This window comes from Chenopodium album, chromosome 22 (assembly GCF_948465745.1).
Source record: "Chenopodium album chromosome 22, dcCheAlbu1.1, whole genome shotgun sequence".
NCBI classification, from domain to species: Eukaryota; Viridiplantae; Streptophyta; class Magnoliopsida; order Caryophyllales; family Amaranthaceae; genus Chenopodium; species Chenopodium album.
Genome location: NC_137855.1, coordinates 13377075 through 13449163, shown reverse-complemented (window position 1 = coordinate 13449163; position 72089 = coordinate 13377075). Strand labels below are relative to the sequence as shown.

Below are 72089 nucleotides of genomic sequence, written 5' to 3'. Positions count from 1 at the left end.
TCTCTGTTGTAAGAGAATTGATTGTGATGTAATAAATAAATGTGTCCCCAAAATAGGGTAAATCTCCCTATTTATAGGGTCATTGGTAAATGTGCCCTTACCTAGGTCATTCTGACCTAGATTTGGTGGGCTGCGCCGCTTTACGGCTTTCTTGGGAATTAGGCCCTGAAAGTCGTCATTCCCTGATGAGTATCTGTATGCCACGTGTCAAATCCAGGTGAGTCCATTTGGACTCCTTTTAGGATGACACATGTCACACTCTCATTGGGCCATGTGGCGGGGTAAAAATCCCCAAATCAAAACTCAAGATTAATTTCAATTGAACTTCTTTCACTTTTTTTTTAGATTTAATAAAAATATATCAGGTGAAACTTATTTCAAATTATTTAATCTCAAAAAAGTCAAAGTGTCTACATTTACAATTGTCAATAATAAGAAATATTTACAATTGTCAAAAATAAGAAACTTATTTTGTATGAACTTATCTAAACTTATGTGCCTCAAATAAGTCAAATGCTATCTATATTCTTATTTGACAAAACTTGTCACTTCTAGCCTTCATCTTATAAGTAGATGGCAATTGTGGAAGCAAAAACAACTTGTCAACTAGTAGCTTGTAATAAAGGTAGGCAGTCAAAGCACTAGATGTTTATGTTACTAGTATTTGGTGAAGAAAAGTTGTTGGACTTGTACTTTGTAAAATGCAATAAAACCTATGAATATATGATTAATTGATTAAACACTACTCTACAACTACACATACTAGCATAACGATTGCAAGAGGAGTGAACCAATTTCATACTTTGAAAGCTGCTCGAACATTCATTATTGCAAACATTTCCAAGTATGAGAAGAGACAGTTCCACAAAATTTCAGAATCCAGACATAATATGGATCCTTAGATGATACAAGGTACCAATGTACCAGTATTTACGGAAATGTCGATATTTACAGGTGGCTGTGAGGTATGTTACAAGTGTGGTACTATATACAGTTCAAGTTAATACATGATGTGGCATGGAGGGGCTAAAACTCGATGCCACTGTTCAGTTGTACAGAGAACGCAGGTCTGCCAACATTTGAGAGAGGAGTCTCAGCTTTCAGGACAATCCCAGTGCTTCCAACATTCCCGTTCCACTTAGACCTACCAAGCTGAAATTTTGCAGCAGAAAAAAGTGTAAATATATGAGCAAAAATAGACGATTTTACAAGACTGCATTAGAGAGAGAGTAATGTGTCCAGCCACAAGTCATCTTAATCTGAATTTACATTTGTAAATAAATTTAAAATGTAAACTTCCACATTCCATGCAAAACTTCACCTATAGCTAGATCTTGGGAAAACCCATAACTTACAATATGAAATAATGAATGTATAATTGGTAGTATAATTGTAATAAAAACAATTTCATACAAATATAATCAGAGAAGGTTTAATGTTCAAATATTCACATACTAACAGTGTATTATTTTCACCTTTTAAAAAAGTTTCAAATAAATTAGTTCATATAAGTTCCGAAAATTTAAAATCAATTCAGAAAACAGCAAAACAAGTTAAATTCATCATGGCTATCGCTGATAGCGAGTTAGTTCATCATAGTTATTCATAGGGACTACCTCTCCTAAAGCTTGTGATGAAGGTCTAACATTTCACATGTTGACGTAGATTCAGAATTTCAGATCTAGGGTTTTCAATGTAAACACCCCAGGACTGAAATAACTGAACCATATACATGTAAAAGGCAATCTCTCCCTATCTTGCCATTTATGCCCATGAAAGGTCAGAAAGGGATTTATGCCATTTATGCGCAGAATGAAAGGTCAGAAAGGGATTTATGCCCATGCCCATACTCATGCCATGTCATGTCATGTCATGTCATCAAGGGTACATGACGATAGATGCCTTGTTCAGTAGCATATGAGCCTAATAGCTGAAGATGAAATTAGGGAAAAACTAAATGAAGCAATGATAGCCACATACTTCATGAAATATGAAAAGATCATCTTAGGACAGTTGCAGAACCTAGTACAAAATTACACTTATACCTATCAATCTCTTATAGTCATTTAACCAGTTTATGCATTCACAAAAATATACTAGAAAATCCATGTGCACTCAGTACCATCACCAAAACTACAAGGATACAGATATTTAAAGGGTCTCAAGCTGAATTTCAAAATGCGACCAAGGAAAAAGAGCATTAAAATGAAAGCTATGCAGCAAAAGGCAAGAATTAAATAGATAAAGCAACAAAGGTCATTGTGCAACTTACAGATACAGATGCAAACGCAGACGAATATGTTGAGTACGAACACCCATAAATGAGATTCAACTTATCCTTGACTGAATGAACAAGTTCTGCCCGTACACCAGGATCACTTCCACCAAATGTAGGACATAGACTAACAAATAAAAATAAGAGGTATTTTAGTAGATATAATGAGAAATCCCATGATTTGAACCCTAAAGCTGTAGAAGTGAAAAAATACAACAGTGCCAATCTTCATGTCTAAAATCTGATATGACGCTATCCAGTAGCCATTGTGATAAGGAAACTGCCACAGCAACAGGATACAACTAATAACCTCTTCAATTTTCAAATATCTAAAGTTTAAAAGAAACTCTTAATCAGGAAATCCTCATGTCTAAAATTAATACCAGTAAACTACTCTTACATCTTAAATTCTTAATAGAATTATAAATAATACAAACTTTCATAATTAGAAACTACTTCCCTTTGCATGTTTGAGCTATCCAAGGCACTTGTTTACCACTCCTATTAGGTTTAAGCCCATAAACAAAAAATTAATCCACTATCAGATTATCGGAAAAGTGAAGCATTCTATCTTGTTTTAAATCCACCCTAAGCAGCACTACATCGACAAACCAAGCCTCGGTACATGAAGCTATAATCCTAGGATAGAGGTAGTACAGCATGAAAACCATAATCAGATTTCACTGGAATCCAGACAGGATCTGAAAATAATGAAAACACGAGGGAAAGTGTAAGGATACAAGGAAGTTCATACTTACTTAAATTGAATGGTTGGCCTCACCAAGAGACCGGAACGCTTCCAAGCCAAGTCTTGTGCAAAACCAAGTGTAAATGATCTATCAGGCAACTGTATCATTGGAGTAATTTGTGTTCCCCATTTATTCTGCAAACACCAATAAAATAAATTAGAAACCAGCTGAAGAGAACAGGATATTTAAAAAATAAATGGGGAAAAAGCAAAATAATGTTGAACAAGCCTCTAACCAACCTTGCAAGAGAAACTGAACCTCATTTCACCAGGGTATTGACCTTGAGCTTGAAGCAAACCCCCACAAATAGGAAGAAATGCACTAGTGGTTAGTCCCTCCCCTGCTACATAAGTAAGCTGCCCGTTTGGAAACTGTAGATCCATGAATGACTGCAAGGCAAAGCACATAAAGGAAAATTTTAGAGACTATTTAAAACAAACAGCATTACATAACACATTAACCATCCTTCATGTACAGAATTCATCCAATAGCAGGGACTGTAACAAAAGGAATCCTAATAACAAAATTTTCCGAGAAGACAAGATAAGCTTCATTACAACAAATGAATTAAGTAATAAACCATAGAATAAGATATCTTGATGGCACTCCAGTAATAAACCATATATCTAAGTCATCTTACAAGTACAAAATTAAGCACGGATTGTTATCACCAAATACCTTTAACCATATAGAGTATACAGTATACTGTTGGTTCATACACAATGTTTTGTGCAAACTAAAAAAATTATAGAGAAAAACCATTTCGCTCAACTTTAGGCATTGGTTCATAGTTTCCAGGTCCAATCTCATGATATTAATAAAATGAGGAGAAATATATTAATTTTATAAAATAAATAACCAGCAATTTTAACTACTGTTAATCAGCAAAAGGTCATGAAGAGATGATGCAAACTTGTCGTTATATTCAGAGACAAGTGATTTGTTCAGTACAAAAAATCTACTACCACTTCAATTTTTTCACCTAAGTTCTTTGAATGTGATCATTGCTCAATTTAAAAAAGCATCTCTAACTAAAATGACAACTAGTGGTGTTATGTACGCATTCTGTTGCACCATATCACTAAACTAACTAGAATACATTACTGCTTATAATAATATCTTCAAGTATCATTGGTTTTACCTTTCATGCTAATTGAGCTGCAATTTTCAAAACACTTGAATACAAAAATGAATAACAAAGTAACACGGAGCCTGTGAATCCTGTTAAGCTAGCAAGGGCAATCACTAAAAACAATCGCAGTACAAAAACTACTGCATTCCATTATTTTTCATACAATACTCAGTCCTCTCTTCCTTACTCTTGACATAAAAAGAAACCTCTTCTTTAACCATGTGCTGCCTTACAGGAGAAATAACAGATGCTTCAAAGTAAAATAACAACTTAACAAGGTAGATTAACTACAGCTTGAAGGAATTAAAACCCTTCAAAATAAAACAAATGTAACATCTCAATATCTCATATGAAATGCCTTCGAATTTATGCCAGAAGAGTTGAACTTACACAAGCCAAAGGATTGAGACAGATCATTGACATCAAAAGCCACCTTCTGTGCTTAGTCCATACTGCTGGACATAGGGAGTGCAAACCATTCTAAAAACAAATGCAACAAATAGGCAATTAAAATCCATCTGGAAAACTAAAAGAAACTTGTTACAGAGAAAACCTATAATCATACATATCTAGGTAAATTGGTGGTTGAAGGGTCAATTAAACACCTTTTCTTTCTAATACAAGTTTTAGGCTGCATATGTATGAACACCCCCCCCCACCCCTCTTTTTTCAAGCAGAAGGCAACTTGCACCTGTAGTCTATTAATAGTGTAAGAAATCCATAGTTGATTAGAATTAATAAAGTTGAACCATGATTTCAAAAGCTCAAAAAGACCTCAAGTCAAGGCTTTAAAAGTGGGTTAGAGAGAGATGCATCAAAAGTTTTGCAAGAATGCTTATAAATCATTTAAGAATATATTTCATCCACTTTTAATTAATTAAACATTCTGAATCAAAGTAGGAAATAGAGATGAACTGAAGAAATGGATCAAAATCAGGTTAAATAGCTTGTTTTGGAGCACTGAGGCACATTGCCAAACCTCATGAAGCAGAGAGATTAGGATCACCATGCGACATACAAGATTGCTTTTTGAAGTGAGCAAAGAAAACCCAATTGTGATTTATAGATTATTATGATAGGGTAGTTTCATAGAAATAATGTATTCATATTCACCTTATCAACTATGTTTTATAAGTAAGACACAGACAAAGATCAGAACGCACCTTCCTATCATAACCATACCAAAGCAAGTGTTGCTTTGATAGATGAACTGGCAAAAGAAGTGTTGTATCACGAATAAAGAGAAGAGGTCCAAGCTGGACTAGAAACAAAGACGAATTCTGAGTTCCTGACGTAGAGCTACCACTTGATGCCTCAAGTCTCCATAGATCACCACGTGCAACAACAGAGCTTTGAACATCGCGGGTTCTACTGTCATAAGCAGATGTCACATTTACAGTCCCCTGTGTACACAAATAATAAGATGTTTCAGAGACAAGGTCAAGAACCAAGACAGAGCAACATATCTACCTTCTACGTATCATGTGTGCTTATACGAAATCATTGTAGCACAACTTATTTGTAAGTGTGTCAAAACTTATATAAATTGTGGCAAAACTTATATTTATTGCAGCAAAACTTATTTTGACTGAATTTATTTTCTTTAAACTTATTTGGTCTGAAATTATCAAACTTATCTTAACTAAATAAAAACATTCTTTCTAAATAAATAATAACATTTTCAACAGAATGGGGCCTAAAACAACAAACTGGATATCTTCCTAAAGATGGTCCAGGTCCAAAACATTCACAGAAACCCAAGCTATAGGCAATGGTAAATCGACAAATTTTTATGTTGAAAGGATTGGTAGGATAATACCTGTTGTTCTTTATTTTAAATGTCGGCAAACAATTGATAAGTGTAAGAATTTGACTAATAGAAAAAGGTAAAATTATCAAGGAAAAGCAAAAACAAACTCATCACTATACCAATATAAGATATGAAAAAGCAATATAACAGCCGCATAGCCTACTACATCAAAATGCCACATGAGAAAAAAAAATAGTGATTTATATCACTCTGAAGTCAGAAATCTGATTCTCTACCATCTAAACCTTAAACCAATCACTTTAGAACAAAGAATTATATCAGAATGCTTGGGCAAGCAAAGCAAACATTTCGCAAAGCTGCTACACTGAGCCTATACAGGTCACCTCAAGAGCTACCTTTAGTACTGTACCCTACCCCCGAACCAGCAGAGCAATATCATCATAAATTTGACATTAAAAACAATTTAACTACAAGTAGTACAAGTATTATATCAATGAAAAAATTAAGCTAAAATGAACTTCGTTCCACACCATCAAATTAAAACTATAGGTAAACAAAAACAATACTATATCATAGACAGTGTAGTATACCTGAGATTTACCGAAAAGACCGGCAATTTTAAGGTTAAACCCCGAAAGCTCTTCATCAGCAACTCCATCAACACCGGCTTCGGATTTCTCAGAAAACCTTAAATCCCCCCATTGTTCTGCCAATGAACCCAATTCCTCCCTAACCAATATACTCATATCACTCCTCTCCCCACCATTAACAGCATGATGAAGCTTCACCATACCCTTATCACTATCATTATGAATAAATGGCACGGGAATCGATAAAAAAAACTGCTGAACCAACCCATTAACACAAGCCCCAAAATCAGCCCCAGCTTGCCCTATCCTATTCCCAATATCAAAAATCCCAGTAATCCCAGAATTATCAATTGCAAGCCCAAAATCCCTGGGCACAAAATTCTGGGTAGGAAACTCGAATTCGACATCGAAGAGCTTAGTACTGGGAGGATTAGGCCACGCAAATGAAGGCGGCGCAATATGCGATTGAATCAACCCAGTAAAACCTTGTGCTAGCTTATCAGCCAAGTCTTGGCCGTGTCGCTGCACCTCTTCCCAAGCTTCAAACGACCTCTCCACCGACATTCGCCGCCGAATTCAATCCTCTTCTTCCTCTCTCCACCCCAGAAAAATTAATCACAACCAACAAAATATTACGAATTGAACATTCAAAACGATGAAGAATCGAAATGAAATTCGATAATCTGAGGTGAAATGGGGAAGTTAGGGTTTATATTGGGGGGAGTTTGGGGGAAATTGAAAAAAAGGGGGAAGAAGAAGGAGAAGATAAGAGTGAGAAAGGAGTGATGGGCGGAGGGCGAAAAAAGTCGGCGAGAGAGAAGGGGAGGAGAGCGCGGTTAAAGCGGTGTTGACACGTTTTTAGGAAGAAATTATTTTTTGTGGATTGAGAAACTAATTTTGGAAAATATAAATAAATAAAAATAAAAAAATAAAAAATAAAATTTATTTGTGTTTGTGTTTAAGGTTAGGGAACATGATTGGAGTTTTGCATTTTTTTTTTTTTGAGATGGAAATTAACGGATAATGATGGGATGTTAAAAAAAAAAATGTGGGATTGATTTAAATTTAGATAGGTTGTGAACTTGTGAGGTGTTTGTAGGCGAATTGATTTGTTTTTGAACAATTAAAGTATTTTTAAGATTAAGTTAAATTGGATAATGGATAAGCACGGGACTAATGTGTTGTACTAGTATTTAAATTTAGATATGTTATGAGGTGTTTTTAGGCGAATTGATGTGTTTTTGTACTGTTTTTTGTATTTTTAGGACCAAGTTAAATTGGATAATGGATAAGTACGGGATTCGTGTGTTGTAATTGGACTATTTGTTTTAAAAATGTGGTTTTTTTTTTGATAATTTTACAAGGAGTTTTTTAAACCTATAAATTCAAATTTAGTGGAAAATTTGAACTAAAAAAAAGTAATGTCATCAAATATATATACTTTTAAAAGAAACTAGTTGTTGGTGTGCGCGCCACGCGCGCGCACCCCCTTCCTCCCCCCCCCCCCCCCAATTTTGCAAAAGGTAATTAGTGAAAAACATTTTTAATGTATTGTTTATGAATTTTTTAATAAGCCGATTAGCATATATCCAATTATAAATTAAACAATCAACCAATGAGTAATGTTACTCAACCATCAGCCGCAAATATTTTCCGATTTGTAGGAATTCAAGCTTTTCTTAAAAATGAAGCTCCAAGGAGTTAATTGTGGCAAAAAAATTATCATTTTAATTTGAATTCCCAATTAACTATATTAGCATAATAATTTTATTTTTTTTTGACGAAAGAATGAAATTACTCATAGCTTCATACATGCAAATCACATTTGAAAAACATGGTCAGTACATTAGCTTGTATGCATTTGATTTACATTTTGCATAGACATTGAGAATGAAACTATTTTACAAAGAGAAGTTGCACAGGCTGCCCATATATACAACATATTCAATGTAAATGCAATGCCTAAGACAGTTGGACATCAAGACCAATTCATGTGATGGCAAATTGTAATGCAAAAAATAAATTAGGGCATCAATTAATGATATAGAAAATAGACTTATTTTCATAGTTTCCATGCTTGACTATGCCTAATTGAAGTATCCATTAACAGTTATATCTACCAAAATCTCCACTAATAGCCAAGAAACCTGTTGCCTACTCTTCTGATAAAACGGCTCGTGTCGTTATCAACTTATCATCAACCTTTGAAAAATTGAGAGAAGTTATTCTTCACCATCGAAGAGACATAATGCAAGATGAAGTACCATTCTAGAGAAAAATAACTCTACATTACATCCTCTTTCCTTGACGATGCAAGATAAAGTAGCCAAAGCAAATGCTATGTTTACAAAAGGGCATTTCTCCCCCAAAAAATCAAACATTCGTCGGCCAGAACTGATATTGCTACACTCAGCTTTATTACATGGGAACTTTGAATCACTTTACGCACTGTATACAAATTAAGACAAAATGGAAGGATGCATTAATATTTCTAATCTCAGTTACCATTAGCACCTTTGATTTTAAACCAACAAAGGACTTCTTGAAGTGAATATAGAAGCAAGAAGATTAAAGGCAAAATATTCATTACTGCAATGAAAACTTAGTAATCGTTATACAATCATAATTCATGTAATCAGGGTTGTCACAAAGGCCAAGTTTTGAAAGAACAAAGCAATAGGACTCCAAGTCAGTTCTCCTCAGATATTTCAACAGCTTCATCCTTTTGATGCACCTTTGCTTGCAATCCTCGACGAGAGTGCTTATCTTAGAGCAAAATAATAACGTAATTGTTAGCTACCAAACAATTCACATAAAGTGAAAAACATTATGTCATTTCTTTACAGTCACTGCCCTAGACATAAAATTTTCATACACGAAAGCCAAAGAATCAGACATAATGCTAAGGTATAGACCACACTCGCACACCAAACTGCTACCCTAGACATAAATTTTCATACAAGAATTGAAGTTTGTGTACACTAAACAAACAGCATAAGAACTTTGTGGAAAATTACTGGATGAATTAGTGGCACAAGTTTTGGCTTCCATCCAAAAGGCAATAATGCCGGGCAACATTCCTTCTTGTTGCCACATAAAACCCAAATCCTAACTTTTTTTTGCCACATAAGACCATACTATTCCTTCAGCAACTCGCCATTCACCCAAATTAAATACATAAGTAAAAGACACCGAATCTAAAACTGTATGTTTATTTGACTGATCGATAGATTAATTCATACAAAAGAGAGAAATTTAGATCTCTCCTCTGTGATATCAATAGCACAATCTTCTACTTTCAGATACGAAACAAAGTTAAATGAAATTCTAATTTCTATTACACTCCAGTTTGGCAATAATACCTTTTACCATCAACCCCAACAAAAGAAACAATAGAAATCCCAGAACTATCTTTATGCAAAGTACTCACATAGCAAACCGATTTCATGAAACAAAAGGGCCCAAAAACGTCCGTCACATAATGCTTTTACTTAAACATCCATCAAAGGTAATAAAGTAGGAGTGACTAAGCATGATCAAGCATCAACTATGTAACAACAACTATCCCACTAGTTTTAGAAACACATCTAAAATAAAGATCCTTTAAAAGAAATAATAAAGAGAAAATTACGAATATGACAATGGCTACAAGTTTAGCGTTCGAATATGTAGATGTTCCTATCTCCCTGCCTCCCCCTCTTTCTCTTATCTCCCATGTATCACAAGGTTGGGAAATTTTTTTCTACTTGCTTGCAATACTAAACTTTATAAAAAGTCTTTGTAATAATAAAGAGAAAATTACGAATATGACACTTCTTTTTTTTCTTTTTTTTTTTTTTTTTTTTTGAGTAACCTTCAATTAGAACACTTGCATATTGAAACAATTTTTTTCTTTTGCTCCTTTTTTTCTTTTTATCTCACATTGAAAATTTTTCAACTATGAACAACAATTTTCATTTTTTTCCAATTAACATACAAGAACAAATAACTTATCATATCCACCCAAATTGTGCAAATTATGTGCACACTATAACTCCCTCACCTCACTAACTAATAGCTCCCCCAAGCTAAGCTTGGGACTAGTAACCAATGGGGCAAAATTAAGCTTGTAATGTGGCTAAATAAACAATAAAAGATTAAGGAAACAACATGGGTAGCAAGAAGGGAACAAATGTATCTAATATCATCTGAAGGCTACCTAAAAGAACAAATGCCTTCGTCCTCCTCAATGTGCATAATAATGAGTCATACAAACATTACTCAAAGTTAAAAACCAATACTCAACTTCATTGACATACCAGGAACTAACACACATTCCTCAACAATCAACTAGTCAAGCACTATATTCACAAGTAGTTTGGCAAAATTGACGCATATTTAGGTTTCAAGGCAATCAAACATACAATCATGATCAACTAATCCACAATATTTATCATCAATAACCAAGAATCAAAACAATTCCAAAAACTTTAATCAAGGGGCACAGGGAAGCATGATTCATAATTCATTGGAACGTATTTTTGAATTTTTTTTATTTTTTGAAAGCAATAAATCTAACCTAGGAAAACAATAAAATCTAGACTAATAAAGAAATAAAAACTAGACTAATAAAGCAATAAAACTAAACTAAGCACACCAAAGAAAATAAAAAGAGAAGGGAAAGAAAGAGTGCCTATATATGTACAAGAAATCCCCCCCAAGCTAAATCAGACAATGTTCCCTTTGGCTTAAAGGGAATTTAGTAACCCAAAAGACTACCCCACATCATCAAACTCGTAACCACCACCATCCCAAGCATTGCAATGCATCACCTTAGTACAATTTTGAGCAAGAAAGGAACAAAGTGTTAGTAGGAAGAGAGGCAAAAACAAGTTAGGCTCACTATTTTGCTCATAACTTTTTTTATGCAAATGATAATTCAATGGTTCTAATTTCATTGGAAAGTAGACTTGAAGAGCTTTCCAACAATTGGTCACACGCAAAGTTTCGTTAAGAAACGTAAAAGTTATGGCGTTTTGAAGTTGGCCATATTTGCTGACGCGCTCTCGCGCCCGACCGGGCGAGCTTAGCCCGACCGAGCCCGTCTCCAAGGTACGATCAGGTGGTTTCTTGATACTCGTTGCACGAGATTCCTTTTTGGCCTTGATTTTCTTCGTATTTTTGCTTGATTGAGCAAATGCCACCCGATCGGGTTGGACTTTCACTACGGGCTCGATTTTCGCAACTTGCTCATTTTTCCTCTAGATTAAAAGTAATATTATCATCCCCTACACATAATGTAAGAAAATAATTGGAATTTGTAAATCTTTCTCAATATCAACAATAACAAAATCAACACGTATATAAAATTTACCTACTCTAAAAAGAACATCCTCTAAAACACCTAAAGGGTATTTAACAGAACGATCGGCCATTTGTAGAGTAATATTGGTAGCTTTTAATTTACCCATAATTAATTTAGAGTTCACAGATAATGGAAAAACACGTACACTAGCACCCAAATCACATAAAGCTTTATCAATTATCACATTACCAATATGACAAGGAATAGAAAAACTACCCAGATCTTTTAGTTTAGGTGGAGATTTATTTTGTAATATACCACTACATTCTGCAGTAAAAGCAACTGTCTTTACCTCACTAATAGATCTTTTTCTAGTCAAAATTTCTTTTATAAATTTAGAATATGCTGGAACTTGAGTAATTAATTCTGTGAAAGGAATTGTTACCTGCAAATTTTTGACAATCTCCAGAAACTTACCAAATTGCTTATCCAACTTACTCTTTAAATGTCTATTAGGGAATGGAAGTTTGATAGCAAGACTGCACATCTCCGATCTTATCTTGAGTTGTACCCTACAATTTATTATCAGAAGAGTTAGTTTTACCCTAGGGCCCTGCAGGGCTAGTAGTACTCTTCATCCGATCGGGCCCAGTTGGTTGGAGTAAACTCGCGACCTAGATCTTTAGCGTGAACGTGATTGGGCCTCTAACTTTAGCCCAATTCTTCTTCCTTGGTTGGTCTGTGTTAGTAACTTGGAATATTGAACCTCCTCACGTATGACTCTAATATCTTTGTAGTGGCTAATAACCTCGGGAATTGTCATAATTCTGCAAATTCCTGCAAAATAATACCAACTCTACAAAAACACTAGAAAACGTATATTAGTAATAAAAATAGCTCCGCAGAGCTCAAATAAGCATAATTATGACCACGGGACGGGGAATAAAAATACATATAAAATAGAGTCATCAAACTCCCCCAAGCTAAACCTTTGCTTGTCCCTAAGCAAAGCAATGAATAAATAAATCAATATTTCACCCCAAATACATTCAAACCAATAAATACGATTCAAGGCAATTCCGATAAATATATTAAAGTCAATCACTCAAATCCATTCAATTACCAATCTTCCCTAACAATTGTCAAGTAGAGCAAACCACAAGAGCATATAGAATTCAAGACTAGTGCTCACACACTCAACTCTCATTTATGTGGCGAGTAAAAGATGTACTCGATCGCTCCCCAACCAACCCTTTAAATGTGAACAATGCCCTCCCAACTCACACACTCGTGTGTTTAAAAAGACATATACTCAACCTAGTAGTCGACTCGGAATATGTCAAATCATTATTTGCATTGTGGACTTCAGCACCCCTTTATCAGCCAATCTGTCCAGCAACCGCTCTAGGCTATAGCAGTCGTTGGTGTCATGGCCAATATCCTCATGGAAATGGCAGTACTTGTTTTTGTTCCGGTTTTTTGCCGGACCCTTCATAGCTGCAGGCTTCTCAATAGTCACCCGGTCTTTTATCTCCATGAGGATGGAGTAGCAGTCCTTGTTAAACTCGTACTTGGGGACATACGGTTTAAACTCTTTCTTTTTATTTTTGGACGGCTGATCAGAGTCCTCCGCCGCCCAAACTTCTTTTATTTTCTTTCTCTCTTCAGCTTTTTGAGCCGGCTGATCTTGCCGACTCCCTTTTTATTTGTCGGACTTCTTTGAGTCCGACTGCTTGCTGGTGGAGCGGAGTTCGGTCGCTTGTATATAAGCTTCCGCCTCCATCAGCGCCTCTTGAAGAGTGGCGATTCTCTTCCGGACGAGGTCAAACCTAAAAGTTGACCCGTCTTTTAGACCCTTGAAGAAGTCTGTATATGCAACATCGTCAGATAGTCCTTGGATCTGGATTCTCACCAGATTGAACCACCTGATATAAGAACGGAGCCCTTCCCTGTCTCCCTGTTGTACCGCGCCCAAGTCAAGACTTATCTTTTTCGCGGGTATATTCATGGAGAAGTTAGAGGCAAACAAGAACGTAAGTGTCCTGAAATTGTTTATGCACCCAGGCGGCAGGTTGCCGAACCACTGTTGGGCAATGCCCTTTAGTGTAGCTGGGAAGCATCTACACCATGCAGCATCATCCAACCCCTGTAAATACATAAGGTTGGTGTAGGCCATCAGGTGGTCTTCAGGGTTGGTGGTGCCGTCATAGACTCCAACCAAGACATTCTTAACCTTGGCCGACTGTGCCGCCTCAGTTATTTCCTTGGAGAACGCAGAAGGTTGTTCACCAAGTTTTAGCAGACGGAGCTGCCAGTCCAGTGGTTAGACTTGATATGCCGCCTGACCCCCGAAGAGGGCAGGTTGCTGATATGATTGGGCGAACAGCCTGTATGGTTGCTGGGGCACATACAGGACCGAGCCTATCATCTGAGGACCTGTATGGACGGACGGGCTGCCTGACAGGTTCTCCTGTATAGATTGGGAATACCTCATCGAGGTATTCCTGAAGCTGTCTGGCATAGTCGACGTTGAAACCGAGTCAGAAAGCTGCTTGTTTCTCTTTTGCTCAATGATAAGTCGAGCATCAGAGTAAGTCTTCTTGCTGCCATCCGGCTCAGTATACCGGATGGGCTTCCTCTTCCCTGGTCCGGGAAGCGGAACTTGGACTAATCGATAAAAGGCCTGCCCCCCTCCTTTATATTGGGATGTGGAGTGGGCTGCCTGTCTTTCACGGACTTAGCCTTCTCAGAGTGGGAGGGCCTCTTTGCCGACTGACCCTTGTTGGGTCCAGCCATTTTCTTGGAGATCAGGTCCTTCATCTTCCCCTTAAAGCTCGTCATGAATTTCATGAACTCTTCTCGGGTGATGTGAGCAGTCTGTCCTGCCGCCTGGGGCTGGCCGGTTGACTTACTCGGACCCGCCTGATCAACGCCCCGTTCCCTGTTATCCTTGGAACGGATGCGTCTGGTTTTAAGAGATCCATCTTTGGCCGTAAATACTTCGACCTCTGGATGGGAATCTGTATCATGGGCCGAGTGGACCTTTTCTTCTGGACGTTTGTCCTCAGGAGGAGTTACAGTCTCTTGAGAAACCATCTTAGAGGTACTCTCCCCACAGACGGTGCCAAATGTTTTAGGGATTTTTATGTGTCCTGCGAGAAAGTTACGTCACCAAGATTGGGTCCTCGCTGGCTGTACCTGCAAACAAATGGAAGCTTCGGTTGTTCGGAGTTCTGCCTCCGACGATCAAGTTAGTATGTGTTCGGAGTAAAAAGCGAAAAGTAAAAGTAGATCTTCTCGAGTCCTGAGATCAGGTGTTTTCTCTGTTGTAAGAGAATTGATTGTGATGTAATAAATAAATGTGTCCCCAAAATAGGGTAAATCTCCCTATTTATAGGGTCATTGGTAAATGTGCCCTTACCTAGGTCATTCTGACCTAGATTTGGTGGGCTGCGCCGCTTTACGGCTTTCTTGGGAATTAGGCCCTGAAAGTCGTCATTCCCTGATGAGTATCTGTATGCCACGTGTCAAATCCAGGTGAGTCCATTTGGACTCCTTTTAGGATGACACATGTCACACTCTCATTGGGCCATGTGGCGGGGTAAAAATCCCCAAATCAAAACTCAAGATTAATTTCAATTGAACTTCTTTCACTTTTTTTTTAGATTTAATAAAAATATATCAGGTGAAACTTATTTCAAATTATTTAATCTCAAAAAAGTCAAAGTGTCTACATTTACAATTGTCAATAATAAGAAATATTTACAATTGTCAAAAATAAGAAACTTATTTTGTATGAACTTATCTAAACTTATGTGCCTCAAATAAGTCAAATGCTATCTATATTCTTATTTGACAAAACTTGTCACTTCTAGCCTTCATCTTATAAGTAGATGGCAATTGTGGAAGCAAAAACAACTTGTCAACTAGTAGCTTGTAATAAAGGTAGGCAGTCAAAGCACTAGATGTTTATGTTACTAGTATTTGGTGAAGAAAAGTTGTTGGACTTGTACTTTGTAAAATGCAATAAAACCTATGAATATATGATTAATTGATTAAACACTACTCTACAACTACACATACTAGCATAACGATTGCAAGAGGAGTGAACCAATTTCATACTTTGAAAGCTGCTCGAACATTCATTATTGCAAACATTTCCAAGTATGAGAAGAGACAGTTCCACAAAATTTCAGAATCCAGACATAATATGGATCCTTAGATGATACAAGGTACCAATGTACCAGTATTTACGGAAATGTCGATATTTACAGGTGGCTGTGAGGTATGTTACAAGTGTGGTACTATATACAGTTCAAGTTAATACATGATGTGGCATGGAGGGGCTAAAACTCGATGCCACTGTTCAGTTGTACAGAGAACGCAGGTCTGCCAACATTTGAGAGAGGAGTCTCAGCTTTCAGGACAATCCCAGTGCTTCCAACATTCCCGTTCCACTTAGACCTACCAAGCTGAAATTTTGCAGCAGAAAAAAGTGTAAATATATGAGCAAAAATAGACGATTTTACAAGACTGCATTAGAGAGAGAGTAATGTGTCCAGCCACAAGTCATCTTAATCTGAATTTACATTTGTAAATAAATTTAAAATGTAAACTTCCACATTCCATGCAAAACTTCACCTATAGCTAGATCTTGGGAAAACCCATAACTTACAATATGAAATAATGAATGTATAATTGGTAGTATAATTGTAATAAAAACAATTTCATACAAATATAATCAGAGAAGGTTTAATGTTCAAATATTCACATACTAACAGTGTATTATTTTCACCTTTTAAAAAAGTTTCAAATAAATTAGTTCATATAAGTTCCGAAAATTTAAAATCAATTCAGAAAACAGCAAAACAAGTTAAATTCATCATGGCTATCGCTGATAGCGAGTTAGTTCATCATAGTTATTCATAGGGACTACCTCTCCTAAAGCTTGTGATGAAGGTCTAACATTTCACATGTTGACGTAGATTCAGAATTTCAGATCTAGGGTTTTCAATGTAAACACCCCAGGACTGAAATAACTGAACCATATACATGTAAAAGGCAATCTCTCCCTATCTTGCCATTTATGCCCATGAAAGGTCAGAAAGGGATTTATGCCATTTATGCGCAGAATGAAAGGTCAGAAAGGGATTTATGCCCATGCCCATACTCATGCCATGTCATGTCATGTCATGTCATCAAGGGTACATGACGATAGATGCCTTGTTCAGTAGCATATGAGCCTAATAGCTGAAGATGAAATTAGGGAAAAACTAAATGAAGCAATGATAGCCACATACTTCATGAAATATGAAAAGATCATCTTAGGACAGTTGCAGAACCTAGTACAAAATTACACTTATACCTATCAATCTCTTATAGTCATTTAACCAGTTTATGCATTCACAAAAATATACTAGAAAATCCATGTGCACTCAGTACCATCACCAAAACTACAAGGATACAGATATTTAAAGGGTCTCAAGCTGAATTTCAAAATGCGACCAAGGAAAAAGAGCATTAAAATGAAAGCTATGCAGCAAAAGGCAAGAATTAAATAGATAAAGCAACAAAGGTCATTGTGCAACTTACAGATACAGATGCAAACGCAGACGAATATGTTGAGTACGAACACCCATAAATGAGATTCAACTTATCCTTGACTGAATGAACAAGTTCTGCCCGTACACCAGGATCACTTCCACCAAATGTAGGACATAGACTAACAAATAAAAATAAGAGGTATTTTAGTAGATATAATGAGAAATCCCATGATTTGAACCCTAAAGCTGTAGAAGTGAAAAAATACAACAGTGCCAATCTTCATGTCTAAAATCTGATATGACGCTATCCAGTAGCCATTGTGATAAGGAAACTGCCACAGCAACAGGATACAACTAATAACCTCTTCAATTTTCAAATATCTAAAGTTTAAAAGAAACTCTTAATCAGGAAATCCTCATGTCTAAAATTAATACCAGTAAACTACTCTTACATCTTAAATTCTTAATAGAATTATAAATAATACAAACTTTCATAATCAGAAACTACTTCCCTTTGCATGTTTGAGCTATCCAAGGCACTTGTTTACCACTCCTATTAGGTTTAAGCCCATAAACAAAAAATTAATCCACTATCAGATTATCGGAAAAGTGAAGCATTCTATCTTGTTTTAAATCCACCCTAAGCAGCACTACATCGACAAACCAAGCCTCGGTACATGAAGCTATAATCCTAGGATAGAGGTAGTACAGCATGAAAACCATAATCAGATTTCACTGGAATCCAGACAGGATCTGAAAATAATGAAAACACGAGGGAAAGTGTAAGGATACAAGGAAGTTCATACTTACTTAAATTGATTGGTTGGCCTCACCAAGAGACCGGAACGCTTCCAAGCCAAGTCTTGTGCAAAACCAAGTGTAAATGATCTATCAGGCAACTGTATCATTGGAGTAATTTGTGTTCCCCATTTATTCTGCAAACACCAATAAAATAAATTAGAAACCAGCTGAAGAGAACAGGATATTTAAAAAATAAATGGGGAAAAAGCAAAATAATGTTGAACAAGCCTCTAACCAACCTTGCAAGAGAAACTGAACCTCATTTCACCAGGGTATTGACCTTGAGCTTGAAGCAAACCCCCACAAATAGGAAGAAATGCACTAGTGGTTAGTCCCTCCCCTGCTACATAAGTAAGCTGCCCGTTTGGAAACTGTAGATCCATGAATGACTGCAAGGCAAAGCACATAAAGGAAAATTTTAGAGACTATTTAAAACAAACAGCATTACATAACACATTAACCATCCTTCATGTACAGAATTCATCCAATAGCAGGGACTGTAACAAAAGGAATCCTAATAACAAAATTTTCCGAGAAGACAAGATAAGCTTCATTACAACAAATGAATTAAGTAATAAACCATAGAATAAGATATCTTGATGGCACTCCAGTAATAAACCATATATCTAAGTCATCTTACAAGTACAAAATTAAGCACGGATTGTTATCACCAAATACCTTTAACCATATAGAGTATACAGTATACTGTTGGTTCATACACAATGTTTTGTGCAAACTAAAAAAATTATAGAGAAAAACCATTTCGCTCAACTTTAGGCATTGGTTCATAGTTTCCAGGTCCAATCTCATGATATTAATAAAATGAGGAGAAATATATTAATTTTATAAAATAAATAACCAGCAATTTTAACTACTGTTAATCAGCAAAAGGTCATGAAGAGATGATGCAAACTTGTTGTTATATTCAGAGACAAGTGATTTGTTCAGTACAAAAAATCTACTACCACTTCAATTTTTTCACCTAAGTTCTTTGAATGTGATCATTGCTCAATTTAAAAAAGCATCTCTAACTAAAATGACAACTAGTGGTGTTATGTACGCATTCTGTTGCACCATATCACTAAACTAACTAGAATACATTACTGCTTATAATAATATCTTCAAGTATCATTGGTTTTACCTTTCATGCTAATTGAGCTGCAATTTTCAAAACACTTGAATACAAAAATGAATAACAAAGTAACACGGAGCCTGTGAATCCTGTTAAGCTAGCAAGGGCAATCACTAAAAACAATCGCAGTACAAAAACTACTGCATTCCATTATTTTTCATACAATACTCAGTCCTCTCTTCCTTACTCTTGACATAAAAAGAAACCTCTTCTTTAACCATGTGCTGCCTTACAGGAGAAATAACAGATGCTTCAAAGTAAAATAACAACTTAACAAGGTAGATTAACTACAGCTTGAAGGAATTAAAACCCTTCAAAATAAAACAAATGTAACATCTCAATATCTCATATGAAATGCCTTCGAATTTATGCCAGAAGAGTTGAACTTACACAAGCCAAAGGATTGAGACAGATCATTGACATCAAAAGCCACCTTCTGTGCTTAGTCCATACTGCTGGACATAGGGAGTGCAAACCATTCTAAAAACAAATGCAACAAATAGGCAATTAAAATCCATCTGGAAAACTAAAAGAAACTTGTTACAGAGAAAACCTATAATCATACATATCTAGGTAAATTGGTGGTTGAAGGGTCAATTAAACACCTTTTCTTTCTAATACAAGTTTTAGGCTGCATATGTATGAACACCCCCCCCCCCTCTTTTTTCAAGCAGAAGGCAACTTGCACCTGTAGTCTATTAATAGTGTAAGAAATCCATAGTTGATTAGAATTAATAAAGTTGAACCATGATTTCAAAAGCTCAAAAAGACCTCAAGTCAAGGCTTTAAAAGTGGGTTAGAGAGAGATGCATCAAAAGTTTTGCAAGAATGCTTATAAATCATTTAAGAATATATTTCATCCACTTTTAATTAATTAAACATTCTGAATCAAAGTAGGAAATAGAGATGAACTGAAGAAATGGATCAAAATCAGGTTAAATAGCTTGTTTTGGAGCACTGAGGCACATTGCCAAACCTCATGAAGCAGAGAGATTAGGATCACCATGCGACATACAAGATTGCTTTTTGAAGTGAGCAAAGAAAACCCAATTGTGATTTATAGATTATTATGACAGGGTAGTTTCATAGAAATAATGTATTCATATTCACCTTATCAACTATGTTTTATAAGTAAGACACAGACAAAGATCAGAACGCACCTTCCTATCATAACCATACCAAAGCAAGTGTTGCTTTGATAGATGAACTGGCAAAAGAAGTGTTGTATCACGAATAAAGAGAAGAGGTCCAAGCTGGACTAGAAACAAAGACGAATTCTGAGTTCCTGACGTAGAGCTACCACTTGATGCCTCAAGTCTCCATAGATCACCACGTGCAACAACAGAGCTTTGAACATCGCGGGTTCTACTGTCATAAGCAGATGTCACATTTACAGTCCCCTGTGTACACAAATAATAAGATGTTTCAGAGACAAGGTCAAGAACCAAGACAGAGCAACATATCTACCTTCTACGTATCATGTGTGCTTATACGAAATCATTGTAGCACAACTTATTTGTAAGTGTGTCAAAACTTATATAAATTGTGGCAAAACTTATATTTATTGCAGCAAAACTTATTTTGACTGAATTTATTTTCTTTAAACTTATTTGGTCTGAAATTATCAAACTTATCTTAACTAAATAAAAACATTCTTTCTAAATAAATAATAACATTTTCAACAGAATGGGGCCTAAAACAACAAACTGGATATCTTCCTAAAGATGGTCCAGGTCCAAAACATTCACAGAAACCCAAGCTATAGGCAATGGTAAATCGACAAATTTTTATGTTGAAAGGATTGGTAGGATAATACCTGTTGTTCTTTATTTTAAATGTCGGCAAACAATTGATAAGTGTAAGAATTTGACTAATAGAAAAAGGTAAAATTATCAAGGAAAAGCAAAAACAAACTCATCACTATACCAATATAAGATATGAAAAAGCAATATAACAGCCGCATAGCCTACTACATCAAAATGCCACATGAGAAAAAAAAATAGTGATTTATATCACTCTGAAGTCAGAAATCTGATTCTCTACCATCTAAACCTTAAACCAATCACTTTAGAACAAAGAATTATATCAGAATGCTTGGGCAAGCAAAGCAAACATTTCGCAAAGCTGCTACACTGAGCCTATACAGGTCACCTCAAGAGCTACCTTTAGTACTGTACCCTACCCCCGAACCAGCAGAGCAATATCATCATAAATTTGACATTAAAAACAATTTAACTACAAGTAGTACAAGTATTATATCAATGAAAAAATTAAGCTAAAATGAACTTCGTTCCACACCATCAAATTAAAACTATAGGTAAACAAAAACAATACTATATCATAGACAGTGTAGTATACCTGAGATTTACCGAAAAGACCGGCAATTTTAAGGTTAAACCCCGAAAGCTCTTCATCAGCAACTCCATCAACACCGGCTTCGGATTTCTCAGAAAACCTTAAATCCCCCCATTGTTCTGCCAATGAACCCAATTCCTCCCTAACCAATATACTCATATCACTCCTCTCCCCACCATTAACAGCATGATGAAGCTTCACCATACCCTTATCACTATCATTATGAATAAATGGCACGGGAATCGATCAAAAAAACTGCTGAACCAACCCATTAACACAAGCCCCAAAATCAGCCCCAGCTTGCCCTATCCTATTCCCAATATCAAAAATCCCAGTAATCCCAGAATTATCAATTGCAAGCCCAAAATCCCTGGGCACAAAATTCTGGGTAGGAAACTCGAATTCGACATCGAAGAGCTTAGTACTGGGAGGATTAGGCCACGCAAATGAAGGCGGCGCAATATGCGATTGAATCAACCCAGTAAAACCTTGTGCTAGCTTATCAGCCAAGTCTTGGCCGTGTCGCTGCACCTCTTCCCAAGCTTCAAACGACCTCTCCACCGACATTCGCCGCCGAATTCAATCCTCTTCTTCCTCTCTCCACCCCAGAAAAATTAATCACAACCAACAAAATATTACGAATTGAACATTCAAAACGATGAAGAATCGAAATGAAATTCGATAATCTGAGGTGAAATGGGGAAGTTAGGGTTTATATTGGGGGGAGTTTGGGGGAAATTGAAAAAAAGGGGGAAGAAGAAGGAGAAGATAAGAGTGAGAAAGGAGTGATGGGCGGAGGGCGAAAAAAGTCGGCGAGAGAGAAGGGGAGGAGAGCGCGGTTAAAGCGGTGTTGACACGTTTTTAGGAAGAAATTATTTTTTGTGGATTGAGAAACTAATTTTGGAAAATATAAATAAATAAAAATAAAAAATAAAAAATAAAATTTATTTGTGTTTGTGTTTAAGGTTAGGGAACATGATTGGAGTTTTGCATTTTTTTTTTTTTTGAGATGGAAATTAACGGATAATGATGGGATGTTAAAAAAAAAAATGTGGGATTGATTTAAATTTAGATAGGTTGTGAACTTGTGAGGTGTTTGTAGGCGAATTGATTTGTTTTTGAACAATTAAAGTATTTTTAAGATTAAGTTAAATTGGATAATGGATAAGCACGGGACTAATGTGTTGTACTAGTATTTAAATTTAGATATGTTATGAGGTGTTTTTAGGCGAATTGATGTGTTTTTGTACTGTTTTTTGTATTTTTAGGACCAAGTTAAATTGGATAATGGATAAGTACGGGATTCGTGTGTTGTAATTGGACTATTTGTTTTAAAAATGTGGTTTTTTTTTTTGATAATTTTACAAGGAGTTTTTTAAACCTATAAATTCAAATTTAGTGGAAAATTTGAACTAAAAAAAAGTAATGTCATCAAATATATATACTTTTAAAAGAAACTAGTTGTTGGTGTGCGCGCCACGCGCGCGCACCCCCTTCCTCCCCCCCCCCCAATTTTGCAAAAGGTAATTAGTGAAAAACATTTTTAATGTATTGTTTATGAATTTTTTAATAAGCCGATTAGCATATATCCAATTATAAATTAAACAATCAACCAATGAGTAATGTTACTCAACCATCAGCCGCAAATATTTTCCGATTTGTAGGAATTCAAGCTTTTCTTAAAAATGAAGCTCCAAGGAGTTAATTGTGGCAAAAAAATTATCATTTTAATTTGAATTCCCAATTAACTATATTAGCATAATAATTTTATTTTTTTTTTACGAAAGAATGAAATTACTTATAGCTTCATACATGCAAATCACATTTGAAAAACATGGTCAGTACATTAGCTTGTATGCATTTGATTTACATTTTGCATAGACATTGAGAATGAAACTATTTTACAAAGAGAAGTTGCACAGGCTGCCCATATATACAACATATTCAATGTAAATGCAATGCCTAAGACAGTTGGACATCAAGACCAATTCATGTGATGGCAAATTGTAATGCAAAAAATAAATTAGGGCATCAATTAATGATATAGAAAATAGACTTATTTTCATAGTTTCCATGCTTGACTATGCCTAATTGAAGTATCCATTAACAGTTATATCTACCAAAATCTCCACTAATAGCCAAGAAACCTGTTGCCTACTCTTCTGATAAAACGGCTCGTGTCGTTATCAACTTATCATCAACCTTTGAAAAATTGAGAGAAGTTATTCTTCACCATCGAAGAGACATAATGCAAGATGAAGTACCATTCTAGAGAAAAATAACTCTACATTACATCCTCTTTCCTTGACGATGCAAGATAAAGTTGTAACACCCCAATAATTCTCTCTTTAAACCTCTGAGGACCCTGAATAATATTCAAGAGAATTACTGGCGTGCTACCGCCACGTGTTCAAACGTTAAGGCTTTATCAGAAAATAGCAGCGGAAAAACTAAATCAGTTATAAATAAGTTTCAAAACCAACGAATGAAACCAAATTAAGTCATACAACTTGGAACCATTAAGGCCCTTATTCAAAACCCAATAAAAGTAGTAAGTGATTAAATTCAGTGTTCAAATAAATTCAAACCCAAAAGAAATAGTGTCGAATAAAATCGAATTAAAATAAATTCAAACTTGCAAAAGAAATAAAATGCAAACAACCAACTCTCTACTCAAGATCCCACAACTCTGATGAATGCTGCATGTGTAAGAACCTGTGGTAATTCTGCTCCCCAATATTACAAGTGTAAAAATTGGATCGTCACAGGGTCATTGAAAGGCGAAGGCCATGACCAAAGAAAGACACACAAAGCACGCAATCAGCAAAGCTGAGTACATACAAGCTGCAAAATAAATTAAGAAATCCATAACATGCTACTAATAATCAATCATCATGCATCATTAAATTATAGACTCAACACACGACTACTAAGACTCCATTAATTAATAATAGGTAAATCATTATTTTTATTCATTGGATTACGCAATAGACAAGGTTGTCCAACCCATGCTCCATTTGGAACATCAATAAAAGAAAAACCCCATGCCTCCTTTCGGAAACATCAATAAACATCCAACGACCACGGGCGCGACTCCGTGACCGTAGTTAGTATGAGATCTCACCTAACTCCTAGTTTTGAAAAATATTTGAAATAAGAGACTCGTAGATCAGACGGCCTCGAGAAAAGTACACGGCTAATACCCCATGTACCCCAACCCCTGATTGTCATTACTCCAGAAGTGCACCAATCCAGAGTTTTATTGCTCATCCATCTTGCACTTTACGTGATTTACAGGTTTAGACTTGGTGATGACTCATATGCATAACAATACAATCAATCCAATATCAATTCAATCAAGTAAAGCAACTTTTCAATTTCAATTCTTGATTTATTAGTGGCAAGCAACATTTATTATTTATTCCTTTACTACCTCGGTGTATAAACACCTTGAGTGCATAAGGCACCCAAACTCTTAACCTTGTCTTATAAGACATGAACCATTCCTTTACTCATCCTATTTCATTAAATCATGAATGAGTAATAATTAAGTCATTTCACCAATCACATACCTTTGCCTCTAAGCGCACCTTGCATAATTAGAACATAACCAATAATTACAATAAGGAATAGTGCACGTCAAAGGAAATTCACAATGTATAACCAAACAATTTAACCCAGTCATCCCTAGACATGATACTAAGTTCTCGATCCGTCCTTAAACATGCACCTAAAAGCAAGGTTTTGTAACTTGTACGTACCTTGAGCAAACGAATTAGTATGCCACTTTACTAACTAGAAATCACCTTCAATAAACTCCTCTCCTAAGCCAAATAATAACATCTCAATCAATACCCAATCAATCAAATTTACAGCAATACTAACTTACTTTAAAACCTTCAAAATCCAAATCAAACAACACTTTAAAATCTTCCTTTTAGTTAAAATTAAAGGCTTATATATAGTTCTTTAAATTTTCTTCGTAAAAACCTTAAAATACACTCTTATACATGAAATTACAGCAAGTTGAAAGTCTAATAAAAATCTAAAAATTATATAAAAACCCCTAAAATCTCTCTTTTTAATGGGTGATTAAACCCTCTTTATAAAACATCAAAAGTAGTACTTAGAAACTATTTCCAACACTTGAAACTTCAATAAAAACATATATTTATGCTTAATTAACTTTAAACATAATTAATTTTATTAATCAAACTCAAGGATAATATTTTAAGTATGTAAAAACTTCGTTAAAATCAAAAACTGCCCGAAAATCATATTTAGAGGCTGAATTTGGCCTCGAGAGGGTGGTGCTCACTACCAAAGGTAGTGAGTCTTTCTTAAAACGTGGTTTCCACATGGAAAACACTACTTTTTTGTCAAAATCGGATGAGTTTAGAACCTGGTCGGGATTAAAACGGGATTAATATTAATGAACGGAAATCTAAAAATTAAAACACGAATCTATGTGTTCAAAATAATCTGGAATTAAGTTAAACTAATCAGTAGTTATAATCACCAAAATTTCAAAACATCATTACTATAAAAGCCCTAAATCAATTGTTCATAAAAACCCTAAAATCATGATTTTCAATAAATTGAAACCCTAGGTTTATAATTCATAAAATATGAAATTTATAACATAAATATAATCTGAAATTTATAATCTTTATACCATTAAAATATAATTTGATACTAAAAATATAATCTTTATACTAAAATCAAAACCCAAAACAATTAAATTAACATTAAGCAAAATAAAGAAACAAAGGAGGATGAAAATAAGACTAACCTTTTTGTGTGGGAAATTTTTGAAGATTCATGGGATATTTATAGGAGAGAATTATTGTAGGGTAAAAAGAAAGATTGGGCCTCATAAAAATAATGGGTCGATTAAGTAAACAAATGGGTTAGGCTTGTATGATTGGACATAAATTGTAGAATAAAGGTGCATAAAATAATTTGTTCAAATAATTTTCGACCCAGATTAATAATTTGAAACTTTTGAAATTAAATTATGAAAAATAACAAATAAATATTATAAATAAAATAATTTTTCATTTATAAAATATTTAAAAATACGGGGGATTACAATCTACCCCTCTTAAAAGAAGTTTCGCCCTCGAAACTTAACCCAAAAGCCATAAATTTTCCAAAACCATTCAAACTTTTGTGTTTTATATTGCTGTAAATTGATTGATTCTCAACATGCATACTCAACAAACTGAACTTTATGCTTAATAGACTCGTACTTGGCCAAAGTTTACATACTTTAATTGCATGTAAATACAACAATAGTGCATATTAATAAGCAAAATAATGCAAACTCAAGCAATAAATAGCATAATTGAGGTAAAAATCGCGAAATTACATCGCATTCTACCCCTCTTAAAGAAAAGAGTTACGCCCCCGTAACTCACCTCAATAATATCATTAGGCATTTCTTTTTCATTTCTTCTTTCTGCAATAATTTATCCATAACTTGTTATTCTATAATTTCCTCAAATTTGAATAGCTCAAATCATAGGCACTCAATAATCTCTTTAGCTCTCCTTAGCTAACAACCAAAGGCTATTAAGAGCTGTAAAAATCTTACAGGTGACACTGTATTTCAAATGAATCTCCAATGTAAACAATATATACGCAATCTCAAGATCATGGTAGGGTAATTGGTCTCATAAGATTTGTCTTGGCAAGAAGCATTATCATTTTTTTCCATTTTGTTGCAACACACATCCATTAAGTAAAAACTTCAAGGCCACCACTCCTATTAGGCAAGACTAAAACAAGTGCAACGATTAAATGTTCTTTAAGAGTTAAAAGGTTTGTTTACACTTCTCATCTCATTCAAACTAACTCTCTTTCATCAATGTATATACAACAATCCTCAAAAGTCCTTTACAACCCTCTTTAAACATCTAATCCCAATAAACAACTTATATCGGTCACATTGTTAGGTGTAGACCACTTACTCAGCACTTGAATTTTTTTTGTCCCAAAATGAAACTTACTTTCATTAATAAAAATTCACACTTCGAAAACTGAGCATATTACAAGTCGTCCCTAAAATGTCACAGAATCCTCAAATGTCTATTATAATTCTCCTCACTCTTCAAGTATAGCAAGATATCATTAATAAAGCCATATATTTATCGAATTACTGTACTCATGGAAATACTCGATTCATTAAATCCATAATGATTGTTAATACATTAATTAACCCAAAAGGCCTGATTTATATTTCCATGTTTATGAATCCATGGGCTCCTCAAAATTTTCTTCTCTCCAACTTGGTTTTCAAATACTCCCAACAAAAGTCAATTGTCTCACGAATCGTATCCCTATTCTCTTTCCACCAAAGTTATGCTCCTCAAATTCTCATGGCAATTCAAAACAACAAAAACTCATCTTTCACTACCTAGTTCTACAAAAAAGCAGGGTCTCCACTCTCCTTAAAGTATGCGGCTTGACCAAAGCAAAATTCATACACTCCTCTCACGTAGTTTATCATCACCAAATATATATATTCATCAATTCTCCAAGTACATTCCTAATTTGATCATAAGGTTTCTCAAATAAACACTCATTGATTGCAAAAATTGAAGGAGATATTAAATAATAAAAATATAGATCTTACCAATAACCTAAAGCACCAAATAAATAATAAATAACATCATTAAATAAGCATAACCAAATAGTCACATAATTACATGCTTCATATAATGATCATCCATACATACACATTACATTGCACAAATCATCACAAATTAATCTATATTGTATTCTTTAATCCTTACACATGATTCTAGGTGATCACAACACCCAAATTTGCATGATTATATAGAACATATACAATTAAATATAACTTGCATAAAAACTACAATCAAAATAAATGGCACCAAGAATTAAATTATAATGCACATAGAAAGAAATCATCTGTCCTATATGCCCTTCTTAAGACTACCCAAATCTCACACATAAAATAAAATAAATAATACTAAGGATCAAAGAATAAAATAAGTACGCAGATTCAACTAATTTCAAAAATAATTAATAACATAGTAATTTATAAAAAATACATATATTTTATTTAAATTGCCGAATTATTTTAATTAAAATAAAATAATTTTTTTGAAATTAAAGTTTAACCTTAAATCACGTCATAAAATCCAGAATCATAAGATTTAAAACGTTAGGCGCCCAAAAACTTTTAAAGTAACTTTAGTGGTAATTAAATCGAACCAAAGCTCCCAGATACCACTTTGTAACACCCCAATAATTCTCTCTTTAAACCTCTGAGGACCCTGAATAATATTCAAGAGAATTACTGGCGTGCTACCGCCACGTGTTCAAACGTTAAGGCTTTATCAGAAAATAGCAGCGGAAAAACTAAATCAGTTATAAATAAGTTTCAAAACCAACGAATGAAACCAAATTAAGTCATACAACTTGGAACCATTAAGACCCTTATTCAAAACCCAATAAAAGTAGTAAGTGATTAAATTCAGTGTTCAAATAAATTCAAACCCAAAAGAAATAGTGTCGAATAAAATCGAATTAAAATAAATTCAAACTTGCAAAAGAAATAAAATGCAAACAACCAACTCTCTACTCAAGATCCCACAACTCTGATGAATGCTGCATGTGTAAGAACCTGTGGTAATTCTGCTCCCCAATATTACAAGTGTAAAAATTGGATCGTCACAGGGTCATTGAAAGGCGAAGGCCATGACCAAAGAAAGACACACAAAGCACGCAATCAGCAAAGCTGAGTACATACAAGCTGCAAAATAAATTAAGAAATCCATAACATGCTACTAATAATCAATCATCATGCATCATTAAATTATAGACTCAACACACGACTACTAAGACTCCATTAATTAATAATAGGTAAATCATTATTTTTATTCATTGGATTACGCAATAGACAAGGTTGTCCAACCCATGCTCCATTTGGAACATCAATAAAAGAAAAACCCCATGCCTCCTTTCGGAAACATCAATAAACATCCAACGACCACGGGCGCGACTCCGTGACCGTAGTTAGTATGAGATCTCACCTAACTCCTAGTTTTGAAAAATATTTGAAATAAGAGACTCGTAGATCAGACGGCCTCGAGAAAAGTACACGGCTAATACCCCATGTACCCCAACCCCTGATTGTCATTACTCCAGAAGTGCACCAATCCAGAGTTTTATTGCTCATCCATCTTGCACTTTACGTGATTTACAGGTTTAGACTTGGTGATGACTCATATGCATAACAATACAATCAATCCAATATCAATTCAATCAAGTAAAGCAACTTTTCAATTTCAATTCTTGATTTATTAGTGGCAAGCAACATTTATTATTTATTCCTTTACTACCTCGGTGTATAAACACCTTGAGTGCATAAGGCACCCAAACTCTTAACCTTGTCTTATAAGACATGAACCATTCCTTTACTCATCCTATTTCATTAAATCATGAATGAGTAATAATTAAGTCATTTCACCAATCACATACCTTTGCCTCTAAGCGCACCTTGCATAATTAGAACATAACCAATAATTACAATAAGGAATAGTGCACGTCAAAGGAAATTCACAATGTATAACCAAACAATTTAACCCAGTCATCCCTAGACATGATACTAAGTTCTCGATCCGTCCTTAAACATGCACCTAAAAGCAAGGTTTTGTAACTTGTACGTACCTTGAGCAAACGAATTAGTATGCCACTTTACTAACTAGAAATCACCTTCAATAAACTCCTCTCCTAAGCCAAATAATAACATCTCAATCAATACCCAATCAATCAAATTTACAGCAATACTAACTTACTTTAAAACCTTCAAAATCCAAATCAAACAACACTTTAAAATCTTCCTTTTAGTTAAAATTAAAGGCTTATATATAGTTCTTTAAATTTTCTTCGTAAAAACCTTAAAATACACTCTTATACATGAAATTACAGCAAGTTGAAAGTCTAATAAAAATCTAAAAATTATATAAAAACCCCTAAAATCTCTCTTTTTAATGGGTGATTAAACCCTCTTTATAAAACATCAAAAGTAGTACTTAGAAACTATTTCCAACACTTGAAACTTCAATAAAAACATATATTTATGCTTAATTAACTTTAAACATAATTAATTTTATTAATCAAACTCAAGGATAATATTTTAAGTATGTAAAAACTTCGTTAAAATCAAAAACTGCCCGAAAATCATATTTAGAGGCTGAATTTGGCCTCGAGAGGGTGGTGCTCACTACCAAAGGTAGTGAGTCTTTCTTAAAACGTGGTTTCCACATGGAAAACACTACTTTTTTGTCAAAATCGGATGAGTTTAGAACCTGGTCGGGATTAAAACGGGATTAATATTAATGAACGGAAATCTAAAAATTAAAACACGAATCTATGTGTTCAAAATAATCTGGAATTAAGTTAAACTAATCAGTAGTTATAATCACCAAAATTTCAAAACATCATTACTATAAAAGCCCTAAATCAATTGTTCATAAAAACCCTAAAATCATGATTTTCAATAAATTGAAACCCTAGGTTTATAATTCATAAAATATGAAATTTATAACATAAATATAATCTGAAATTTATAATCTTTATACCATTAAAATATAATTTGATACTAAAAATATAATCTTTATACTAAAATCAAAACCCAAAACAATTAAATTAACATTAAGCAAAATAAAGAAACAAAGGAGGATGAAAATAAGACTAACCTTTTTGTGTGGGAAATTTTTGAAGATTCATGGGATATTTATAGGAGAGAATTATTGTAGGGTAAAAAGAAAGATTGGGCCTCATAAAAATAATGGGTCGATTAAGTAAACAAATGGGTTAGGCTTGTATGATTGGACATAAATTGTAGAATAAAGGTGCATAAAATAATTTGTTCAAATAATTTTCGACCCAGATTAATAATTTGAAACTTTTGAAATTAAATTATGAAAAATAACAAATAAATATTATAAATAAAATAATTTTTCATTTATAAAATATTTAAAAATACGGGGGATTACAAAAGTAGCCAAAGCAAATGCTATGTTTACAAAAGGGCATTTCTCCCCCAAAAAATCAAACATTCGTCGGCCAGAACTGATATTGCTACACTCAGCTTTATTACATGGGAACTTTGAATCACTTTACGCACTGTATACAAATTAAGACAAAATGGAAGGATGCATTAATATTTCTAATCTCAGTTACCATTAGCACCTTTGATTTTAAACCAACAAAGGACTTCTTGAAGTGAATATAGAAGCAAGAAGATTAAAGGCAAAATATTCATTACTGCAATGAAAACTTAGTAATCGTTATACAATCATAATTCATGTAATCAGGGTTGTCACAAAGGCCAAGTTTTGAAAGAACAAAGCAATAGGACTCCAAGTCAGTTCTCCTCAGATATTTCAACAGCTTCATCCTTTTGATGCACCTTTGCTTGCAATCCTCGACGAGAGTGCTTATCTTAGAGCAAAATAATAACGTAATTGTTAGCTACCAAACAATTCACATAAAGTGAAAAACATTATGTCATTTCTTTACAGTCACTGCCCTAGACATAAAATTTTCATACACGAAAGCCAAAGAATCAGACATAATGCTAAGGTATAGACCACACTCGCACACCAAACTGCTACCCTAGACATAAATTTTCATACAAGAATTGAAGTTTGTGTACACTAAACAAACAGCATAAGAACTTTGTGGAAAATTACTGGATGAATTAGTGGCACAAGTTTTGGCTTCCATCCAAAAGGCAATAATGTCGGGCAACATTCCTTCTTGTTGCCACATAAAACCCAAATCCTAACTTTTTTTTGCCACATAAGACCATACTATTCCTTCAGCAACTCGCCATTCACCCAAATTAAATACATAAGTAAAAGACACCGAATCTAAAACTGTATGTTTATTTGACTGATCGATAGATTAATTCATACAAAAGAGAGAAATTTAGATCTCTCCTCTGTGATATCAATAGCACAATCTTCTACTTTCAGATACGAAACAAAGTTAAATGAAATTCTAATTTCTATTACACTCCAGTTTGGCAATAATACCTTTTACCATCAACCCCAACAAAAGAAACAATAGAAATCCCAGAACTATCTTTATGCAAAGTACTCACATAGCAAACCGATTTCATGAAACAAAAGGGCCCAAAAACGTCCGTCACATAATGCTTTTACTTAAACATCCATCAAAGGTAATAAAGTAGGAGTGACTAAGCATGATCAAGCATCAACTATGTAACAACAACTATCCCACTAGTTTTAGAAACACATCTAAAATAAAGATCCTTTAAAAGAAATAATAAAGAGAAAATTACGAATATGACAATGGCTACAAGTTTAGCGTTCGAATATGTAGATGTTCCTATCTCCCTGCCTCCCCCTCTTTCTCTTATCTCCCATGTATCACAAGGTTGGGAAATTTTTTTCTACTTGCTTGCAATACTAAACTTTATAAAAAGTCTTTGTAATAATAAAGAGAAAATTACGAATATGACACTTCTTTTTTTTCTTTTTTTTTTTTTTTTTTTTAAGTAACCTTCAATTAGAACACTTGCATATTGAAACAATTTTTTTCTTTTGCTCCTTTTTTTCTTTTTATCTCACATTGAAAATTTTTCAACTATGAACAACAATTTTCATTTTTTTCCAATTAACATACAAGAACAAATAACTTATCATATCCACCCAAATTGTGCAAATTATGTGCACACTATAACTCCCTCACCTCACTAACTAATAGCTCCCCCAAGCTAAGCTTGGGACTAGTAACCAATGGGGCAAAATTAAGCTTGTAATGTGGCTAAATAAACAATAAAAGATTAAGGAAACAACATGGGTAGCAAGAAGGGAACAAATGTATCTAATATCATCTGAAGGCTACCTAAAAGAACAAATGCCTTCGTCCTCCTCAATGTGCATAATAATGAGTCATACAAACATTACTCAAAGTTAAAAACCAATACTCAACTTCATTGACATACCAGGAACTAACACACATTCCTCAACAATCAACTAGTCAAGCACTATATTCACAAGTAGTTTGGCAAAATTGACGCATATTTAGGTTTCAAGGCAATCAAACATACAATCATGATCAACTAATCCACAATATTTATCATCAATAACCAAGAATCAAAACAATTCCAAAAACTTTAATCAAGGGGCACAGGGAAGCATGATTCATAATTCATTGGAACGTATTTTTGAATTTTTTTTATTTTTTGAAAGCAATAAATCTAACCTAGGAAAACAATAAAATCTAGACTAATAAAGAAATAAAAACTAGACTAAGAAAGCAATAAAACTAAACTAAGCACACCAAAGAAAATAAAAAGAGAAGGGAAAGAAAGAGTGCCTATATATGTACAAGAAATCCCCCCCAAGCTAAATCAAACAATGTTCCCATTGGCTTAAAGGGAAGTTAGTAACCCAAGTGACTACCCCACATCATCAAACCCGTAACCACCACCATCCCAAGCATTGCAATGCATCACCTTAGTACAATTTTGAGCAAGAAAGGAACAAAGTGTTAGTAGGAAGAGAGGCAAAAACAAGTCAGGTTCACTATTTTGCTCATAAATTTTTTTATGCAAATGATAATTCAATGGTTCTAATTTCATTGGAAAGTAGACTTGAAGAGCTTTCCAACGATTGGTCACACGCAAAGTTTCGTTAAGAAACGCAAAAGTTATGGCGTTTTGAAGTTGGCCATATTTGCTGACGCGCTCTCGCGCCCGACCGGGCCCGTCTCCAAGGTACGATCAGGTGGTTTCTTGATACTCGTTGCATCCACTTCATCTTTCCATGTAGTAGTTTTTCCTGCGGAAGATGTAACACAAAATACCGCCTCCAAGGGATCTCTAACGAGAGCTTGGGGCTTATTAGAAAAATTATTTATATCAACCACACCAACACTATAACACTTTTCCTCTAAGATGGGGCTTTTAGGGACATTATTTAGATTAAAAGTAATATTATCATCCCCTACACATAATGTAAGAAAATAATTGGAATTTGTAAATCTTTCTCAATATCAACAATAACAAAATCAACACGTATATAAAATTTACCTACTCTAACAAGAACATCCTCTAAAACACCTAAAGGGTATTTAACAGAACGATCGGCCATTTGTAGAGTAATATTGGTAGCTTTTAATTTACCCATAATTAATTTAGAGTTCACAGATAATTGAAAAACACGTACGCTAGCACCCAAATCACATAAAGCTTTATCAATTATCACATTACCAATATGACAAGGAATAGAAAAACTACCCAGATCTTTTAGTTTAGGTGGAGATTTATTTTGTAATATACCACTACATTCTGCAGTAAAAGCAACTGTCTTTACCTCACTAATAGATCTTTTTCTAGTCAAAATTTCTTTTATAAATTTAGAATATGCTGGAACTTGAGTAATTAATTCTGTGAAAGGAATTGTTACCTGCAAATTTTTGACAATCTCCAGAAACTTACCAAATTGCTTATCCAACTTACTCTTTAAATGTCTATTAGGGAATGGAAGTTTGATAGCAAGACTGCACATCTCCGATCTTATCTTGAGTTGTACCCTGCAATTTATTATCAGAAGAGTTAGTTTTAACCTGGGGCCCTGCAGGGCTAGTAACAACAAGGCCCATCGTATTTTGAACCACTTCTCAGGGTAATTGCATTCACGTGATCTGTAGGTTGTACTGGCTGCGATGGTAGGGCTCCCTGCTGGCAAGTTTGTAGAGTAGAGGAAAGTTGCGCAATTTGATTATCTATGATTTTAATATGTGCTAGGATCGAATCAATTTGCGCATCCCTACTCTGCATCTGCTTTTGCATATTGGCTAACATAGTTTTGATTTCTGATAGGCCAGAATCAGAAGGAGAAGTAACAACCTGTTGTGGTCTCTGATGTGGAGGTTGGTTACCTCTGTTGTGGTTGTTGTACCTGTGGTGGGGGGTAATGTCAGAGAGTGAATGAGAGGGTATTTTGGTATTTTGCACATCTCTTGCTTTCTTTCTTAATATACGCGCCAAAATGAAACGCATCAACTAATAAGAAACGGAGGAAGTATTTGTTTTAGCGCCGATATTCTTTGAATTTAGCCCTTATATTCTTTAAATTTAGCTATTATGTTATTTGAATTTAAGTATTATGTTCTTTGAGGTAATGAGCGATACATAATTGTTGTTTTAACATATTATATTCTTAAATTAGTTTTTAACAAGTGTTGAAACGTTTCAGGCTTAATTCCTTACAAGATGTAGGGCTTGACTTGCTTCACGAATTGACTTGATAGAATAAGGACACCCTAAGGTTAGGGTTTAATGTATATTGGATGTTGGGCTTGACAATAATATAACACTAATTAAAATGGGCTAATTTAGGTTATTTCCCCCACAATTGTACAACCCTAATCTACATCATTTGTTGAGAAACGACCATCATAAATTCATAATCCACCCACCAACCTAGTAGACAAACCCTACACAATCACCAGAGCAAATCAACTCCAATCATGCCGGTGTTCAAAACCGCCTTCCAGGGCTGCTCCGTCAAATTCAGCCCCTTCTACGAACACCGCTTAGCCGTCGCCACCACCAAAAACTTCGGCAAGAACGGCAATGGCTGCCTCCACATCCTCGACCTCTCCCCCACCCCATCATCTCCCACCCCCATCTCCGAGCTCACCTTCTTCGATACCGCCGAGGGCATCAACGACGTCTCCTGGTCCAAATCCGACAACAACCTCCTCGTCGCCGCCTTTGCCGACGGCTCCCTCAAACTGTACGACACCTCTCTTCCCCCTCAACAAAACCCTTGTCGCTCTTTCGTTCGACACAGCGATGAAGCTTATTCCGTCGATTGGAGCCCAAAACGCAGTAATTCCTTCATCTCCGGTTCTTTCGATCATACAATTAATCTTTGGACTGTTGATAACCCCACCCGTGTGCGCACCTTCAAGGGACATGATTATTGTGTTTATTCTGTTGCTTGGAATCCCCTGCTTGACAATGTTTTCGCCTCGGCTTCCGGGGATTACACGGTTCGGTGTTGGGATGTTCGAAACCCGCGCTCTACTATGACCATACTTGGTAATGAACATGAGATTTTGTCTTGTGATTGGAATATGTATGATGATTATTTGCTGGCTACCGGGGCGGTGGATAATATGGTTCGGGTTTGGGATGTGAGGAGTATTAGGACTCCCATTGCTGTTCTTTCTGGTCATGAGTATGCTGTAATGAAGGTTAAGTTTTCGCCACATCGCCGGAACATGGTTATGAGTTTTTCTTTAGATTACACGGTTTGTATGTGGGATTTTACGGTGGAGGATGCTTTAATTGAGAAGTATGATCTTCATACTGATTCCCCAGGCGGGATCGATATGAGTTTTTTTGACGAAGGGTTGTTGGCTAGTACTGCTTGGGATGGGATGACTTATGTTTGGCAACGTGGAACTGATCCTAGAGCCGAAGGAGGTATGTTATAATTTCTTGTGTTGAGAAATTTATGTCTTGATATATTTAGTGTTTAATAAAAATCATCTAACACAACTTTTTTTTTGATGTAATTGGAATGAGTTGATCATGCATTCACCCCTTTTTTGGTTGTTCAATGATCTTTATTTATAAAACATGCTGTGTATAATGTAGATGGATGCAAATGGAAATGTAAGCTATGTTTGTTCCGAAAATGGTAGCTTAATAAATTGCTGATAGTGATGGGTAATTGCTTATGTAATGTTGGGAATCTTTACTGGTATGCTGAATTGCTGAGTTATAAGTTTTACTTGCTGTACTTTAGGAACTAGTTTGGACACTCTTTATCCTTGCCATATTCTTTATCAATGCAAGAGTGTGCACAGACTGTACATTATTAGGATTCAGGGATTTTGCTTTATCACTGTATTTTGCTGAGATTATCCCTATCCAAGGATTCAAGGGTTTCTAGAATATTCCCCATAAGTAGACTTGCACCCCCTCTCTTTAGGGAAAATCCATTATATTGTAAATTACATAGAGCTGGATCAATAATAGTAAATTGTATAAGTACATGGCAAAGATTCGGAGGAGGACCATTTCATCTCCCATACCTGGTACTTCTGTCCATATTAAACAGAAGAATCAAGGCTTATTTGGGCAGTGGATGTAACTTCGTGTGTTTTTCTTCCCTTTATGGGTTGAAGAGATGGAATTGTATGGATTTGTGAAGTGGAAGGAAAGTAGCTGCTGTTAGCTAATTGAAAGTGAGGAAAGGGTGTTGTAAAAAGGCCATTATGCGGCATTGCAATAATCGGGTTAGTTTATCGAAGGCTTTTCAGTTAGTTGTAAGAGTGACATGTCGGACATCAAAGTGGTTGACAGGTAAAGGAAGATATCTTAAAGGTTTATTGTTAATTTCAATAATTTGTAAGGAGGCAAGGAGCTTAATGGAATTGTGAATATGGAGTATTAAAGTTGTTCAGTGCCCTCTAATTCAAAGCCAATTTGAGGACTCAATCCTCTTTCTTCTCCAAGTTTCTATGCTTGATGAGTTGATGGTATTGTATTATTATAACTTAGAACCTACTAAGGAGTAGTATGTTTCTTAACCTATGTAGAAATTGGGTAGCTTAAATATTTAAATGGTGATTAGTGAAATAGTTCCTTTGCTGACTTACATGAAAGACTCCTTGGGAAGTTTAGCTTTGAACTTATCATACATCCTTGCAAATACTGAAATACATATTGGGTCAATGAACTTGTCTGCTGGTTCTTGGTTACTATTTTTCCCCTTAAAATCCTGGAATTGAATTATATTTGCTTGGTTTTGAACTTTTGACTGAGACTGTAAAGCCCTAATCAGCATTTGATTAGTTTATTTTCCTGTTTTATTACTCCCCAGTCCCTACTAGTTTTCTTAATTGTTGATGTAATGTTGGGAAACTTTACTGTTATGCAGTTGCTGAGGTATATGTTTGACTTGCTTTACCTTAGGAACTAGTTTGGACATTTCCATCCCTGCCATATTTCTTTACAATTTAAGAGTGCACACATTGTACACTATTAGGATTCAGGGATTTATAATTGCTCTTGTGACTTGTGACTGTTGGCAGGAAGTAATGTCCTCAATTGGCAGTAACTTGTTTTTTGTTTTTTTTTTTTTGGTGTTTTGTAGACTCTATGGATCCTCAATTGGAAATGCTTTGTGGATCAATTATGAAGCTTGAGGTGGAGAACAAGAATGATACGCCACATACATCACCAGTGGCGGAGCCACCCTTATGCACGGTGGGTCACTTGACCCAGGAGAAGGAAAAAAAAAAAAAAAAAAAAAAGGGCCATTAAATATTAAACATTGCATTAAATAATCATAAGCGCTCATTAGTCTAGTGGTTAAAGCCTCATTCCTCTATATTGAGGTCACTGATCAAAGCCCACCAACAGCGTTTCCATTATCTTTTGCTTTCTTTGTTACTTCTTTTTTTTTTTTCCTTTTTTATTCTCACTAGGTAACTTATTGAAATTTATTTTTTAATTTATTACCTTCATCCCTCAAATCTTACATTCTTTCTAAATCTTTTTTGTAATTTTACTGGTGATTTGTCAATTATCTGCCACAAATCCTCCTCCTCTTCCACAAGATATTTTGACAAACTTTTAAATAAATCGAATGTACAATAAAATATTATACATCTGTTATAAAGTTACCCTAAAATGAGTAAAAATGACCCTAATATGATTAAATGTTACCTTGGCATAAATATAAGTTGCAAAGTATTTATTCTTTATTAATAAAAGTAACCCAAAATTTTTTTAAAGTGACCTAAAATTTGATAAAAGTGTCCTCTGATGTCCAGTAAATTATTACTGTACACCGTATGTATACAAATTTGGAATGAATTTTTTATTAGCTTTTAGAATATATATACATTAATTATTGATTTGTATGCGATCGATTGGTGACGGTGAGTCGGTGACCTAGCACCCACAAAATCCTGGATCCGCCACTGTACATCACCCGATCTTCATCCAATTGAAAGCCCTATTGCATCCTCTAATCTTATTTGAGAACTAGAATATTTGAACTTGTGTTTTGAAACTTGGTTTGTAATTTGTTAAGTACACTCTTGGTTTGTAATTGATAATTAGGTACCAAACTTAGACTGTGTTTTATTTTGGACTATTTGTTAGGTTTGAAGCACTAAGTGTTTGAACCTTTGCTCTTGTTTGTTTGAAAATCGAGGGTTTGAAAAATTTAGGTGGTTTGAAACTTTGAAAAATTAGGATGTTCATTTGTTCAGGTCATTTTCAGGTATAATAAGCATAGGTATGCAGCTCAAAAGTCAACATTCATTTTCAGTATGGTGGTATAAGCATAGGTATGAAGCTCAAAAGTCAACATTCATTTTGGATTAGTAAAACATATTGAAATTGTCTCCAATCGAATTTTTGGTTTGAACTTCAATGGATACAACGAAAGATTCCCTCCTTGGACTCTTCATTCCGCTGCCAAAGCCATTCTGAAAACTGCAGCCTCGCTCAAGTGTGCAAGTACAAAACATGTACAAGTAACCAAACATCAAATTTAGTCATGTCAAATACTATAGAATTGATTAGTAATACGTAGTAGGTTATAATGATAGCAAACTAAAGTTTGTTGAATTGACGTGAAGGCCTCATTAGTCATAACACTGACTGCACAATGGTACTCAATCTGTTTTTTTTATAAGCTAGAGTTGGATTTGCACATCTGTCGAGATACAACTTTGATCATTAGTATTTTTAATTAGAGGTTAATAAAAATTATGAAAAAATAAATTTATAAAAGTAGACATTATGAAAAATCCAATAACATATTATATAATCATATTTATATATTATATATTGGTAAAAAAAATTAAGTCAATGATGACATGAATAGTGGAAAATCCCAACTCTAGCTTATTATGATATGAATTTTCATAGTTAAGAGGATTTAATGTATCTATCTCGGCTTTGGATTTCATCACTACAAGTCTACTAAAAAATCTTGGGTGGACCTGGTCTACAATAAACTAGACCAAAAGTCTCACGTGCCAAAACCACCCCAAGCAAAACATGCCGAAATCTTCACAGCCCAGCCCACTAACCCCTAAACTCGTAAAACCCCAAACGAAAGAAAAAATGTAAAATTGGCTGCAACACCCTGAGGTATGGCTTAGGTGCACCGAGCACCCTAAACTTTGCGTAGTAGCCAAAACACCACCAACTATGGTGTTAGGTGCAACACGTGCCATAAATGAAAATTTCCGGCAACTTATTTCACCGGGAGGAGGTGAATTTTCATTCTCTAGAACAGTTATGTAGTCTTTCATCCACTTAGCAAGCATGGATCAATTCTAGGGTTCATAATTTCTTTCTCCTACAACTTCATCATTGACGCCATTAACAACTTCATCATCAGAGCTCGAATTTTTTCTCTCTCTCCTTCTAATCAATTCTAGGGTTCATAATTTCTCCATAATCAATCAATTTCTGCAAAATTGCTAATTCTTATAAACAATTAATTGAAATTGATCTAAATCGAAATATATAGGACACTATAGAAAACTTCGATATTAACGTCATCAATTTCGATCTGAACGAGAAGCTCAAATTGAAAGCAACTATGAAGGTAAGAATTATAAAAATTACTAATCATCTATTTGATTTTGATTCAATTGTGCAAATTAATTGATCATTGTTTGATTTGTCAAATATATAAAACTTGTATCATAATCCCATTCAATTCGAACTTGAACAAGAAGATGAAGCTTTTGAAGATGTAGAACAAGCTATTATTGAAGCTAAGGATGAGAATGAAGTTCAGGAGGATAATCAACATGTAATGCAAGCTCAAGGTATTATGCGATATATATGCAATTGATTTTAGAATTTGATAATGTGAATTAAGCGATTATGCAATTGCAATTGTTTGTTTGGAAAATTAAATTAGGCATTTAGGTATTAATTCGTATTATTGTAACCAGTTGTACGTGATTTATGTTGACTGAAAATTAAATAGGTTTACAGTAGTTAGAGACATGCAAAGCCAGTTTTAAGTAATATAGTTGCCTTTAACGATAGTGTAGTGATCTATTTTAAACCGTTTTTTAAATAGATCATATGTTAATTGTTACTTATTCTTTAGTGATAGTTGCCTGAATGTTCTTTAGTCAAAATAGCATCAAAAGGGAAATACTACATTGTAGTGCTTCCATCTGATACATAATTTTATAAGAATCAAACACTAAGGAGGTATGACCAAAATTTACTTGTATTCATAGCAGTTGCATCACTAGCTTAGAAATATACACAGGTTTCATTTCCTAGAGTTTTTCTAACCATCAATTACAGCTTACAAACCAACTTTAACAATCACAGGATAATATTAGATCACTATCCTCAGGATAATATTAGGGGCACATACAGGACCGAGCCTATCATCTGAGGACCTGTATGGACGGACGGGCTGCCTGACAGGTTCTCCTGTATAGATTGGGAATACCTCATCGAGGTAAACCTGAAACTGTCTGGCATAGTCGACGTTGAAACCGAGTCAGAAAGCTGCTTGTTTCTCTTTTGCTCAATGATAAGTCGAGCATCAGAGTAAGTCTTCTTGCTGCCATCCGGCTCAGTATACCGGATGGGCTTCCTCTTTCCCTGGTCCGGGAAGCGGAACTTGGACTAATCGATAAAAGGCCTGCCCCCCTCCTTTATATTGGGATGTGGAGTGGGCTGCCTGTCTTTCACGGACTTAGCCTTCTCAGAGTGGGAGGGCCTCTTTGCCGACTGACCCTTGTTGGGTCCAGCCATTTTCTTGGAGATCAGGTCCTTCATCTTCCCCTTAAAGCTCGTCATGAATTTCATGAACTCTTCTCGGGTGATGTGAGCAGTCTGTCCTGCCGCCTGGGCAGGCCGGTTGACTTACTCGGACCCGCCTGATCAACGCCCCGTTCCCTGTTATCCTTGGAACGGATGCGTCTGGTTTTAAGAGATCCATCTTTGGCCGTAAATACTTCGACCTCTGGATGGGAATCTGTATCATGGGCCGAGTGGACCTTTGCTTCTGGACGTTTGTCCTCAGGAGGAGTTACAGTCTCTTGAGAAACCATCTTAGAGGTACTCTCCCCACAAACGGTGCCAAATGTTTTGGGGATTTTTATGTGTCCTGCGAGAAAGTTACGTCACCAAGATTGGGTCCTCGCTGGATGTACCTGCAAACAAATGGAAGCTTCGGTTGTTCGGAGTTCTGCCTCCGACGATCAAGTTAGTATGTGTTCGGAGTAAAAAGCGAAAAGTAAAAGTAGATCTTCTCGAGTCCTGAGATCAGGTGTTTTCTCTGTTGTAAGAGAATTGATTGTGATGTAATAAATAAATGTGTCCCCAAAATAGGGTAAATCTCCCTATTTATAGGGTCATTGGTAAATGTGCCCTTACCTAGGTCATTCTGACCTAGATTTGGTGGGCTGCGCCGCTTTATGGCTTTCTTGGGAATTAGGCCCTGAAAGTCGTCATTCCCTGATGAGTATCTGTATGCCACGTGTCAAATCCAGGTGAGTCCATTTGGACTCCTTTTAGGATGACACATGTCACACTCTCATTGGGCCACGTGGCGGGGTAAAAATCCCCAAATCAAAACTCAAGATTAATTTCAATTGAACTTCTTTCACTTTTTTTTTAGATTTAATAAAAATATATCAGGTGAAACTTATTTCAAATTATTTAATCTCAAAAAAGTCAAAGTGTCTACATTTACAATTGTCAATAAAGAAATATTTACAATTGTCAAAAATAAGAAACTTATTTTGTATGAACTTATCTAAACTTATGTGCCTCAAATAAGTCAAATGCTGTCTATATTCTTATTTGACAAAAACTTGTCACTTCTAGCCTTCATCTTATAAGTAGATGGCAATTGTGGAAGCAAAAACAACTTGTCAACTAGTAGCTTGTAATAAAGGTAGGCAGTCAAAGCACTAGATGTTTATGTTACTAGTATTTGGTGAAGAAAAGTTGTTGGACTTGTACTTTGTAAAATGCAATAAAACCTATGAATATATGATTAATTGATTAAACACTACTCTACAACTACACATACTAGCATAACGATTGCAAGAGGAGTGAACCAATTTCATACTTTGAAAGCTGCTCGAACATTCATTATTGCAAACATTTCCAAGTATGAGAAGAGACAGTTCCACAAAATTTCAGAATCCAGACATAATATGGATCCTTAGATGATACAAGGTACCAATGTACCAGTATTTACGGAAATGTCGATATTTACAGGTGGCTGTGAGGTATGTTACAAGTGTGGTACTATATACAGTTCAAGTTAATACATGATGTGGCATGGAGGGGCTAAAACTCGATGCCACTGTTCAGTTGTACAGAGAACGCAGGTCTGCCAACATTTGAGAGAGGAGTCTCAGCTTTCAGGACAATCCCAGTGCTTCCAACATTCCCGTTCCACTTAGACCTACCAAGCTGAAATTTTGCAGCAGAAAAAAGTGTAAATATATGAGCAAAAATAGACGATTTTACAAGACTGCATTAGAGAGAGAGTAATGTGTCCAGCCACAAGTCATCTTAATCTGAATTTACATTTGTAAATAAATTTAAAATGTAAACTTCCACATTCCATGCAAAACTTCACCTATAGCTAGATCTTGGGAAAACCCATAACTTACAATATGAAATAATGAATGTATAATTGGTAGTATAATTGTAATAAAAACAATTTCATACAAATATAATCAGAGAAGGTTTAATGTTCAAATATTCACATACTAACAGTGTATTATTTTCACCTTTTAAAAAAGTTTCAAATAAATTAGTTCATATAAGTTCCGAAAATTTAAAATCAATTCAGAAAACAGCAAAACAAGTTAAATTCATCATGGCTATCGCTGATAGCGAGTTAGTTCATCATAGTTATTCATAGGGACTACCTCTCCTAAAGCTTGTGATGAAGGTCTAACATTTCACATGTTGACGTAGATTCAGAATTTCAGATCTAGGGTTTTCAATGTAAACACCCCAGGACTGAAATAACTGAACCATCTACATGTAAAAGGCAATCTCTCCCTATCTTGCCATTTATGCCCATGAAAGGTCAGAAAGGGATTTATGCCATTTATGCGCAGAATGAAAGGTCAGAAAGGGATTTATGCCCATGCCCATACTCATGCCATGTCATGTCATGTCATCAAGGGTACATGACGATAGATGCCTTGTTCAGTAGCATATGAGCCTAATAGCTGAAGATGAAATTAGGGAAAAACTAAATGAAGCAATGATAGCCACATACTTCATGAAATATGAAAAGATCATCTTAGGACAGTTGCAGAACCTAGTACAAAATTACACTTATACCTATCAATCTCTTATAGTCATTTAACCAGTTTATGCATTCACAAAAATATACTAGAAAATCCATGTGCACTCAGTACCATCACCAAAACTACAAGGATACAGATATTTAAAGGGTCTCAAGCTGAATTTCAAAATGCGACCAAGGAAAAAGAGCATTAAAATGAAAGCTATGCAGCAAAAGGCAATAATTAAATAGATAAAGCAACAAAGGTCATTGTGCAACTTACAGATACAGATGCAAATGCAGACGAATATGTTGAGTACGAACACCCATAAATGAGATTCAACTTATCCTTGACTGAATGAACAAGTTCTGCCCGTACACCAGGATCACTTCCACCAAATGTAGGACATAGACTAACAAATAAAAATAAGAGGTATTTTAGTAGATATAATGAGAAATCCCATGATTTGAACCCTAAAGCTGTAGAAGTGAAAAAATACAACAGTGCCAATCTTCATGTCTAAAATCTGATATGACGCTATCCAGTAGCCATTGTGATAAGGAAACTGCCACAGCAACAGGATACAACTAATAACCTCTTCAATTTTCAAATATCTAAAGTTTAAAAGAAACTCTTAATCAGGAAATCCTCATGTCTAAAATTAATACCAGTAAACTACTCTTACATCTTAAATTCTTAATAGAATTATAAATAATACAAACTTTCATAATCAGAAACTACTTCCCTTTGCATGTTTGAGCTATCCAAGGCACTTGTTTACCACTCCTATTAGGTTTAAGCCCATAAACAAAAAATTAATCCACTATCAGATTATCGGAAAAGTGAAGCATTCTATCTTGTTTTAAATCCACCCTAAGCAGCACTACATCGACAAACCAAGCCTCGGTACATGAAGCTATAATCCTAGGATAGAGGTAGTACAGCATGAAAACCATAATCAGATTTCACTGGAATCCAGACAGGATCTGAAAATAATGAAAACACGAGGGAAAGTGTAAGGATACAAGGAAGTTCATACTTACTTAAATTGAATGGTTGGCCTCACCAAGAGACCGGAACGCTTCCAAGCCAAGTCTTGTGCAAAACCAAGTGTAAATGATCTATCAGGCAACTGTATCATTAGAGTAATTTGTGTTCCCCATTTATTCTGCAAACACCAATAAAATAAATTAGAAACCAGCTGAAGAGAACAGGATATTTAAAAAATAAATGGGGAAAAAGCAAAATAATGTTGAACAAGCCTCTAACCAACCTTGCAAGAGAAACTGAACCTCATTTCACCAGGGTATTGACCCTGAGCTTGAAGCAAACCCCCACAAATAGGAAGAAATGCACTAGTGGTTAGTCCCTCCCCTGCTACATAAGTAAGCTGCCCGTTTGGAAACTGTAGATCCATGAATGACTGCAAGGCAAAGCACATAAAGGAAAATTTTAGAGACTATTTAAAACAAACAACATTACATAACACATTAACCATCCTTCATGTACAGAATTCATCCAATAGCAGGGACTGTAACAAAAGGAATCCTAATAACAAAATTTTCCGAGAAGACAAGATAAGCTTCATTACAACAAATGAATTAAGTAATAAACCATAGAATAAGATATCTTGATGGCACTCCAGTAATAAACCATATATCTAAGTCATCTTACAAGTACAAAATTAAGCACGGATTGTTATCACCAAATACCTTTAACCATATAGAGTATACAGTATACTGTTGGTTCATACACAATGTTTTGTGCAAACTAAAAAAATTATAGAGAAAAACCATTTCGCTCAACTTTAGGCATTGGTTCATAGTTTCCAGGTCCAATCTCATGATATTAATAAAATGAGGAGAAATATATTAATTTTATAAAATAAATAACCAGCAATTTTAACTACTGTTAATCAGCAAAAGGTCATGAAGAGATGATGCAAACTTGTCGTTATATTCAGAGACAAGTGATTTGTTCAGTACAAAAAATCTACTACCACTTCAATTTTTTCACCTAAGTTCTTTGAATGTGATCATTGCTCAATTTAAAAAAGCATCTCTAACTAAAATGACAACTAGTGGTGTTATGTACGCATTCTGTTGCACCATATCACTAAACTAACTAGAATACATTACTGCTTATAATAATATCTTCAAGTATCATTGGTTTTACCTTTCATGCTAATTGAGCTGCAATTTTCAAAACACTTGAATACAAAAATGAATAACAAAGTAACACGGAGCCTGTGAATCCTGTTAAGCTAGCAAGGGCAATCACTAAAAACAATCGCAGTACAAAAACTACTGCATTCCATTATTTTTCATACAATACTCAGTCCTCTCTTCCTTACTCTTGACATAAAAAGAAACCTCTTCTTTAACCATGTGCTGCCTTACAGGAGAAATAACAGATGCTTCAAAGTAAAATAACAACTTAACAAGGTAGATTAACTACAGCTTGAAGGAATTAAAACCCTTCAAAATAAAACAAATGTAACATCTCAATATCTCATATGAAATGCCTTCGAATTTATGCCAGAAGAGTTGAACTTACACAAGCCAAAGGATTGAGACAGATCATTGACATCAAAAGCCACCTTGTTACAGAGAAAACCTATAATCATACATATCTAGGTAAATTGGTGGTTGAAGGGTCAATTAAACACCTTTTCTTTCTAATACAAGTTTTAGGCTGCATATGTATGAACACCCCCCCCCCCCCACCCCTCTTTTTTCAAGCAGAAGGCAACTTGCACCTATAGTCTATTAATAGTGTAAGAAATCCATAGTTGATTAGAATTAATAAAGTTGAACCATGATTTCAAAAGCTCAAAAAGACCTCAAGTCAAGGCTTTAAAAGTGGGTTAGAGAGAGATGCATCAAAAGTTTTGCAAGAATGCTTATAAATCATTTAAGAATATATTTCATCCACTTTTAATTAATTAAACATTCTGAATCAAAGTAGGAAATAGAGATGAACTGAAGAAATGGATCAAAATCAGGTTAAATAGCTTGTTTTGGAGCACTGAGGCACATTGCCAAACCTCATGAAGCAGAGAGATTAGGATCACCATGCGACATACAATATTGCTTTTTGAAGTGAGCAAAGAAAACCCAATTGTGATTTATAGATTATTATGATAGGGTAGTTTCATAGAAATAATGTATTCATATTCACCTTATCAACTATGTTTTATAAGTAAGACACAGACAAAGATCAGAACGCACCTTCCTATCATAACCATACCAAAGCAAGTGTTGCTTTGATAGATGAACTGGCAAAAGAAGTGTTGTATCACGAATAAAGAGAAGAGGTCCAAGCTGGACTAGAAACAAAGACGAATTCTGAGTTCCTGACGTAGAGCTACCACTTGATGCCTCAAGTCTCCATAGATCACCACGTGCAACAACAGAGCTTTGAACATCGCGGGTTCTACTGTCATAAGCAGATGTCACATTTACAGTCCCCTGTGTACACAAATAATAAGATGTTTCAGAGACAAGGTCAAGAACCAAGACAGAGCAACATATCTACCTTCTACGTATCATGTGTGCTTATACGAAATCATTGTAGCACAACTTATTTGTAAGTGTGTCAAAACTTATATAAATTGTGGCAAAACTTATATTTATTGCAGCAAAACTTATTTTGACTGAATTTATTTTCTTTAAACTTATTTGGTCTGAAATTATCAAACTTATCTTAACTAAATAAAAACATTCTTTCTAAATAAATAATAACATTTTCAACAGAATGGGGCCTAAAACAACAAACTGGATATCTTCCTAAAGATGGTCCAGGTCCAAAACATTCACAGAAACCCAAGCTATAGGCAATGGTAAATCGACAAATTTTTATGTTGAAAGGATTGGTAGGATAATACCTGTTGTTCTTTATTTTAAATGTCGGCAAACAATTGATAAGTGTAAGAATTTGACTAATAGAAAAAGGTAAAATTATCAAGGAAAAGCAAAAACAAACTCATCACTATACCAATATAAGATATGAAAAAGCAATATAACAGCCGCATAGCCTACTACATCAAAATGCCACATGAGAAAAAAAAATAGTGATTTATATCACTCTGAAGTCAGAAATCTGATTCTCTACCATCTAAACCTTAAACCAATCACTTTAGAACAAAGAATTATATCAGAATGCTTGGGCAAGCAAAGCAAACATTTCGCAAAGCTGCTACACTGAGCCTATACAGGTCACCTCAAGAGCTACCTTTAGTACTGTACCCTACCCCCGAACCAGCAGAGCAATATCATCATAAATTTGACATTAAAAACAATTTAACTACAAGTAGTACAAGTATTATATCAATGAAAAAATTAAGCTAAAATGAACTTCGTTCCACACCATCAAATTAAAACTATAGGTAAACAAAAACAATACTATATCATAGACAGTGTAGTATACCTGAGATTTACCGAAAAGACCGGCAATTTTAAGGTTAAACCCCGAAAGCTCTTCATCAGCAACTCCATCAACACCGGCTTCGGATTTCTCAGAAAACCTTAAATCCCCCCATTGTTCTGCCAATGAACCCAATTCCTCCCTAACCAATATACTCATATCACTCCTCTCCCCACCATTAACAGCATGATGAAGCTTCACCATACCCTTATCACTATCATTATGAATAAATGGCACGGGAATCGATCAAAAAAACTGCTGAACCAACCCATTAACACAAGCCCCAAAATCAGCCCCAGCTTGCCCTATCCTATTCCCAATATCAAAAATCCCAGTAATCCCAGAATTATCAATTGCAAGCCCAAAATCCCTGGGCACAAAATTCTGGGTAGGAAACTCGAATTCGACATCGAAGAGCTTAGTACTGGGAGGATTAGGCCACGCAAATGAAGGCGGCGCAATATGCGATTGAATCAACCCAGTAAAACCTTGTGCTAGCTTATCAGCCAAGTCTTGGCCGTGTCGCTGCACCTCTTCCCAAGCTTCAAACGACCTCTCCACCGACATTCGCCGCCGAATTCAATCCTCTTCTTCCTCTCTCCACCCCAGAAAAATTAATCACAACCAACAAAATATTACGAATTGAACATTCAAAACGATGAAGAATCGAAATGAAATTCGATAATCTGAGGTGAAATGGGGAAGTTAGGGTTTATATTGGGGGGAGTTTGGGGGAAATTGAAAAAAAGGGGGAAGAAGAAGGAGAAGATAAGAGTGAGAAAGGAGTGATGGGCGGAGGGCGAAAAAAGTCGGCGAGAGAGAAGGGGAGGAGAGCGCGGTTAAAGCGGTGTTGACACGTTTTTAGGAAGAAATTATTTTTTGTGGATTGAGAAACTAATTTTGGAAAATATAAATAAATAAAAATAAAAAATAAAAAATAAAATTTATTTGTGTTTGTGTTTAAGGTTAGGGAACATGATTGGAGTTTTGCATTTTTTTTTTTTTTTGAGATGGAAATTAACGGATAATGATGGGATGTTAAAAAAAAAATGTGGGATTGATTAAATTTAGATAGGTTGTGAATTTGTGAGGTGTTTGTAGGCGAATTGATTTGTTTTTGAACAATTAAAGTATTTTTAAGATTAAGTTAAATTGGATAATGGATAAGCACGGGACTAATGTGTTGTACTAGTATTTAAATTTAGATATGTTATGAGGTGTTTTTAGGCGAATTGATGTGTTTTTGTACTGTTTTTTGTATTTTTAGGACCAAGTTAAATTGGATAATGGATAAGTACGGGATTCGTGTGTTGTAATTGGACTATTTGTTTTAAAAATGTGGTTTTTTTTTTGATAATTTTACAAGGAGTTTTTTAAACCTATAAATTCAAATTTAGTGGAAAATTTGAACTAAAAAAAAGTAATGTCATCAAATATATATACTTTTAAAAGAAACTAGTTGTTGGTGTGCGCGTCACGCGTGCGCACCCCCTTCCTCCCCCCCCCCCCAATTTTGCAAAAGGTAATTAGTGAAAAACATTTTTAATGTATTGTTTATGAATTTTTTAATAAGCCGATTAGCATATATCCAATTATAAATTAAACAATCAACCAATGAGTAATGTTACTCAACCATCAGCCGCAAATATTTTCCGATTTGTAGGAATTCAAGCTTTTCTTAAAAATGAAGCTCCAAGGAGTTAATTGTGGCAAAAAATTATCATTTTAATTTGAATTCCCAATTAACTATATTAGCATAATAATTTTTTTTTTTTTTTGACGAAAGAATGAAATTACTCATAGCTTCATACATGCAAATCACATTTGAAAAACATGGTCAGTACATTAGCTTGTATGCATTTGATTTACATTTTGCATAGACATTGAGAATGAAACTATTTTACAAAGAGAAGTTGCACAGGCTGCCCATATATACAACATATTCAATGTAAATGCAATGCCTAAGACAGTTGGACATCAAGACCAATTCATGTGATGGCAAATTGTAATGCAAAAAATAAATAAGGGCATCAATTAATGATATAGAAAATAGACTTATTTTCATAGTTTCCATGCTTGACTATGCCTAATTGAAGTATCCATTGACAGTTATATCTACCAAAATCTCCACTAATAGCCAAGAAACCTGTTGCCTACTCTTCTGATAAAACGGCTCGTGTCGTTATCAACTTATCATCAACCTTTGAAAAATTGAGAGAAGTTATTCTCCACCATCGAAGAGACATAATGCAAGATGAAGTACCATTCTAGAGAAAAATAACCCTACATTACATCCTCTTTCCTTGACGATGCAAGATAAAGTAGCCAAAGCAAATGCTATGTTTACAAAAGGGCATTTCTCCCCCAAAAAATCAAACATTCGTCGGCCAGAACTGATATTGCTACACTCAGCTTTATTACATGGGAACTTTGAATCACTTTACGCACTGTATACAAATTAAGACAAAATGGAAGGATGCATTAATATTTCTAATCTCAGTTACCATTAGCACCTTTGATTTTAAACCAACAAAGGACTTCTTGAAGTGAATATAGAAGCAAGAAGATTAAAGGCAAAATATTCATTACTGCAATGAAAACTTAGTAATCGTTATACAATCATAATTCATATAATCAGGGTTGTCACAAAGGCCAAGTTTTGAAAGAACAAAGCAATAAGACTCCAAGTCAGTTCTCCTCAGATATTTCAACAGCTTCATCCTTTTGATGCACCTTTGCTTGCAATCCTCGACGAGAGTGCTTATCTTAGAGCAAAATAATAACGTAATTGTTAGCTACCAAACAATTCACATAAAGTGAAAAACATTATGTCATTTCTTTACAGTCACCGCCCTAGACATAAAATTTTCATACACGAAAGCCAAAGAATCAGACATAATGCTAAGGTATAGACCACACTCGCACACCAAACTGCTACCCTAGACATAAATTTTCATACAAGAATTGAAGTTTGTGTACACTAAACAAACAGCATAAGAACTTTGTGGAAAATTACTGGATGAATTAGTGGCACAAGTTTTGGCTTCCATCCAAAAGGCAATAATGCCGAGCAACATTCCTTCTTGTTGCCACATAAAACCCAAATCCTAACTTTTTTTTGCCACATAAGTCATAAGACCATACTATTCCTTCAGCAACTCGCCATTCACCCAAATTAAATACATAAGTAAAAGACACCGAATCTAAAACTGTATGTTTATTTGACTGATCGATAGATTAATTCATACAAAAGAGAGAAATTTAGATCTCTCCTCTGTGATATCAATAGCACAATCTTCTACTTTCAGATACGAAACAAAGTTAAATGAAATTCTAATTTCTATTACACTCCAGTTTGGCAATAATACCTTTTACCATCAACCCCAACAAAAGAAACAATAGAAATCCCAGAACTATCTTTATGCAAAGTACTCACCTAGCAAACCGATTTCATGAAACAAAAGGGCCCAAAAACGTCCATCACATAATGCTTTTACTTAGACATCCATCAAAGGTAATAAAGTCGGAGTGACTAAGCATGATCAAGCATCAACTATGTAACAACAACTATCCCACTAGTTTTAGAAACACATCTAAAATAAAGATCCTTTAAAAGAAATAATAAAGAGAAAATTACGAATATGACAATGGCTACAAGTTTAGCGTTCGAATATGTAGATGTTCCTATCTCCCTGCCTCCCCCTCTTTCTCTTATCTCCCATGTATCACAAGGTTGGGAAATTTTTTTCTACTTGCTTGCAATACTAAACTTTATAAAAAGTCTTTGTAATAATAAAGAGAAAATTACGAATATGACACTTCTTTTTTTTTTTTTTTTTTTTTTTTTTTTTTTGAGTAACCTTCAATTAGAACACTTGCATATTGAAACAATTTTTTTCTTTTGCTCCTTTTTGTGGATTGAGAAACTAATTTTGGAAAATATAAATAAATAAATAAATAAATAAATAAAAATTAAATTACCTCCCCCTGCACCACCGTTGAAACCACCTCCTTCCATATCCACAAGAGCGCAATAAACCCCCTGCGGAAGGAGGGTGGCCGTTGTTGCTCCACCAACGAACCAGCCCGAACAGCCGCATATCCCCCACACTTTGCGTCGCCGTTTTACCCTTCCCCGAAACCCCCTCCAATTCCCCAACACAACCACCGAAACCCCAAGTTCGCAGCCATGGAAACCCTCACCGAAACCCCAAAATCGCAGCCACCATTACCCAAAATCGCAAATTCATGGAAGTCACGCTAATTCAGGGGCGGGTCAGTTGTTTTCGGGATTAAGGGAGGGGTTTCAAGTGAATTACGTGACGGTATGCCAGCCCGGAGTTCGTGGCTGGGGAATTGAGAGGAGAGAGAATGAAAAGGAGTTACGTTTGGGTGGATTTCGTGGTTGGGGTCAGATTTCATGCCTGGTGGCCGGAAATTGTGGCTAGTGGCTGAAATTCGTGGTTGGTGGTCGGGTTTCTTGGCTGGCCGGATTTCATGGCTAGTGGCTGGCCTCCGTGGTTGGTGGTTGGATTCAAGGCTTTTATGATTTTTTTTTTAATTTTGTTGTTTTTTATATTAAGTTTTTTTAACTAATTAACTTGCAACACGTGTCACTTTAATCTAAAAAAAAATTAACCCATTCAACCGGTAACCGGTATTTGGGATTGAAGAAAAAGAAAACCCTTAAAGTTCGGATTATTCCAGAATAATCCAAAGTTGGGATTATTCTAGGAAAATGCATGAAAATTGGGATTATTATTTCTAATTTTTCCAAATTCATATATATATATATATATATATATATATATATATATATATATATATGTATGGTTATGAATTTATTAACTAGAAAAATAATTCCTTGGCCATTCCCAAATGAAAAAATGGCCGTAACAATAGGATGGCCATTCCCAAATGAAAAAATGGCCATAACAATAGGAGGTGCATGAGGCTAAGAGACAGCGACACTTATATGAAGAGCAAAAAAGGAAGCATATAGTCCATCCTTTATACGAATTAGAGTTTCATGCTTCCCTTTCTCTAAAATAACTCCATTCTTGACCACCGCAATCACATCAGCATTCTTTATTGTAGACAACCTATGAGCAACAACAATAGTAGTACGGTTTACTTTGACTTGTTCCAATGCATCTTGTACTACTCTTTCAGATTCAGCATCAAGCGCACTTGTAGCTTCATCCAATAGAAGTATTTTCGGATTCTTTATTATGGCTCGTGCAATTGCAACTCTTTGTTTTTGGCCTCCTGATAGTTGTACCCCTCTTTTCCCAACAACAGTATCATAGCCCTAAACAATGTTTTTATTATATATTAGACTTTAATTGTTACTCCGTACTTTTCCTATCTCTATTTTGTTGATAGACTTAATTATTTAATAAAGTTATCCTTGACACACTGAAAATAGTATAATGCACCCAGGTGCACAATGTGCACCATGCACATGGTGCACCCGGAAAGAACATTAGACATATACAGTTTAAAGAACATAGGCGAAAAAAAGAACATACTAATGTTTGAAAAAGAACATATCTGTATTTAATAAAAGAACATGTTTGTTCGAAAAGAAAATATATTCTTGAAATTGATACAAAAATTTGGGATAGGTAGTCCGTAGTCGTAGGAATGTATGTAGATCGAAGAAGTCTATTAGAATTTTCCTTATGGTTAAGAAGTTTATTAGAATTTTCCTTAGTGCAAGATTAGCCCTAAGACTCTGGGTGACATCATCATTTTTTGATTTTGTGATCTTAAGACAATACTTTGTTTTTTTAAATGCATTTAAGAAGCTAAGTCTACGCGTAGGCTTGCCTCTTTTTTTAGTGGCGCCCTGTGAAAAGGTTGGTGCCCGGAAAAAGACAACAAAATTTGAAGTGGAGTCTTGAAAACTCAAGACTCAACTTAAGACTCAACTCTACACACTATACACCGTGTTTTTTCCTATATATACATCAAAACACAGTGTTTTGATAATAAAAAAACCTTTTTTTTTTATTTCTTAAATACATTAAAATCTATGTACATTTCTTAAAATTAAAAAAAAAAAGAATTCTATGTACGTTGTTTTAAAAAAACATATATGTACATTGTTTCCAAAAAATATTTATCGATATGTACATTGGTTTTAATTTTTTATATGCAAAATTCATTGTTTGTTCTATTTTATCTTAACTATGTACTTATCTTGTTGCAAAATTAAGAATACATACCAATCATAACAATTATCAATTTAAGTTATCTTGAATTTTTTTTATCCTACTTTTTTGTTATTGTTTGTTGGTTTTTAATTTTTATCATGTATGTACCTACTCATAATAAAATTACTCTATATATGTATTATTATAAAAGCTAAATATCCTATTGCTTTTGTTATCATTTATTTGTCTTCTTTGAAAGCCTACAAAAAAATATAAACAACGTACAATATTATAGCTTTCTTCAAAATATGGATGCTATTCAAAATTTTGATTTGCAATCGTTTATGAATTTGATTCAAAGCAGTAATAATCAAAATCTACCCTCACAACCAATGCAAAATTCTCAAAATACACAAGTCCAAAATTTAGCCAATTTTCTCCAAGCTTCATCCCAAATCCCTGAATTTTCTAGCCAACAAGGGTTGGATAATATTGAGGTACAAACTCCTCCTACGACTACTCAAGGTCGAAAAAGAAAATCGACTACTTGGACGATTAAAGATGATTGTCTCCTAGCTATTGCATGGTTACATAGTAGTACAAATAAAATCACCGGTAATTCGATCACAAAAATCGGATAATTATTGGATACAAGTGACGGATTTCTTCAATGAGAATAAAGAGAAGGATCAAGCTCCAAGGGAACCAAATCAGTAGTGCAAGCAACACTGGTGGATTATCAATGGAGCAGTGAATAAATTTGTTGGGTGCTATAGTCAATATGAAAATAAAAGTGGGTATGATGAGTCATTGAAAATTTCAGGCTATCCATGCTTAACATAATAAACAAAAGCGATAGAAAGAACCACCTTCGTTGCGTTCCAAGAATGTGAGCATCATCAAAAAGCCATGTGAGAACAAGAAAAATAAAAGAAACTACAAAAAAAGGAAAAGGGTTTGTAACTTCAAAACAAAAGAAAAGAAAAGGAAACTACAAAGGAACACTAAACTAAGATAACAAAGAGTTAAAAAGTAAGAAAAGAAAACTAAGTAACCAATTAAACTACAAGCTAACTAAAAGATACTTAGGCTTTGGATAAATGAAATTTGATGAGTTATGGAAAAAGGTTGGTGCGGTTTTGAGGGTATGAGGGAGATGGGGGACGAAGGTAGAAGAAGGAAATAAGGGGAAATGAAAGAAGAAAGAAAGAAAGGGAAGATAAGGGGCATCCGGGAAAGGGGTGCGGCCGCACACACCATATGTGCGCCCGCACCAGGTAGGTGTGCGGCTGCACAGATCACTAGTGCGCCTGCACATCCATGCTCCCTATTCTTCTCTTTTTTTTTCTTTGATGCTTGATGGCCTATTGGGTGCGTACATGAATCATGATGGTGATAAACACCAACATAGGCAGTAGCAAAATACATTATTAGTGAGCTCAAAGTTTGAGATTCATGAACTCACCACAAGAACTCACTAGGCATCAACTTCCTTCTACTTTTAAAGCACAAAATTCCCTATCTTACCTCACTAAAAGTCTTCCCCTTTTACCTCAATTTTCGAGTATAAAACATCAAAAACCGCAAAACACTTTCTCATTCCTCATGCTCACTTGATGAAATCCATTCCCAAGAGTCCAACCTATAAATCCAAGCAAGTAGAAAAGTGAAAGAAAAGAAACTAAAAGAAGGAAAAATAAGAAAATTCAAAATCAAAAAGAAAAATTAGAGATCTCCAGGTTGCCTCTCGGGAAGCGCTTGCTTATGGTCCTAAGCTCGACCCTTCCTCCAAATCATGGAGGGTCAAAGGACACCACCTTCTTCAAAGCGGCGGAAAGAGCAAACTTCTCTTTAACTTCTAGCAACTTCTCGTTGTTGCTTGATGAGATTTCATACAAAGACTTTTCAAATGCAAGCTTTTCTTTCCACAACTTCTTTCTCTTTCTCTTTTTCCTAGAAGCTCGTGCTCTTTTCTTTGCCTTGTTCTTCTTTGTAAATGGTTCCTCACCATCTAAACTCATTGAAACATCACCTTCATCTTGAGGATAGAGTTCAAACCAACAAGGATTGTCAATTTCCTCCTCGTCCATAAGCTTGGGAATCATCATTTTATCTTCACTAACCTTCTTGCAATCACAATTCAAAAGACATCATCATAATTCTCAAGAAAATCATTAGTTGAAGAATCAATCATGCATACATTATCAATGGAGCAAGGGGAATCAACACACATAATTCCTTTCACAAGAGACAAAGACTCATGCATTGGTTTCAAATCATAACTTTCCTCATTTTTACCCACTCTCAAGGTAATTCGACCTCCCTTAACATCTATCAAGGCTCCCGAGGTGGCTAAGAAAGGTCTTCCTAAGATGATAGGGATATGGTCATCTTCCGCAATCTCAAGTACAATGAAATCAACGGGAATGGTGAACTCTCCTATCTTGAGAGGAACATCCTCAACTCTCCCCTTTGGAAACTTAATAGACCGGTCGGCCAATTGAAGGGTCATGTTGGAAGGAAGGAGCTCACCTAGCTTAAGTTTCTTAAAAACGGAATAAGGCATGATGCTAACACTAGCACCAAGATCACAAAGAGCATTGTGGAACAATTTTCCTTTGATTTTGCAAGGTATGGAGAAATTTCCGGGATCTTTCAACGTTTGGGGTATGTCATTATGAATAAAGGCATTAAAACACTCCCCTAAATTCACCGGTTCCACCAAATTGCAATCTCTCTTTTTACCGCTCAAAATTTCCTTAAGAAACTTAGCATAGTTTGGCATTTGTTCTACCACATCGGTAAAAGGAAGAGTAAGATGAAGTTGCTTAAGCATCTCGATGAATTTTCAAAATTGCTCATCCAATATATGCCTATTATGATTTTGGGGGTAAGGAAGTCTAGGTTTGTAAACCTCCTCTTGCTTCCGCTCTTTCTCCTTAGGCTTATCATTGGAATCCTCACTCATCTTGCTAGGCTCTTCATTCTTATTCCCTTCACTCGAATCATCCTCCTTTTCACTCTCCTTACTCTTCATAGGAACACTCTCCTTAAGGACTTTACCACTCCTAGTGGCCATAGCACACATCGGTTCCCTAGAGTCAACTTCTTGTGAGGGTAAAGAAGATGGACTAGCAAAATCTCTCAAAGGGTTGGCTAGTTGAACAATTTGGTTCTCAAGCATCTTTCCATGAGTAAATAGGACCTCAAACATTTTATTACAAGACAATGTGAATTCATTCAACATCTTGGATTGATCCATCATGAAATTTTCTAGCCTATTCAATTGGGATTGTTGAGTAAAGAAATCATCACCTTGGCTTTGAATCTTTGGAGTAATTTGGGGTGGGGTATCTCTTTGAACATCATTTTGAAAATCTCCCCTACCTTGATTACTCCAATTACCCTTACCATGATTTTGGCCGCAATTTTGATTGTGGTTACCATAACCTTGGTTATGATCCCCATATTCTTGGCCATGGCTTTGATCATTACAACAAAAGTTATTATGGTTACCACAAAACTCTTGGGTCACATGGTTACCATAACCACTATTTTGGTTATAATTATCATAGCTCTCATGATTGTGATAATTCCTATTCCCAACACTCTTTTGAACATTAAATCTAGGTCCAAAATCATTATTATCATCACAATTCACATGCACATTCTCATATCCATCATATCTATCATAAGGAACATTTGGGCAATTAGAAGCAATATGATCATTTTTTCCACATAAATCACAAACCAAGCATTCACTTATCATGCAACAAGAAGAAGAATTAGAGTTAAGATAAGAAGGTGTACCTTTCCCCTTAATTTGGGAGGGAAGAATCGGAGCTTGCGAAGGTGGCTTCTCAAGCTTTGATTTGAGTGATACAACCTCTTTTCCTAAATCCGCAATTAAAGTGGTCAAGTCATTAATGGCATTGAGTTGTTCGATTGAGCACCCCTTTCTAGCTGGCTCTCTCTCCACTTCTTGCCAATTCATATAATGTCGCACCACTTCATCTATTGCATCCACCACTTATTGTGCCTCCGGCTCCGGCATCTAAGCTTGCTCTTCCATGAGAACTCAACCCACCATAGAATATTTGTATAATTTGATAGGTTGGAATTCCGTGGTGAGGGCATTCCCTTTGGTAATCCTTGTATCTCTCCCATGCTTCATAGAGACTCTCACTAGACCCTTGTTTGACATTTTGGATCAAAGTCCTTGATTCCGCCGTCTTCTTTTGTGGGAAAAAGCGAGATAAGAAAGCCTTTGTGACTTCATCCCACGTCCTAAGGGACCTTGGATTTACCTCCTTGTCCAACCACTCTAAAGCTCTTCCAATGAGAGAGAAGGGAAACAACTTGAGCCTTATATTATATACTCTTGAGCAAGTCCGGCTACCATGATTGTATTACAATACTTCTCAAAATCCTTGAGATGGTTGAGAGGATTTTCACTTTTTGTACCACCATATTGTTTCCTCTCAATCAAGGTGATCATAGCCGGTTTGATTTCAAAATCACCATCCGGGATCAATAATATTCCCGCTCTCATACTTGTAAGCGCCCGGAGTGCCAAACTCCTTCAATGTCACTCTATGAGCTTCTCCCATGTTCACTTGCACACAATCTCAAACGAAATTATTAGTAGCACGGCTACAAGTGTAGCCTAAAAGAAAATCTTTTTGTATTTTTCAAATAAAATGGAATAGACTCAACAACAATACACAATCAAAACACCACTCACCGGTAACGACGCCATTTTGACGGGCGACGAAACAGTAGGTCGTTGGGCTACCTTCCCCACCCAATCAAACAATATTTGTAAACTCAACTAACCCCTATATGAGTATAGTAGTAAGTCAAGGTCGAACCCAAGGGAATGGTAATTGAAAGTCTATTGCCTAACGCTAAGCTATTCCGAAGTCTAGAGCGGGGTAATAAGCTAGGACTAGAGCTAGAGCTAATGATGCAAATGAACTTGCATGAAATCAAAGGTAATAGGCATTAGGGCTAGGATCCACATTTCACTACACTAAAAACTAGATTAGAGATCGCAAAATATAGAACGGTTACCAAAGGTAGGCGTTCTACATAAGAATATAGAACGTGTTTATATAAGAGGCGTTTTGTAAATTAATACATAAGGAACGGTTAACATAGTTGACCGTTCTCTATTTATTTTCACTCAAATATTAAAAAATAATAATTAATTATTAAAGATGATATAGAACGGTCATCTTGACAACCGTTTTGTATTGTATTAATTAATTTTTTTTTTTTTTAAATTAAGAGGAAAAAAATTAAGGAGTAATAATTTACCCAAATTCATTTTCACTTACACATTCACGCTGAAAACCATTTAAAAAAAAAGTATTGTATTGTTAACCCTAGCACGACTGCCGCTCCATCCTCTTTCTTTACTCTTTAACTTTTCAACTGCCGCTCTATTCTTTCACTCTCATCCCTTCCACAGATTTCCTTTTCTCTTCTCCTTAGATCTAGTTTAGAGTTCCTTCCTCCATCAATTTGACCCTAACTGATTTGTCATTAATAAGGAAAGAGAAGCTTCAACCTTAGAGATGCTTGACAACGACGACGACCACGATTTATAATTATAAGCAATTCCTTTTGAATAATTTCAAAGCTACATCAACAAAACGAAGTCAATAAGATCCAATTTCAAGGTAAATCATTCCTCTTTTATTTCGTTTAATTTTGTTTCAATTTAGTTTGTAGGTCTTGTTATTATCGTTGTATCCCAGTTTTTATGATGGCGATTTTTATTGTTTTATTTTCCTTGATTCTTAATTAGATCTTAATTTTGATGCTATTTTGAAAATATATTTCTCACAATCTTAAGAGTTATAAATTTTGCTTGATTTATTTTTTTTCATTGTCTGTTGTTCGATTTGGAAGAATTTTTAGTCTAGGAGATTTGTTTAATTGCAGGACATGCATATCTTGTGAATTCGAAATTTACATGTTAATTTCATGTTAATGCAGATTATTCATAAAGAAGATCAAGTACTGCATACAAGTATATGCTTTGTTGTCGGTCGATCAGCATCATTGAAAAAAAAGAGACCCTTGTAGCAAACTTTTTTTTATTTGATACTACGTATCTTGTTATTCCTTTTTCATTTGCAATTGAGTTGTATGAAAATATTATCAATTTTAATAATAAGTTTTGAGTACTTGGTGGCTAGTATTTTCATCTCACTTCTACGTATTTACTTTGAGTAAGTTTTTCAATTTGCAATTAGCTGCCTAATATATCTCGCAAATGATTTTTTTTTAATAAAAAAAAGGAGGAATAGAGAACTGTTGGCATACCAAACCGTTCTCTTTGGTATAGCAAAACAAAACGGTTAAGTATTATTATGACCGTTGTTTTATCCTTCATTATTTTCTAATTTTAGGCAAGGAATAGAGGACGGTGATCACACACAACCGTTCTCTATAATTGAGTATACAAAACGCCTATTCGAACCGTTCTTTATGCTTTATACATCGCTTAGCAGAAGAACGGTCCTGAGACGTTCTATATATAAAGCCTATTTAAATAGTTCTCTAAACCATTTTTTGTAGTAGTGTTTGTAATAGAGAGGGATAATTAGGGAGGTCAAATCAACTAAGTCAATCGATGTGAGGGAAGATCAAACATGCATCCAAAAGAGCATATCAAGCTATTCTCCTAGAGGTCTAACTAGCGTCAACTACGATAAACTCTAGCTAGGAAACATCACAAGATACCTCAATCGTTAAAATGCAAGTCACAAATCAATGGTCCGTATCAATGTGAACTTACAATGCAATCTAGTGCAACAATCAAAGATGGCCAAACTTTAATTAATCACACACATGCACATGAATCATCAACCTAGTTTAATCACATCATCAACTCCATTAATTATCCCCAATTACTCTAATCCATTACTCATACATGCTTCACCATTGCCCTAGCAAGTAAACTACTCACTAGCCATAGAAATTAAGATCAAACAACACTAATCAACAATTTCATCATCAACATATTAGAAATCAAAAGATCAATGCAAAAATCAATTGAACTTCAATCAAACTTCAAACAATCAACAATCATATGAAAAACAAATGAAATCAACGAAAATCAAACTTATATTGAAATCAAAGATGAGTAATCCTTACAAACTTGATCAAAGATCAACTACAATGAAGAAATCTTTAATCATCAACAATACACCATGAATTTCTCTCTCTTAAATCTTGAGTTTCTCTCTCTAAAAATCTAATTAAAAACTAAGCAAATAAAATCTAATGTAAAACTTGTCCAAAAATAGATGGAAATAACTATATATACAAGGGAGAAGTCGGTTATGACGTCCAAAAATAGACCCACGCCGGTGCGGTCGCACGTAGGAGAGAGAAAGGGGCGCACGGGCACAAACCCATGTGGGTGCGGCCGCACGCGCTGGTGTGCGGGCGCCACTTGTGCGGCCGCACATCAGCCCTGTGTGCCCGCACCTATATGGATATAATCCCCTCCCTTCTTCATCTTAGCTCATCCGGTGCACACGACCTTTGGTGATGGTGATGAGGAACGAAGTAGGTAGCAAGTTTATGGCCATTTTGGTGGGCACAAGGCATAAATGGTGTCCACACCGCTTGTGTGCACCGGTCTTGAAACTTGCTCTTCTAGTTCCTCTTGACTTGAAGCTCAATGCACTAGCATAAGGCATCAAAAGCAATGATAACCGTTGAAGGGAAGCTCGGGAATCTTTGGACGATCGATCATAACCTACAAACAAAAGAAAAGAAGCAAATAATAGAGAAAAACAACAAATAAACGAGAAAATGCACAAAAAAAAGAAACTAACTACGAAAAGCACAAAATGAAGAAATAAAGAACAAAACTAAAGAAAACTAAAGAAAAGAGCTATAAAATGAAATGAAATTAATCCAAAAAGAGATCAAATGAGTGCCATAAATGTCACTAATCAGTAGTAGCGTCATTGGCAACCATCAAGCTCTGGATCAGCTCCTTCCTTTTCAACTCTACTGCTTTAATTGCAAGTTTAGACATATAATTGGCATATTCAGCAGAGTTGAGGTTTTGTTTGGCCCTCTTCTTGGCATCGTTTACCTCTTCTTTTTTTTTCTTGAAGGGTACCCGGAGCCCGTCCACCCTCAGCATCACCTGTAAAAGGTCAGCCGGAAAAGTTAAGCACTTAGAAAAAATCAAAGAAAAGAAAAGAAACTAAGTGTTAAGTTGAGATCAACTCACCTCTGCCAGCTGACCCATGATCTGGTCAAAGTCCACCTCCTGCCGGCCAGGGAAAGAGTTCTCTGACTGGGTGAGGGTCCTCACCATCCATTTGGCAAAGCCCGCCATGTTAGGGGGCCCAGAAGTAACTTCTGCACCAAAAGAAGTACTTGTGAGAGACTAACAGCGTATTTGACATTCATTCTTTGTCGGCTGCTAACTGACCCCCCCGGAAGGGTCGACCTTTGTCTTGACTCTAATGAAGTCAAGTGGCCAAGGAATCTCAACGTTCATCTTACCTTTGGCTTGGGGCTTTGCCGTCTCCTCCCTAGTCGCTGCACCACCACATGTAGCCTTGAGTGGCTCGCCACTCTTCGATGCCTCAGAGGCATCTGACTATTTTTTCCCACTTAGCTCTGAGCTTTCTCTCAGAGACTTCAGAGCGGAGGGGGTCTTCCCTCCGGTTGTGGGGCGCTCCTTAGCAGAGGAGGCGGAGATGGAAGGATTCCTTTTTGCGGCTTTTGCAGCCGGTGTTTTCACTTGATCTTCTCCAAGCCTCTTAAGGACCTTGCTTATGAAGCGGGGGAGGATGTTGGCAGAAGTCTGCAAAGATAAAGAGAAAATTAAGTCACCAGTCGGTGAGAAAACTTAAAGAAAATTGAAATAAGACAATGTAAGGCAGGCGGTCTTAACCCGCCCTCACTAGTAGAAAAAGGCAAAAAAGCACCGCTCAATGGTCACCGGTTTTCAAAAACCGGTGGGAAAAAATAGGGGGAAAATGAGCGGCATTTTGAGGGATTAGTATTGCCACCGGTTCAAACTGAACCGGATGGGAAAATATTAATCCCACCGATTTTGAACTGGTGGCTTTGTTACAAAAAAAAAGCGCTCATATGAATAGGCCAAAACCCTAGCTTCTCATGCATCGCCTCCCTCCTCCTATCTTCTCTCTCTGTCTCTCTCTCTCTCTCTCTCTTCTGTCTCCTCTGCTTCTCTCTCATTCTCAACAACCATTATCTCCGCCGCCTTCTCTCTCTCAACTGCTTCTCTCTCGTTCTCTCTCTTACCTTAATTAGGGCTCATTGATGTCAGGGCTCAGTTGCAAAATCGAAAATCTCCCCTAAAACCATAAAACTCCGGCGAACGCTCAACAATGGCGGACGGAGGCGGCATGGAAATCTCTCTCGACAAACTCCCTATCAAACACCTCGAAATCATTGAAGAATCCGGCGCTGAACACTTCTCATCGACATTATCTCTCCTCCATCTTTACAATAGCTTAATTTGACCTAATTTTTTCTGTAATTTTTGGTGATTTTGATTTGAAGTTGTGGAATATTTTCAGCGAAATTGAATACGAACAGAAAATGGTGAACTTGATTGAGACTTCGCTTGGGAATTGAAGAGAGATGCGAAGAAGCAGAAGAAAACGAAGGAATCATCAGCGCCCTCACATTGCAAGGGGTGATTGAGAATTTGAGATTGGCTCATCAAGAGCTCTATGTTATCATTGATCTAATTAACACTGTAAGCTCCTTTCACTACGAATTACACTGTTTTTTTTTTTTGTTTTTTTTTTTTTTTTGTACAAACAGTGATTTTATTTAATCATATACTTATTTTTTTTCTGTATATCTTCTTATTCTGAGCTGAAATTGGGGTTTTACCTGTGAATTTTGAATTTTGCGCCAAAAAAATACTTCGTAGTAGTGAATTGATTCAAAATTGAGGTTTTATGAAGTTAAATGAAGTATGAATGCTGAATTTTGTAATTGGGAGTGTTTTGGTATTTAGAGTGTGAAGTATGTTTATTAAGATGCAAAATTGATGGTGTATGTGAAGTATAAATGATTAAAATTTAGAATTGTGAATGTTTTTTATGCGAAGTCGGTTGATTAAGATACAAAACAAGGTTCAATAACCTCTTTCTAGTCTATAATTTGGTCACGCTTCAAGAGGTAACTAGCACTATTCCAAGCTTTATAATTCTCTCTATTATAGATTATTATATACTCGCATAATTAATACTTTTTTTTACCAGTAATATAAACTTCTGAAGCCTCTGCTGTCTCAAGCCAAATTAATTTGGCTTCTGAGATTATTAGGCCATTGCCCCCCTCATGTTTCTTTAGTGTCTATGATAATGATGAAATCAGTGGTTAAAGTTATTCCATGTCCGCACAGGGTTTCAATAGCTCTATTCAGGTTCTGATATATTATCTATATATTTTTATTAGTTGGACTAAAGAGGAATCAGACAGCTTTCTTATGAAAAGATTTTCCCTTATGGGTTGTCCATGACTCCACGCCAAGTTTCTCTAGAGAAGGTTTTGATCTTAAGATGTCCATTTAACGGGTCCAAATTGTTGATTGATCTTAGATTTTATTCATGCTTTTTCATAGGTTCCTAAGGGCCATCTTTCTGTAGAATTGAACTCTAGGTACTAGTTGGATACTGGGTTATCATCCTTATCTAAATAGGTAGAGCACATAACAAGTGCCTCTATATCCCCCAGTCATATGCTGAAGGTGGAGGTTCCACTTGTTATTATAGAAACTCTTCTTCCTTTAAGGTTGGTCTCACCTTTAATCTTGCTTCTTATTGAATTTGGACTATGTTAGTTTTCAATTTTTCATAACAAAATTTATCCAAAACCTAGCTAATTCTATTATTCTGGGTTATCAATAATCATCAAGACTTGCAGATTGCAATGCTTGTTAAATTTTGGCTAGTGCCTTGTAATTTAATTTATTTATTTTTGGTTCCATTTTCGGGGAAGGGAGAGATTAGTAGATGAAATTTTTTTTCGGATGTCCTCAAGCAAAACCTGAGTGAAGTCTTAACATCGTTTTTCTTGCACTCTGATTTCCAATGAGATAGGCCAAGGCCAGGGTAGGATGAATATGGTACAATCTTTACTTAAGTATATCTAATCCTCAATGGTGGCTAGCATGAATTTATGATGTTACGAGTACAATTATTATGACCAATTTGCGCTGCTTCACCATTCTGTTTTTCTTGTGATGCATTTGCTTTTATTTGTATTTTGTACCTTATACTTTTGATTGATGGTCTATCTCTTTATAGAGGGGACAACTACAAATGGGAATTTCCTTCTTCTATTCAAAACTGGCGCTTTCAGAGCAAGACCTCCTGTTCATCCTGTGATCCTAAAATATACATATCAAAGATTAAGTCCTGCCTGGGATTCGATATCTGGAATGAGTTTTATGTTTTTCATTTTTTCATTGTTTGATTGAAAATATATAATGAAACTCATAATAGGATCTATTATCTGCAGGTACGGCATGTAGTTTTTCTCCTGTGTCAATTTGTGAACTATATGGAGGTGATGAAGTTGCCTATTGATTACCCTTCGAAAGAAGAGAAAGATTATCCCAAATTATATGCCAGTAATGTACGGAAGTTGATGGCTGATGAGGTATGGTTTCCCTTTGACTACTAATGCAGCTTAGTACTTTTGTTCATTTGGCATGACTCAATTGGAATTTATTCTAAGTTTCTGCTTGATTTGATGGTGTATGTGAAGTATAAATGATTAAATTTTATAATTGTGAATGTTTTTGATGCGAAGTCGGTTGATTAAGATGCAAAACAAGGTTATGTCCTAGTTGATTTTGGCTTTCAAATAACTGTGTTTATTACCTTAATTTTGATTAAGGTGAATTATTTGGCATTTGAGTACGTGTGAGTTGTGACTATATATATCAGCACTTTGTTGGAACCTTTTTACCGTTGGCTTCTGGGATAGGGTGGTTGTCCTGAATAATGCTTTAATTTATTTATATGCTAATCAGGAATATTTCAGCTTGTTATTCCATTTTTTCCAAATAACTTATTTGGGGCAAGCTTCATCTTGTAAGTTGTAACTTGTCTTATCAAAAGTGCTGATTGGAAAAATTTGGCTAATTGTGCATGTTGAAGCTAATGATGCAGTTATCGTGGCTCATATGAATAGGCCAAAACCATTGCCAGATGAAGCCTTGTCCGACCTTGCAATATCTGCTGCAAATAAGCTGCAGTGTTTTCTGGAATCGTCATTGTTAGTCTTTTTGTATCTTTCACCTTACTCTACTAATACCCCATTAGTGTGTATGTTACTGCAACTTAACTCTTTTTCCCTGCTTAAAATAAAATGATGTGTCATAATAGTTTTATCTTGAGGTCTAAACTTGCAGTTTACATGAACATTTTCTCTTAGTTGCTTTTGGAATAAATTTTACTTCGAGTGTTTGATTGGTTCAGTATGGTTGAATTTGCTTTTTGTTGGAAATATTCTGTGGTGCTAATTTTTAGGGGTCAAAATCAAATTAGTTTTCTGATAATTTGACTTTAGATGATGATATTTTTGTATTCTGCTATTGTGATTGATTCTTTGTTATTATGCATTATTATTGATGCTGCTGCGATGTGCCTATGTGGTGTGATTGTGAGATTTAATTATTTCAAAATATAAGGGCTAGTAATACCTCCAATAGACCAATGAAATTGCAGCATAAGTGCTCCTTCAATGGCTCAAGCCGCCTGCAAATTTTCTAAATTGTGGGTGGCCTGGCAAGGCTGCAGCTACTGCTGCCCTGCCGAGGCTGCTGCTGAAGGGTGGCCTGGCAAGGCTGCAGCTGTTGCTGCCCTGCGGAGGCTGCTGCTGCTGCAGGTGGCGTGCAAGGCAGCAACTACTACCCTGCCATGCTGAGGCTGTTGTGTAGTTGATGGCTAATATGAGGGCTAAAAATAGTGGAGCCCTTGATTTTTTTTTCCTTCCCTTTTGGTATATGTTGGTGGATTGATTGTTAAAATATGTTGCAAGTTTTGTATAATCTTAATTACTTATTGTTGATCATTCAATACTTGCATAGAGTTTAAAGCACGGCACAAATCAGAGAACCTAAGCCAGTGGCGGGGCTTCGAACGCTGCATTTCTGTTCTGTACTGCTGCTTCGGAGGAATTGGAGCTACTGCTGTCTAGTAATTGTGATGCTGCTGCTCTGCTGGTGATTGTATGTAGGAAGTTGCTCTTGTTATAGTGAATATATCCAATGTATTTTTTTTCTTTGTTTTTTGCAAGTGTAAAATTAAAGTTTATCAATGAAATTATCAGTTTCAAGTATATTATGTATATATATAACAGTAAATTGTAACATTACAACATTTTTTTTATGCAAATATGTAAGTTTATATATATGTTAGTGTTTATTTATCAATTTAAGTGAAAAAATGCAAAATAAATAATTTTTTTTATTTTTTTTGGCCATTATTAGCACCGGTTTTGAACAAGAACTGGTGCCAATAACCCCTTTAAAAAAAGCAGGAAGGGTTATTGCCACCGGTTATATATTGCCACCGGTTAACCGGTGGCAGTGCTTGTTCTTGCCACCGAACCGGTGGCTTTTTATTGGAGTATTGCCACCCCCAAATGCCCAGCGAATCAAAACTGGTGGCATATGGGGGTTTTGAACCGGTGGCTAAATGCATTTTTCTATTCTTGCCTTTTTGTTTTCCCTAGCCTCAACGGCTGCCTTCTTCGCTAGAATTTGCTTCTTGCAGAGCTGGGCGACAGACTTAGCCTGAGTCTTCTCAGCGTCCATCATTCTTCTAGCTTCGTCTACAAAAGGCAAAAAGAAAGTTAGGATATAACAATTGAAAGAATTGAAGTACATAAACACAGTCGGCAAATGCCGGATGAATGAGTATTTCTACCCTTGGGAAACATTGGGCTCAACCCACAGGCGGACAAAAAGGCTTCGTCCTTAAAGAAGTCCGGGTGGGGGATTGTAGACACCCATTTGTGTCTCCCCAATACCAAACCCAGTGATGAATACCTTTCACGCCGAACCATAATCGAATGAGGTGAAAGTGTGAAAAGTCAAGTGTTGCAGTTTAGTTTTTTTTATTAAATTCTCTCCCTCTGTTTTGAAAACAACCTTTATTTTATTAAAAATAGTCAATCCAGTTTAGTTTGGTCCGTATTAAGGGTCCGATAATAGTGTAGTTAGATGGGGCTCGCAAAGACCTTTCCAACAATATATTGTAAGTCCAATTCCGATTAATATTGAGGAAATTATGGCCAAAATACTAAAATGGGCCCGTTTTATTCTTTACATACGGCCCAATGATCTAGAAGAGGGCCCAATGTTAATTAATAATCCTAAAGTTATTAGGATTAATTGTAATTTTCTAGAAGTTAATTATAATTATCCCAATTAAAGTTAGGGAAGGAAGACAAAGATAGCTACACATAACTCTTCTATAATAGGACACACAGTCTCTATCAACCCTTATTCTTGCAACTACCTGGTACGGAGTGGAAGAACAAAGGTTCAATGAAGATTCGCCACCTAACTAAAGCCCTTCTTCCTAGCCTTTTGCAAGGTATCCCTTTGAGTGGGCAAAGAAGTGTCATCTCTGGCTTTACATAACCTTTCTCAACTATCTCCCAAGCATCTTGTGATCCTAGCAAGGCTCTAATTGCCCAATTCTCACCATTCTATTTTGTAAGTCTAGGAAATTGAAACGGAACCAAACCATTCGCCATTCCATATTCACCAGGAAATTTGACTCCAGATGGACGCCAAGTACGCTTTCGCGAAGGTATTGGTGGAGCTTGCGTAATGTAGTAGTAGTTAAGGCTACATTGAAGTCTTTCTTTTCTAGAAGGTTCTATTAAATTCTAATAGAGTTAGGATTAAAAATGATGAATTTTTATTTGGAATAAAATATTATTATTATTTTTTTTTTTATTATTTTATTATTTTAATTATGTGATTTTAGCTTCCCTACGGATTCCATAGATCAAATTTGATTAAAGATCGGATTCTGCGTGGAAAGCGCGTGAAAGCCAGGTTGTCGCCAAACGACAAGTCTGTCGCCTCGCGACAGAGTGAATTTCTGGCGACAGCGTGTAGTTTTATTCCTTATCAAATTCTTTGATTTCTGGACTATTTTTCTTATAAATAGGGTCCTCGACCTCCGTTTTCGATCATCAACTCTCATCAAGGTTTACTTGATATTCTTCTCTCTCTTTCTAAACCAACCCTTTTAAACACAATACCGCATACACAAGACTTAGAAACATCTAGCCAAATTCGTAGTTGCCTTCGCCCTAGACGTGCAAGGTTTATAATTTTCTGAGGGTTTGGTCCCAAATCTAGTTTAAACCTTATTTATCTTATTTCTTTAGTTTAATTTTTTATTATTTTCATTGAAGTTTACTAATTTGTGTATTTTGTTATTAGAAAGAGGTACGGGGCTTCAAGTAAGTAGATTAGCTTATTATTTTGTTGTAATGTAGAAAGCATGTTTATATTGTTTTAATTCCTAGTATCATGTTAGGATATTATTTATTGCTTTCCAGAATCATGTTTAGGTTGCCTTTTACTCTTTTCTAATAGCATGTTAGTACCATGTTAGGTTTAAAGCTTTGATCTTTGATGTTTAGTGACATGCTAGGATTTGTTATTAATCTTGTTAGTATCATGCCTAGGATATTGCTATTATATTAAGCTTTATTATTAATATGATTTTGATTATTATTATGATTATTTATTTTTATTATGTTGCTTGATATTATTTATTATTATTATTGCCTAATCACGCCTTTTGTGCATGTTAAAAGTGAATTTGTACTTGAAATCACGCTGAATAAGATAATTAATAATTTGATTTAGGCCAATATGATTTTAATTCAAGTGATCGCCAATAATAGTTTTGTTTGTGCATTAATATTCAACCAACATAGATTAAACAGGTTTAGGATAACCTAATGTTTGCTTGTTAGCCAAAAAGTGCACATGAATACGAGTAGAATAAAGTAGAGGCCTATTTTATAGGGCGGGTCCTTTCATTTGTAGATTGGATTCGTACCCTCATCCTCGAACCCTATTTGGTTCAAGACCTTTTGGAGTTGACGATCTCATGGATGCTTAAGGGGTGTAACCTTCACCTCGTGATTGGTTTACATGTTCCTAAAACTTGTTGGCAAATCTTTTGCTCTCTTTTCTTTCCCTTTGGACGCCACCATAATTAAATGTATGACCTCAGTGGGGTTCAAGCTTGGGATTATAACGCTTGAAATATTCCCTACAGGGATCCAGTTCCTTGGCACCACTATGTGAGACCCATCCCCCAAGGGCTCAGTCGTGGTTTTGAAAAACTCCGGCTCCATTATTTGCTCCCTGTCCTCGGTAGACAGCGCAGGGAGTTCGCATTTTTTGCCCAGAAGCGCTGGCTCCTTGTTATATCGGCGGAGTATTTTGCTATGCCTC

The 72089-nt window shown here is 35.4% G+C and overlaps 2 protein-coding genes, 1 long non-coding RNA gene, 1 other non-coding gene and 3 pseudogenes across 6 annotated transcripts; 3 read left to right on the top strand and 4 right to left on the bottom strand.

Annotated features, from left to right (window-relative positions):
- Nucleotides 1–794: 794 nt before the first annotated feature.
- On the bottom strand, nucleotides 795–7378 carry LOC145605218 (uncharacterized). The gene is made up of 7 exons (XM_081661256.1): nucleotides 6518–7378; nucleotides 5320–5559; nucleotides 4547–4636; nucleotides 3264–3413; nucleotides 3034–3158; nucleotides 2273–2402; nucleotides 795–1152 (listed from the first exon to the last, which is right to left on the bottom strand). Exons 1-7 carry the CDS (start codon nucleotides 7079–7081, stop codon nucleotides 1027–1029), a joined length of 1425 nt encoding a protein of 474 aa, XP_081517382.1. The 5' UTR covers nucleotides 7082–7378; the 3' UTR covers nucleotides 795–1026.
- Nucleotides 7379–15915: 8537 nt separating this feature from the next.
- LOC145604947 (uncharacterized) lies at nucleotides 15916–22498 on the bottom strand (annotated as a pseudogene). Its single transcript, XR_014104980.1, has 7 exons — nucleotides 21636–22498; nucleotides 20438–20677; nucleotides 19668–19757; nucleotides 18385–18534; nucleotides 18155–18279; nucleotides 17394–17523; nucleotides 15916–16273 (listed from the first exon to the last, which is right to left on the bottom strand). The product of XR_014104980.1 is annotated as an uncharacterized LOC145604947 (transcript).
- A 13603-nt stretch (nucleotides 22499–36101) lies between these two features.
- LOC145604874 (peroxisome biogenesis protein 7-like) lies at nucleotides 36102–39197 on the top strand. The gene is made up of 2 exons (XM_081660858.1): nucleotides 36102–37137; nucleotides 38816–39197. The coding sequence occupies exons 1-2, from the start codon at nucleotides 36174–36176 to the stop codon at nucleotides 38983–38985; spliced, it is 1134 nt and encodes a 377-aa protein (XP_081516984.1). The 5' UTR covers nucleotides 36102–36173; the 3' UTR covers nucleotides 38986–39197.
- A 4593-nt stretch (nucleotides 39198–43790) lies between these two features.
- On the bottom strand, nucleotides 43791–50276 carry LOC145605106 (uncharacterized; annotated as a pseudogene). Its single transcript, XR_014105003.1, has 7 exons — nucleotides 49410–50276; nucleotides 48162–48451; nucleotides 47538–47580; nucleotides 46255–46404; nucleotides 46025–46149; nucleotides 45264–45393; nucleotides 43791–44148 (listed from the first exon to the last, which is right to left on the bottom strand). The product of XR_014105003.1 is annotated as an uncharacterized LOC145605106 (transcript).
- Nucleotides 50277–54360: 4084 nt separating this feature from the next.
- Nucleotides 54361–60323, bottom strand: LOC145603985 (ABC transporter B family member 21 pseudogene; annotated as a pseudogene).
- Nucleotides 59684–59789, top strand: LOC145606353 (small nucleolar RNA R71). The gene has a single exon (XR_014105253.1). It is a non-coding gene; the product is annotated as a small nucleolar RNA R71 (small nucleolar RNA).
- A 4392-nt stretch (nucleotides 60324–64715) lies between the features above and the next one.
- Nucleotides 64716–69007, top strand: LOC145605203 (uncharacterized). Its single transcript, XR_014105012.1, has 4 exons — nucleotides 64716–65333; nucleotides 66895–67249; nucleotides 67753–67870; nucleotides 68685–69007. It is a non-coding gene; the product is annotated as an uncharacterized LOC145605203 (long non-coding RNA).
- The last annotated feature ends 3082 nt before the right edge of the window (nucleotides 69008–72089 follow it).

Coding starts and splice junctions, on each gene's coding strand:
- LOC145605218 (XM_081661256.1), bottom strand. CDS start 7,081: ATGTCGGTGGAGAGGTCGTTTGAAGCTTGGGAAGAGGTGCAGCGACAC. Junction 3,414..4,546: donor GTCTCAATCCTTTGGCTTGT/GTAAGTTCAACT, acceptor TTTGCCTTGCAG/TCATTCATGGATCTACAGTT. Junction 2,403..3,033: donor AGGCCAACCATTCAATTTAA/GTAAGTATGAAC, acceptor TTTATTTGTTAG/TCTATGTCCTACATTTGGTG.
- LOC145604874 (XM_081660858.1), top strand. CDS start 36,174: ATGCCGGTGTTCAAAACCGCCTTCCAGGGCTGCTCCGTCAAATTCAGC. Junction 37,138..38,815: donor TGATCCTAGAGCCGAAGGAG/GTATGTTATAAT, acceptor GGTGTTTTGTAG/ACTCTATGGATCCTCAATTG.